At 42.1% G+C, this 60,948-nt stretch overlaps 2 protein-coding genes across 3 annotated transcripts; one reads left to right on the forward strand and one right to left on the reverse strand.

The window, feature by feature from the left end:
* Positions 1-7,828: 7,828 nt before the first annotated feature.
* On the forward strand, positions 7,829-14,428 carry fgf16 (fibroblast growth factor 16). The gene is made up of 3 exons (XM_039812575.1): positions 7,829-8,981; positions 10,564-10,667; positions 12,959-14,428. The coding sequence occupies exons 1-3, from the start codon at positions 8,678-8,680 to the stop codon at positions 13,202-13,204; spliced, it is 654 nt and encodes a 217-aa protein (XP_039668509.1). The 5' UTR covers positions 7,829-8,677; the 3' UTR covers positions 13,205-14,428.
* Positions 14,429-17,331: 2,903 nt separating this feature from the next.
* atrx (ATRX chromatin remodeler) lies at positions 17,332-60,646 on the reverse strand. Of its 2 annotated transcripts, XM_039812936.1 has the most exons (35): positions 60,444-60,646; positions 58,685-58,816; positions 57,659-57,720; positions 57,504-57,553; positions 57,263-57,384; positions 57,086-57,166; positions 55,308-55,417; positions 55,128-55,195; positions 50,616-52,693; positions 48,553-48,625; positions 47,712-47,869; positions 47,480-47,629; positions 47,240-47,357; positions 47,032-47,131; positions 46,578-46,751; positions 43,452-43,593; positions 43,207-43,316; positions 42,134-42,280; positions 39,580-39,757; positions 39,222-39,359; positions 38,954-39,129; positions 38,745-38,862; positions 37,642-37,772; positions 37,294-37,388; positions 37,021-37,160; positions 35,297-35,447; positions 35,047-35,147; positions 31,929-32,037; positions 31,658-31,835; positions 30,827-31,018; positions 23,183-23,332; positions 20,717-20,833; positions 19,611-19,706; positions 19,271-19,399; positions 17,332-18,963 (listed from the first exon to the last, which is right to left on the reverse strand). In XM_039812936.1, exons 2-35 carry the CDS (start codon positions 58,689-58,691, stop codon positions 18,739-18,741), a joined length of 6,174 nt encoding a protein of 2,057 aa, XP_039668870.1. In that variant the 5' UTR covers positions 58,692-58,816; positions 60,444-60,646; the 3' UTR covers positions 17,332-18,738. The 2 variants fall into 2 exon arrangements, with proteins under 2 accessions (XP_039668870.1, XP_039668871.1); XM_039812937.1 differs by lacking the exon at positions 58,685-58,816 and having other exon boundaries at positions 18,739-18,963.
* Positions 60,647-60,948: the final 302 nt, after the last annotated feature.

The raw sequence follows: 60,948 nt of genomic DNA on the forward strand, positions 1-60,948 counted from the left end.
AAAAAAACATACAATGGCTGGCCTGTATTAATGCAGTTTTTATCAAAATAAGTATATAATCCATATGCTTATGAAAACATGAAATATGTTCCAAGGGGCTTGAATTGGTGACTTTCCTACAGTAATCCAGCATATCTGCTCTGAAATAAATCAATCCTTTGTCACATAAATCATACAGCGTATTAAACAATGTGGGCTGAGAAGGAATTAAGCCCATGATTAATTTTTCTGTGGACATTTTTGTCAAAACGCTTACTTCATCCTACACTTTGTTCATTACTCAAACACATCTGGCTGACAGGTGCCCCGTCTGTTAAACGTTGAGTAATTTCATTCCAGCAAAGAGAAGCAAATGGAGAGGAATGGAGGATAATGTACTCTATCTTCTATCTGTGATGACATCAGGGCTCTGAGAGCTTGTTAGAGATGGAGAGTTAGAGCGGCGTTGCTCAGTTTCTACAGACAGTAATCCAGCCCACCGCTGTCAATGCCCTTTCAAAGCACTGATTACTCCATTTCCAAGGGCCTAATCTCTGTAAACAATCTCTGTTTTCATTATCTTTTAAACTGATTAGCCCTATGAATATAACTTTCCAGCGCTGGACTCAGACAGAAAAAAAAAGCCCTGCCATATTGATGCCAGCTGTAGCTGCATGACCTTACAAGAGAAATAAAGCTGTGATACAAACACAGATAGAGGAGTGGACTGGGGAAGAACATATGCGACTAAGACGTGCTTGAGAAGTATGACAGACGTTGGATAAAAAAAGATTTCCTCAGGGAAAATCCTTAACCTGCTTGTGGTTTTGCACAATTTGCAGCTGGATATTATAGTCTAAACCTGGGAATAAACAAAGTCTCAACCATTTTCTATCAGACTAGATTGACAGTTACAACACAAGAGGTTTTTGTAGTTGCTCTTACTACTATGTATCATATTTAATCGCAATGTTTGGACATGCAAAATTTTAAAATGTACTCTTGATTGATTTCCTTCTTATCTCTATCTTTCTTTTTATCTACTCTATTCTATGTCCTTCGTGCCATTGGAAATGAAACCTTGCTTTCCACCCCATCCCTTTTCTCTCCCCTCTTTCTGGACAGCACATGTCTCCATCTGTTAAGAAACACTTCCAATATGTTGAGAACAACATCTTGGCCCTCAGTCTCCTCCATCAGGATGTGATGAACGCAGTGCACCTGTCTCAGCCTCCAGCCTTGTTTCTGGCAGCGGAGAGACTGTCTCAACCGAACAACTATTCGCCCCTATGACATCAAAGACGGAGAAGTCAAAGACTTCAGATGAAAACAGTGGGTCTCTGTGCTTTCTTTTCCATTTTAGCCTCCCAATACAAATCATCAATACTGAACCTGCTGCCCCCATTAGTTCATTTGGCGTTTCCTCATTTGCCAAAAATAACTTTAAGTCAATTAAAACGTTTCTGGTGGAGGAACTGTTTAATGTCAATGAGCACGCGAAAAACATGCTTTCTGCTAATCCAATTTGGTAAACAAACTTTAAGCATTCACATGCACAGGCACACAATCACCCCAAACTGTAAATCACTCTAGACAGTAAATTACCTCCCCTAATATACCAGATCTGACTGTTCACTTAAGTCAACAGCACCGCGGAGAATAACAGCAAAACTACGTCAGAAGTTGCAGCAGTTTTGATTACAGAAACTGAGAAAGAACTCATCCAATCACGCCAGGAGAGTCAGCGAGTTGGACTCTGCCTTTGTATCGTGACACGAAGGAATGTTTAAGAGTGAAAGCAAAAAAAAGAACAATCTGCGTCACCGTGCTCTGAACTCCCCTCTTTAATTAACTAATGTATCTCCATTTGTCATAGCGTGACATTGCATGATTCCTAAGCAATCTGAGATGTTGGCTGGGCTATGAAAGGGGAAAACATCAGCACCCTCTACTGACGAGCCGGCCAGCTTCAGGGCCCCAGCGGACTTCGATTTCACTGCCTTTTGTTTACATGAAGGTTGCCTGTCTAATTATCATCTTATGATAATGCTGCAACTGAGCTGCCTGTAAATGAGGACCACATCCACCCTCTTCTCTGAGCTCAAAAACTCTATGCTATTTTGCATAGTTTTAGCCACTGTGACTGTTATTGAACCATAAGCATTATGAAAATGACAATAAAGTCAACAAAAAGTGTCGAAACCACACAGGGCTACACATTTAGGAACTTGTCCTAAATGAGTGGATAAATATAGTATATGCACACTTCTATCACTGTTTCTAACAACCACAATTTGGCTCCTGTTCTTAGGGACTGTGCAAAATTTATTACAGGGAAGGGTCAGAAAAAGGGGCGCTTTTGTATTTTTTTGTTTTTTGCTGAGGGGAGGGTTGTCCAAAAATGATTCATATTTTAGTTTGTTATTCCCTTGTGAGATTTATTGCAACATAAACATTTTTTAAAGTGTCTATGTGAAAATGATTGCTCCATTAGCAAGATTATCTTAAATTCATGATACATCTTTAGTAATCAGTGGTCAAAATAACTGTACCCTTTTGTACAGTAAGAGGGGTGTGTCGAATATTTCTCTTACTCAAGAGGAGGTCCGAAGAAAAATGTATAAACATGGGGACGGCCTTTCTTTTTTATAAAGAGAAACATTCAGCCCATCTCCCTAGTCCTATAATTTCTCTACAGTCCCTTAAGTACTCTGAACTTGACAGATGAGTTAAATCAAATTAAATAAATGACTTTAACAAATGACTTTCCTCCAGCTACGCACATATCAAAGACCATGCTGGCTAAAATAAAAGTGCACAGCATTTTATATCACCTCATAAGATTAGTGAGAAAGCAAATATAAACTCTGATTCCAGGAACAGTTATCATTATAAATCCTTCCCTCCCACATCTGCTTGGACATGAGGGGACAATAAGTCAGCGTAGCAGGTAGACATTTTTGGGATATATTTGTCTTTTCTGTGAAAGGGAAAGACTAAATATAAAGTGTGGGGTAAAGGTTTGCGTCAGCACCGAGATATTCTGAGATACGGGACGCCTGGCCTTTTTCATCTCTGTGTAACTGAACCTGCATCAGTATGTCACTGTCTCCTCAGCTAAACAAATTAGTACGTCTGATTGATCAAAGTTTATATGTGAGGGGGTATTTGATTTCAAACAGTGAGGGGGGAGAAGGAGGGAGGAAGAGAAAGAGAGGGGGGAGGAAATGTAAATGTAAAGACACGGGTTGAGAGGGTGAGGGAGGGTGAAAGAAAGAGAGAGAAGGAGAAAAAGAGACTGAGCAGCTGGATTGCCATGTAAATAGCTGTGCAGATAGGTAGGGTTGGGCTCCGTGCCAAAGGCTCTACAAAGGGCTCCTAACATCTGTTTGAGGGTAGATTCCTGCTCTGTGTTGTTGTAAGAATAATAGTCTCGCTCTGAGGGCCTGTTCCCTCATCAGACAGGATCATGATCACGCATATACACTCACTAACATCAGACCGCAGCCTTTGCAGAGCTGAGTAACACAAGTCGAGCTGTTATTGATGTTATTACACCGCACCTCAGTCATCAGTGTGGATGGACAGGTGGAACATCGTTCAGATAGTGAGGGCTCCTTTCAGCTTGTCAATCATGAAGCACGAGCAGACTATTAGACTCATTAGGCAGTACAATCCTAACTAGGTAAACCCATTGATGAATCAGTGGCTGTGGTAATGACCTGAAGAATCAGCGAGTAAAAAGTTTAAAAAAAAACAACCCTACTTATATCATGGATAAGTAGGACGTTTACACCATAAAATACAGCATTTCGTGTTCCAGTTATATTTAAGTCAGCCGACTAATGAAAACAGCAAAACCACAAGTTTGGATTATGGATAATTAACTGCTAAACCAAAATGTTGGAGACAAACTTAAAATATTCCTACCAAGGTTTTCCCATCGAGTAAAAAAAATAAAAGAAATAGTGGGACATCTCTGTTGGTGTGTCATGACAAGGATCTTTTTTCCCTCTCCCAAGAACATATGCAAGCAATTTGTACAACAAATGTTGGTTTTAGACTGTGTTCCTTGCATACTAGTGGCTTCTCAAAACCCGGAGGGCTCCATTCGTTAGTGCTTAAAAGCAAAGCAAACTCATTAATTAACACTATCTTTATATGGGGTGGCCAAGGAAAGCAGGCGCTGAAATGTTACACCATTACCTAAATTCGCATGCATCTGTCTGTGCCCCGGCGGCCACTCCCCTCCCACCCCTGCCCCTGCGCACACAGCGCCCTTGAACAAGGCCGAAGGACCACCTGCGTGAAAGAGGAGACCCTCTCTGTTATGTCTCTGCTAGGGAATGAAATAACACGGAATCCAGCTCTGCAAATAACTCACAGTGAAGATCATTTTCCACATGCTGCTTGACAAAAGGTAAAATAAGAACAGATGATGTCCTCTCTCCTCTCTCTCACTGGGAGTTTGTAGCTCTGCTCTGCAGCTAAACTCAACAGCCCTTACACTTGGTTGTGCTGCTTTGCTAGCCAGGAAACACAGGGGTCTGACCCCTTTAGTCGCCTTGTTAACCGAGTGGTATGAGATACAAGGGCTCATACCTAATAGCCGCTGACATTGAGTCCGACATTTTTTTCATGCCCTCACTTGGCTGAGGTTAAGAGGGGTTCGAGGAACCTGATCCCAGATCGGGTGATTATGTGTGAGCCATCAGAAGCAGCAGGAGGCCTTCTTCTAAACTAGGCATCCATCACAGTAGAGGGAAGCTGCAACTGGCTCCCCTGTAACCAGTATGAGAGGAAGGGGGCCCTCTGTTTCAGGACTTTCACATTCTTTACATGCAGAGGATAACATTTTTTGAGCATCTTGTTGAGAAATCTGCACAAATAATGCGCAACATCACAGAAGGGATTGCTTTGCTTTGAGATTTTTGGAAATACGTTTATTCTCTTTCTTGCCGAGAGTTAGATAAGAAGATCAACACCGCTCTCATGTTTGTCTGTCAAATATGAAGCTACCGCCAACAGCTGGTTAGCTTAGCTTAGCGTAAAGACTGGAAACAGAGGGAAACAGATGGCCCAAAAGCAAAAAACTACCAGCACTTTTCCCATTGTGTTTTATTTGTTTAATACGTACAAAAAAAAATCAAAGTGTTGGTTTTCTACCAGCACTTCTCAAGAGTTAGGATGTTCTAATCAGTGAGCTTTAGAGATGCTGGTAGGAAGATTTTGTTACCTTCTGACTGAACTAGGCTAGCTGTTTCCCCCTGTTTCCAGTCTTTATGCTAAGCGAAGCTAACCGGCTGCTGGCTGTAGCTTCATATTTACCATACAGCCATGAGAGTGCTATCGTGTTCTCATCTAACTCTCAGCAAGAAAGCATATTTCCCCCAAAAATATTTCTTTAACTTCAACAAGGACTCTACAGATTCAAACAAGCATCTCCAGCATGCTCCATAATCGAATCAAACACACCTCAGTCTGTACAACATACCGACCTTTGCTCACCCCTCTGAAGAGGACACATATGAAGTTTGTCTCATCCAAATAAACAGGTGAGGTACTTATTAGCCCCCAATTCCTGCTGCAAGTTAACTTCATTTTTTAAACCTCGACTCTCTGGCTGTGACTCATGGAAGAGCAACTTCAAAGCTGCAGCCATGCACTCGAGGTCATTATCTTCATTTCTATATCCTCTGCAGGTTCTCAGCATATGGTAACATTTTAACTTTGGATTTTTTTTTTTTTTTTGTGTGTGTGTCTGCAGCCATAAATCTGCCATGTCAACTATAAAATATAGCTGACCAGCAACAGATGTAGCTCTAATAGCTACCAAAAAACCCCCGAAATGAAATCAAAATTTACCACCTCTAGATTTTTATTCTAACACTTAATAGCCTGTAAGATTGATTTCAGTTTTGTACACAAGAGATGGACAGTAAGCGAAAGTCAGAACATGCTCACGAGGAGGGAAGAAACGGGGGTTGGGTGTTTCCTTTCAATTTTCTATTACTCTGTTTCAGTTGCTCAATCCCTTTCTTTCTTTCTTTCTCTCCTTCTCTCTTTTCTTTAATCCCTCTCCTTCCACCCTTTAGCTGAGACGAATCCTCCTTTCATCCTCTTCTGCAGCGAGGGCCCTGGTGTCTGTTCGCACAAAGCCTGACCATCCCTGACTCCTCGTCAACCCCTTGCCCAATTCATCAAGCAGAGGCCCATGGGCATTCATCACCCCCACCACCTTTCATATCCCGCACCAGCTGAAAGCCACTGTCCCTCCTCTGACTTCAATGCAGCCATGACACACCCGTGAGATTTATAGTGGCATAATTAGTAGCAGTGAAAAAGGCCTGCATGCTTTGGAGGGTCAATCATACTGTATCCCACTCAGAGGAGCTCTCAAAGCCAGTCACATCTGCCTCCAAATAAATTGCACCGCCGCCACAAAAGTTGATGAATTAGCCAAAAGCAAGAAGCTGGGAAATTTATCAAAGCCTTACGGTGACATCAAAACAATCATACATACTTTGGTTAATTTTAGCGTCCTATTTGTCACCATTCATGGAAGCATCATAACTCCCATTTCTCTACAGGGAAGCTGCTGCTGCTGCCTGAGATGAGCAGCTCTAAGGAGAGAACTCCCCCTCAAGACGGGGGTTTCCGAAAACAGCTTGAAGGAGGTCTAAAATAACATGCCTAATAGTTAAACGGTGTTATTGATGTAATCATGCCCTCCCCTCCCACCTGTCCTGCTGTCACTGATATCTCAAGAACAGTGAACTAATTAAAACACTCCTGGAGTTTGTTTTCATTTCGATCCTCACACAGAAATAAAGTCTTCACTAAACAGCTGCGGTTTATATATTTTTTCTGAGAAGCCACAAGTTGGGACCCGTTGCCCCACTGTGCACAGAAGAGATGCAAAATCCCCATTCAATCATAAATTACACCTATTCTTCATTATTCCTGTTGTGGCTTTCTCTGCGTTCCCTTTCATGTGTATGGTGGCAAAGCTCACTGTGCACCTGGGCTTCAGCTGACATGAGATGTGAAGTAACTAAGTACATTTACTCAATCAATGTACTTGCTTTGATTGTACTTTACTTGAGTATTCAAGTTTAATGCCACTTTATATATTTGACTGCAATAGTTACTTGGTGCTTTACAGATTATGATTTTACATCCATAACATGTGATCATCTTAAACATTTTTTAATAAAAGTTCAAATTAGCACCACCTCAACAGAAATATGCTACTTTCAGTACAGTTTTTTTGCGTAACGAGTACATTTTTCTACTACTTTAGTAAAAATGTTGACTGCAGGACTTTTACAGTAGTTTATTTTTTTATATTGATTTTTAACAATGCATGTATGTTTTGTTACTTTTACTAAATTAAAGGATCTAAATACTTCCTCCACCACTAGTGCTAGTCCAGGGAGGATGTCTTGTTGTGAATTATGACAGTTAAGTAGTTAAATATATACCTTTATATCTTTCTTTCAGAGTGTGTGGTGATTTCTCTCCTGTTTCATGTAGTTACATAATTACTAAGCAGCAGGACTCTTGTGGAGAGGCAGCAGCTTATTTGAAACTTTGCACAAAAGTCAGTTGGGGAAATCAACGTTTTGAAAGATTAATGTTGGAGAGGTTTTAAAAGAAATTCTAAATCTAACAGAAACTCTGATGACTCCAGAGGTTCATACAATCTCTGCAGCAGTCAGATTTGATACTACACGTCATCAGGATTTGTATTTTCCCTTTTTTTTCCCCTTCCTTGCCAGTAGTACAAGTGGTTAAGCTGCTGGTTTGCTGGAGCACATTGCAAACGTTGTGCAGAGGGGCGAGGAAGCACCTGCTTCCAACAAGGAGGTGGAGAAAATGCTCTCATGAAAACGTCCAGTGGTTGGCACTGATACTTGTGCAGGAGGTTGGATTGATCTGAGATTGTGCACAGGTTATTTAGATAATCCTGTGGGGTTAAACGTTCGCCTGATGCTTTGTGGTTCTCCTTTCTTTTCCTTTTTTTTGTTTCAAGGAGAGGCTATGGTGTGACCAAAAAAAAAAAAAAAAAAACAGCCAGTAAATTATGGATTGGCTTTGTGGTGGAATGGTTGTTGCAGTTTATGATAAAAGTAGCTTTTCGGCTTTGTGCCAGCTGTCATTTGTGTTTGAACAATGATGATCTTTGCTTCTGCATCTGTGTCGCATTTTAATGCACCACGAACTGTTGCCAGAGTTCCCTGCGCCAGGATGGGCGATGTGGTTTTATCAGACAGCGTCGGACCACAATCAGGAGCACAGGAGCTATGAGAAGATACTTCTGGACTTGGATTTGCTTGGTCGGAAGATAGATACAGCTTTCAAAGAGGGCAGTGACAAAAAAAACCAAAAAAAAACCTGTAGACAGCGGCATCATCAGTGGTAAAAGTTGGACTGAAAGTTCACATTCAGTGAGGAAACTGATGCGCGTAAGAAGGGATGCCAGCCAGGCGTGGCTTGTGTTTGAATATCCAATGTGAGAATACGTGGGGAGTATGTATATAATAGAGTCTTTCCATCTGATAAACAGAGATATCAAACTGATGATTATAGCAAAGGACGATCAATAACCCGAAAGGACGCGGCTGATTTTGGAGGAGCACGGCGCGCTGGGTACGCTTTGGACTTTTCTCCCTTCTTGAGTCACCGAACATTTGAAATGCCTCCGCTTAATTTGACAGCTGTGCACACAATGGCAGAGGTCGGGAGTTTTTTGGGGACACTCGACTTGGATTTACAAAGCTTTCCTGCACTCGGGAATATGCCCTTACCGGAGTCTCCAGTGGGCTTGAATGAGCGCCTTGGGCAGATTGAAGGGAGGCTGCAGCGGGGGTCGCCGACGGATTTCGGGCACCTCAAAGGGATCCTGAGGCGGCGGCAACTCTACTGCAGGACCGGCTTTCAGCTGGAGATAATCCCCAATGGGACTGTGCATGGGACAAGACAGGATCACAGCAGATTTGGTGAGACTATTTCTTTAGCATTTAACTTGTTCTAAATCTGAGAAATTCGACAGATTGAAGATTATGCCATATCGTGTGTCTGTCTCAGCTGACACAAATGTGCCTTCCGTTTAATAGTACCAACCAATTAACAGCTTATTATATACAATCACGGTTAGAGAGGTATACATTAAAAGGGATGAACCATGGCCTCCGGTAAGCAATTATCAATAGTATTCCATTTAATTACAGTTTTGCCATGTAATATATCGTGTAGCCTACTATCACTAAATATCATTTTCACCGCTGTCACTCTAAAACTGGATGAAGTGCGTTTAATTCAGAGGCTTTTTCCTGACGCACATCCCCAGCGAATACTCATTCGTGCGTCACTGTCACCTGGCGCGCAGGAAAGCAGCGCCACACACCTTTTTTTTTTTTCCGGCAATCCCCGCTGCGCGTGGGGGGCAGGTGTCTCTCCTTCAGCCGCAAACAAGCAGCGCGTGCGCGTCTCGCAGTCACAGCAACAAGTCGCGCGCGCCCCCGCAGCTCTGAAGATTTGGTACTAATCGATGTAAATGGAGCGAGGTGCGGCTCGCGGGAGAACGATAAACAAATGAGGTCAGAGGGCAGACACGCACATGTCTCGCGCCTCATATCCATGCGGTCATCTCACAGGTGCACTTCGCTGCGGAAGGAGCGGAATAACCCGAAATTAAAGCATGACCGCTGCGGAATTCAGGGAAGGTTTAATGTTCAGACTTAAGCCAAAAGAAGCCGGTTTACAGGGATGGGTGGTCCGCGTGTTTGTTTCTGGCTTCACTTAGTTATAAAATGCAAGGTCTTTGCAGAACTGCAAGGAAGACATGGCTTTGATTAGAGGGATACGAATCACACTCCTAGCCCCACAAAAAAAAAATGAGAGGGCTCTTCTCTGTCATCCTCTGGCAGCAGATGAGCTCGGGGAGATGGGGACCAGGTGGCTGTAAGCTGGCCTGTGCCAGTCAGCACAGGCCAGCTGGATCCTCTCTGGCTAACCTCTGCATCACAACAACGTTTCATTGTACCGGTTGTTCCCCGTGCCTTTGAAGTCACACTTTACGGTAACTGCCAAGTGAGTCAGCAGCAGCCCACTAAACAACTTACCCACATCTCAGCTTCATGAAAGGGACTTCTCAGTCTGTATTAGAAGCCAGTGGGAAGTCCCAAAGACAGGATGCACAAATTTATGGACACCACATTTGATTTAATGAGTGATGTGTGCACTTTAAAAAAAAAACCTCAATCAAGTCTTTTCTGCTGTAATGGAAGACAAAATAAGTTATGTTGTGATCTTAAAACAGCATTGTTTTCAATAGTTTAATGGAGATGCGAGCAGTTTCCTCCTTTGAACATTTGGGATAATGGTGACTATGAAGCCACATGACAGGAGGAGCAGTAAACCACCAAAGCAAAAATAAAGCTCCCAAAACCAGTTAACTGGTGCACATTTTGACTGGTCTGCTGTCACACAAATGGAGGCCACTTGCTGGGGAGGGGGTGGTTTGCTTGTGGGCTCCCCTGACTGTTTTTTGTGCGTTGTGTGTGCATTGTTTGACCTCAGGTATCCTGGAGTTCATCAGTCTGGCAGTGAGTCTGGTCAGCATCAGAGGGGTAGACGCTGGACTCTACCTCGGCATGAATGAGAAAGGAGAGCTCTATGGGTCGGTGAGTCGAAAAAACCTCTTCCTTTCATTTCCAACCCCGCCCTCGCCATGCAGCCCAGGGTCTCATTCACAACAAGTCTGGCACTCGACACACGTTACTTGTTTTACGGAATGCACTATTTTCCAGCCACTCTCAGAAAATGAACTTTTTTTGTCTTTCCTTTTCTTTTTCTTTTTTACAATACACGTCGGTAGTGAGCTATCAAAAATACGTTTTCAGGAGCAATCTGAGAGCCTGTTTGTTATCAAGGTTCCTGTATGCGGCAGATGGGAAAACCACAGTGAGACAAAACAAGTATGTTTCTTTTACAGAGTCTCACACTCTCTGTCACATACTTCCCTCTTCTGCAGTATGGGGACCAGAGTAATTAATAAAGACAATATATCCAATAAATAATGACCAAAAGCAACAGCGTCTGGCAGTAGCAAAGAAAACTAAATTAGAAACTTAACATATTTGTTCATTGTTCATTATTGTTTTCCACGCGAAGGGATACAAGGGAAAGCAGAATTTGCAGCTTTAGAGAGCAAACCAACCTCTTCATTTAGTCTCGAGATATGCAGAAATATTTACATTTTTTTCCCAAAGTGGAGACAGAAATGTTTGGAGTCACTTTGGATGTGTGCTGTGTGTTGAATTTGGTGGAGATCACCTCTCTGTACACAGCTGGACTCAAGTTCGGACTGCAGCGTTAAATATATTGTGCTTTTCCACAGTAAATGTAGTATCTAGAGAACATTTAGGATGGGTTTTTTTTTTTTCATCCTGGCTGACTTTCTCTGATATGCGGTCGGTATCTGGAGACATAGAGAGAGGAAATGGAAGAGATAAAGACAATCAGGGGGAAGTATGTGAGGGTTACCTGTATCAGGTGTCCCAGGGCATTACCTGAGGGCCTCTCAGGGCTCAGACTCCCCCTGGCTCTGGACATTTCAAACAGAGGCTACTTTTTAAGCACCGCCATTATGTTGAAAGTGCAGATATTGTTACTGCGTGCTATCAGAGTCTGGCATCCTGAAGCTTTGACCCTGGGGGAGGGGGGGTGGGGAGTGAAGGTGGGAGGCAGTGATTTGTGGGGGTGGGGGTAATTGCACACCTGACTGAGTCACCTGACTGAGAGAGGGAGCGATGTAGACACATCTGTCTGGAGCTGAGAGGCCAGGAGGTGGAAGGGGGAGGGGAACAGGTAGAAGGGTGCTTCCGTCCCACAACTGCCAGACCTTGACAAGCTTTTGATCCGATGAGGTTTATGTGTGTGTGTGTGTGTGTGTGTGTGTGCGTGCGTGCGCGTGTGTGTGTGTGTGTGTGTGTGTGCGTGTATTAGGATGGAGCTGGCCCAGTCATGTGCCCTCAGGGCTGTGTTTACAGACAACAGCTCCACCACATAGCCGCAGCCAAGCACAGCCTGACAGCCAATCAACAAAATTGCTGCTGGAATAAAAACCGAGACTCTTGCACAAGCACTTGCTACAACTGTAACGTGTGTTAAAGGCAGAGACTGACTGATCACGAACATTTATCTGTGCTGTGTAGAGAAGCCACATCCTAACAGCCAAAAAACGAAGTCAGAGTGTGTCAAGGAGGGAAGAGTGGGAGACATAGTGACACCCTCGAATAGGGTTCACATTTGGCCTTCGGTGATACCCCTGACTCCACTGAGTTTCGACCCTCTTGCTGCATGACTGACTGGTCTTGGCAGCAGAGTAGCTCTAGCCCTGATGTCTCTTATTGTTCCCACACACTCACTCAGCCAGCACACTCTCACCTGCTGAACCCGCAGCCATCGCTCATGCTGCGCTGTCAGTAAAGACCGAGGCTTTGAAAGAGGCTGTGTGTGTGTGTGTGTGTGTGTGTGTGTGTGTGTGTGTGTGTGTGTGTGTGTGTGTGTGTGTGTGTGTGTGTGTAACAAAGTGAGAGAGCGAGGGAAGATTGTACGCCTGCTCACTGTTCTTGTTGCATCACGGGAGGGAAACAATTCTCCATTCACAACTAGAGGTTAACAGGTCTTAGGAATGGGTGTGGGGCGTAAAGTGGAAAGCACCTCGTAATGACTTCCCCACTTTTGTCATAATGAGCACCTGCCTTAATGAGATCCTACTGGTTCACTCAGCTTTCACATGCAGTCCAGAATAGGTAATGAAATACACAAACTAGCACATGAGGAATCGGGATGCAAAGTGGCATCACCCATCTCAATCTCAGCTGCTTTTATTCATGTTTCTTTCTCATGCAAATGTGGTGCGAGCGGGACTTTTGCATATGACTGATGTGCTGTGTTCTCTATCCGGCAGAAGAAGCTGACAGCAGAATGTGTGTTCAGGGAGCAGTTTGAGGAGAACTGGTACAACACCTACGCTTCAACTCTGTACAAGCACACAGACACGGGACGCTTCTACTACGTTGCCTTAAACAAAGACGGCTCGCCCAGGGAGGGCAACAGGACTAAAAAACACCAGAAACTCACCCACTTCTTACCCAGGCCGGTGGAGATTGAGAAGATCCCTCAGGCGTACAGGGACTTATTCCAGTACAGGTGACCAGTGCTTACACTTGGAGAACTGGTTACATCCGGAGGAATAGACATAAAACAAGAGAAAGGGGGTGTTGTGGATATTTTGGACCTGGTACAGAACTGTTTACCCTCAGCTCCCCCTGAGGTCACTGTGTTTGTGCCTTGGCCCACTGCCAAGCACTGACATAAACATTGTGCATGTTCCCTGGATGTCGGCGGGAAAGTTATCTTGTAAAACCACTGCATGGACGTGGACGGAGAAGGCCCGCATGACCGCCCAGCTGTGGGCTGATCCAATCAGGTGCCATGTTTTCTCAATAACCACTTTTTAGAGATAAATGCGTAGATACTGAAATGAATAGTTGACTATGAGAAGACATTCAGGAGCTCAAAACGACGGGAAGCACTGCAGACGTCACATTGTGCATTTGTCTCGCACTATGCACAGTTAAATGTAAGAAAGGGAACATTCCACATACACAGAGATCGGAGAAGAGGAAACTATGTGTTCCACGCATGTGACGCAAGTGACAGGTTTGGGGATAGTCAGGTACTAAAGAAGAAGAATGTCTGCGAGGCAGAGATCAAACTGTTAAAAGGCGAACTGAAGTTTTATTAAGTCATCTTCAAAATCAAAGATGAAAGAGGGGAATACAATCTCTAAGATGAATGTGTGATAGATGAAAGAGCACTTACTGCACATCCCCAGTCCCAGCTGTAGGCTCACTTACTCTCCCATTTAATCATTTGATTCTAATGATCTCATTCATCACATTTAAATAAAATATCAAGCGGCGTCTTGTAGGAATTGTATGCAAAACAAGTGATTAAGCTCGGGACAAAAGCACTTCTCTGACTGTGGTTGTAAAGAATTGTGATGGGCTTTTTTTTTTTTTTAAAGGATGGTGACTTGTAATGTTCAAAGTGTCAGGAACATTACTAAAAATGCAAGCAGCTGAGGTGTACATATGGGTGATCCTATTTATGAGATGTACAATATATTTATTTTCTACATATAAAGTATAAATATAAATCTATATATTTATTTATTGCAAAGACTTTATTTTGTAATGAACTTGAAGTTATCTGGACTGTAGATTCTACTGAAATTACAAACACTCAAAACAACTGCAATGAACATGACAATAAAATTGTCCTGCTATCGAGAACTCATTGTGAGAGACTATTTTTGCTTTGCTAAAAATCTGATGTACCAATTAAAACCAGATGTAGAATCTATGTGAATGTTGCCTTTCTTTCCTTGTATTTTTTTTTTTAGCCATGCTAGCTAGAGGACAATGTCGGTCAGTCGGACTTTGGTCCAGACTTGAATATCTCAACTGCCATAAAATCTAGTAGACATTCATGGTCCCCAGAGGTCGACTCTTATTGACTCTCTTATTAGCTTTTCCTCCAGCGCCACCATGAGGTTTACATTTGTGGTTTTTACCTGATAATTAACAGAGCCATCTTAGCGACATTGAAATGTAGCTTTCCTTTGTCTGGACACAAACAATTTAGGCTTTTTCTGATGTAAGATAACTTGATGGAAGACCATTATTATGCCGCACACTCATTATTAATAAAATACCTTTAAATGTTTTTAAAAGCAATGACTGCATGGCATTTTGTCCTGCTGTCCAAAAGATGGAGGTTAAAACATACCGCAGATTTTTCTCCCAGAGGAGAACACGATACAATCCCATGCCAATTTGCCCTCATAAACCCTTTACCAAGTAATGTGCTCAGGCCCTCTCTGTCTCCATAAGGTCTTAGTCAGCCTACATCCACCGTACAAAATCGGATTCCTTATGCAACTGGATCCCGGCTCCTAATTGGCTTTACACATCAGCATGGATTTAAAGCAGTGATTGGTTGTTCATTGCAGGGGCCTCACAGACCCCACTATGGTGTAGTCTGCAGCCTTTCAATGGACAGAAACAGCTGCCTGCCGCAGAGAACCAGCAGGGATGTGCCGCAAACCTGGAGTGGTGGTAATCTAGGGCTGAGAGGGGATGGGATCAACATTTCAACATCTGCAATAGTTGTAATGTTTCTCCACTGGCAGATATTTGTAAGCTGTGAGAGCAAGCTCCCCTGGGGGGGAAGGGAATGGAAAAGTCAAAGACATGCAGGGGAAAACCCTGGCAGACTGAGAAATGAAAACAATACCGGCAGAGGGAAAAATAGATGAAAGATTGAAGGGAGAAGAGTGTGGGACCAAAGGCACTAAGTGCTATGGGTGTGAAATACAGGGACAGTGCATCAGCATGTGTCAGCTATCTGCTTTCCGACTGTTAAATGAATAGTGCTACATTTTCGGAAATATGCTTAGCTTTCATGCTAAGAATTAGATGAGAAGATCAATACCATTCCCATATCTGCACCATAAATATGAAGCTGGAGCCAGGAGACTGTTAGCTTAGCATAAAGACTGGAATCAGGGGTAACAGCTCACCTGGCTCTGTTTGAAGGTAAATAATAAATAAATCTTCACCATTACCATTACCAGTTACAGAGTTAGCGCTCCAGAGAGCACTGACAATTTTATTTTACTGCTCAAATTTGCTGCTAAAGACACAACTTTTGAATTTAGTGTCTATATTCTGCTCGTCAGGTGGTTTAAGACACTGACCACATACTACAACGTGCCTGATTCAAGTCTGGCTCGGGACCTTTGCGGCATATCATTGCGGGGCTCTCTCCACCGATTTATTCTCATCTTCATCGGTCAACTGTCTAATAAAGGCATAAAATGCCCCCAAAAATACTGCCCAATATTGTGTTATCAGATATTATTGGTATAAAAATTGGTATAAGCCTAAAAAAATCCACCATCTGTCAGGCTTCAGATAGGTTATCATGCAGGTGCATAAAACAAGTGTTTTATCCAGAATCACCAAAATCTACCAACATTCCCCTTTATAATTTCAGTCAAAGGAATGCACTATATACAGTATTATTTGTCAATGTTTCAATCCTTAAAGGTCCCATGGCATGCTAATTTCACTTTATGAGTTTTTTTAACATTAATATGCGTTCCCCCAGCCTGCCTATGGTCCCCCAGTGGCTAGAAATGGTGATAGGTGTAAACCGAGCCCTGGGTATCCTGCTCTGCCTTTGAGAAAATGAAAGCTCAGATGGGCCGATCTGGAATCTTGCTCCTTATGAGGTCATAAAGGGAAAGGTTACCTCCCCTTTCTCTGCTTCGCCCGCCCAGAGAATTTAGCCCACCCATGAGAGAGAGACATCATGGCTTTCAAGCAAACAAAGTGGCAGTTGGTCAAAGCCACACCCCCACCCTCCACCTTGCCCCCCCCCCCTCTCTCTCCTCCTCAATAGAGAGCCGAAGTCCCGCCCCTTTCGGTGGACCTCATGGGACCCAAACTGAATTGAGCCATGGATTACAAATAGGTTTGTCAATTTAAAAGATAATTTTTCAACCGAAGAAAGTCTCAGTTAGCCGTAGGTTTGTCATATGACCACTTAGTTTTGTGTGAAACCGCTCAGTGAACTACATCTCCCGTCTCACACAATCTACCTCACCTAGCTTGATGCTCGGCTTGCTCGCTAGCTAGCTAGCTTAGCTCTGTTAAACAACACATGTAACGTTATCTTACCCGATGTGTTTTATCCAGTGAAGTGTTTTCAGCAGATAAGCAAAAGAACAAGCAAGATCCTCTGCTCATTAGAGTAACGTTACATCAACGTCATCCATGAAGTGTGTAGTCTTTCTAATTACGTATTTTCACAGTCTTATACTTCAACAGTTTAACAATAACCTGATACTTGAAAAATAATGTTTTAAATTGACGAACATCATATTTGTAATCCATGGCTCAATTCAAACGGGATCAAAAAATAATTATCTCTCCATTGACCCTCATTCATATTTTTTCTAAAGATAGGTCCCATTGGCCGGAAGTAGAAGGGTGTGACTTCGGCTCTCTATACCTACAGACACAGAAATGGCACATACTAAGGAGAGCTCATTGTGGGACTGGCTCTAGTGGCTGTAATTCTGCACCAAGGCTGAATTTCGGGAAATAGACCTCAGATAAATTATTAGGGGACCACTAAGGCCTATATAAAAACATCCAAAGAGCACCATGTCATGGGACCTTTAAAAACAAATGATTCAAACACAAGAGTTGCTCATCCTTTTGGTCACTTTATTAAATGTTATATTAAATACTTATCAAGATAATAGCAGATCAGATTCATGGCAAATCATGTTGGTGTATTTGCTAACATAAGAACATTCTTAGAGGAGGGCAAAAAAGTTTCTCTACATTTATGAAATACACCTTGTGCAAACACAGGAGTCAACTAGAGACATCTCTTTGTGAGAAATGAACATATTCCTCTTGATTAACAGCTACACCAGTTTAAGCATTTAGAAGCAAAAATGTGCCAAAGTAGAATACAGGTATAGTCTGGGGGCCTGCCTGGTGAGACTAGTGTCCAGAAGGCATTTCTCACAAAGCAGAGGACACAAATCAGCCAGATGTAGAAGATTTCCTTCTTTACTCTTTCTACCAAATCCACCACGAGACACATACTTCAAACTTTGACAAAGTAAAGGGAAAGATTTTGGGCCCTATGATATCTGGCTGAACTGGTTGTGCTTTGTGGGACCCAGTTACTCACCCAAGCTTGGGATCAACACAAGTGGAACATAAACAATGAACAGGACGCACAGTGCTATGCTAGACAACACGTGACAATGAGGATGATGTTACAAAAAGTTCATAGGAACCGGCAGGCAGTTTTGAACAACACAAGCATTCCATTACCATGTTTAGCGACAACTAATGAAAAACACTTAAAAGCATAATAGAAAAGATTCTCAACAAATCTCAAAACTTTACAGAGCTTTTTTCTTTTTTTTTTTCTTTTTTAGGAAAAGAATATAAGGCTATATTTTTTTTGTCTGTTTTTGTCGACTTATCAATTTCTTCTATCTCCCAAAAAGAGCAGGACTTGGCAGCTCCATTAGCTGCCGTCTTTACTAGATATTGGTAAAGTAATCTACTGGGGCTAATAATCATGTAGAGCTTTACATAATAGAGTCCTGTCACCACGACACTGGTCCCACTCAGGTTTAGTTATGCATTTGAAATAGTATAAAAAACCAAGTTTAAATAATAAGGAAACCATCTTTCAAGAGAAAAACAATGCAATGCTTAAAAACATTGGGGGTGAAATTAGTTTCTTTAAATACATGAAAAATGAAGATATAGAACTTGAATAACATTAAGGCGGTATATACATTTTTTCTGTTTCCTAATAGACTCCTTTCACACAGTCATTTATACATTATATTCCACCTTCTCTTAGTGAACTACAGAATGCAGAACTGAGTCTATCCCACTTGAGGCCCCAGTGGACTGCAGCCTAGTCTCAAAAACTACTCCACCCTCTGCTTGGTGCACCAGATTGCTTTGAGCTCTGAGCGGTGGTGTCACAGTGTGTTTGTTACAGAGAACTTGGCCTCACTTGGACTGGCCCACTGGGAGCTGGCTGGCTGAGTGGGGGGTGAGGAAGAGTCCCTCTGACCTACAGGCCCTTGGAGGGCCCAGGATTCTTGCCCATGCCTTGATGGGAGTTTAGGCCGTGGAGCTGCTGGTAAAGCCCCAGCAGGTCCATCTGGCTGAGCCCTGCACCTCCCATCATGCCGTTCTGCATGGCCAGCTGGTTCAGGTAGTTGGCCTGGTTAGCCATGGCCATCTGCTGCTCCTGCACCTTCCTGTTGGTGATCAGCTTCTGCACGTACATCATCAGCTGGGCAGACACAAACAGAGGGGCCGGTAAAATAACTACTAAATTAAACAAGTACCAGCTGAACAACCAAAACCTCACACGTGAATATGAATATAATTGTTGCCCTTTCTTGGTCTAACAGACTGCATTGTTTTCATTATTATTTAGGTTATACAACTTAAGTGTTCTTGAAGGGTGAATGAACAAATACTTCTAGCTACCATTTAGTTTTCATTCTAAAATAGCCTAATTTGCTAGTGAAATGGTGACAGCAGATATAGTCTTTTAGTCTCCAGCTACCGTGGCTCGTGCACAGAGCAGTTCTTACCGTCTGCTGCCTGGTGAGAACGTCCCGGTACGCGATTTCCCTGCGCTTGACCTCCAGCTCCACCGTGGCCTGCCGTCCCAGAGCCATGGACTGGACCTGATTCTCTGTGAGTGCTGGGTTCTCCTTCCACTGTGGGGAGAGAGAATAGTTCAAGCATGTTACCATCAGCCGCCATCACAACGAGAATCCCTCCACTTGCATCTTGTTGCAGGCCAGTGACCGAAACGTGACTTCATTAAAAGCACTCCTTTGGACAAATGGAGATTAATTCCTCAAAAGTTGGACGAATATCTTTATTGAAACGAGGCGGATTAAAAAAACAAAAAAAAAACACACTTACCAATCTGGCGATAGTATCTTCCAGTGACTCGCGTGATAGAGTCTTCAATGCATTTGTTGCTTCAATGACTTTATGTCGTCCCTGGTTTATAAGCTCCTGAACACAAATGAAGAAGACAGGTAAGCTTTTCTCACGATCACCAAAACAATGGATACATAACTGTGAGTATTCATATTTACTAGGGGTCCATCGATTATCGGCTGCAATATTCAGCATTTTTCTAATTACCGTAATCATTTTTCTTTTTTTTTATCTGACTGCCGATAAAACTAACTAAAACAGCTAACTCAATGTCCCGCCCACAGCACTATCTGATAGGCTATTACTCGTGATGTATAACTAATCAACATTAAGGATAGTTTTATTCGATTTATAGTTATTTGATTTTTTATTATTATGTAATAATTGTCGTCTTCTGTCAGTGTTGTTCTACAGTATAAACATTGCATGTTACCTGTGCAGGAAGATGAAAGTACAGTGAAAATTTAATGAAAGTAACAATGTTCATGACTTATACTGTTTTTAGGGGTGCATTGGTAAAGGGTTGCTTGTATTTGTATATTGATTTGGAGGGGGGCAGAAATGGCAGGACTCATTTGTATGTTGAATAACTGTCAATATTGTGTATATTTTGACTTTTATTTACATTTCATGAGTCAAATAAAATCATATATATATAAAATGATTTTAAGCTAAAAAATCTTTACAATTTCACATCACTTACTGAGTTATTGAATCACTTCTACACATAAGAGTCGGTCTACTTTCAAGGATACCGCTGCAACAACATAATTTCTCCCATGCCATGATTATAAGAATTAAAGCCAGGATACATTTTAAACTCACTTGACATCCTTATGGAAGAACACAAGTTTCCTCTCGGACGTTTTGTCCTCTCCCTCATTCAGATGTGCCACCATGTATAAATAGCTGCTGCCCCAGACATGGAGTATTACGGACTGTTGGGTGGAGGAGCGGGGCAGAGTCGGGACGCTGGCTACTAGACTGTTGTCACAATTAGCAGTGGGGTCTGAGGAATGTGGGGCGCCATGCCGCGGGGGAAGGAGAGGGAGGCAGCAGAGGGGCATGTGGAGCTCATTACTTACCTCCAGCTGCTGGTTGGTCATGGAGGCCAAAGCCGCCATGTTAAAGGAGAAGTAGTTGGAGGAGCCCATATCCATCTGGGGGTATGCAGACTGGAAGTTGGTCCTCATCGACACACCCTGAGAGATGAAAGACAAGAGACAGAGGGGGCATCCAAGAGAAGAGCAGGATTAGTTACACTTCACTTAGGCAGGTGTTAAGAGGGCCACCAAGGGCATGATGGGAGAGACTTTATGCTATCACTGTGGTTGACCAGAGACAACAGTTCACTTCGCTCGTCAACCTCATTCACACAGTGACTGGTCCAGCTCTTCACTTCATGTTCAGTCAGTAATGTTGACAACAAAGCTTTAACCACTTCACACACATAACATGTTTCACTCTGCCAGAGTAACAAGGTTCCTGAAATCAGCCTGCTTCTGTTGTATTAAACGTGCGTGTGTGAGAAGCGACCTGAAGTAAACAGTCTTGTCCCAGTAAAAGGACAGCAGGATGCCGATGTTTGTGTGTAATTGAGCCTCTGCTGCAGATGGTTTTCCTGTGCCCTGTAATCTGGCCATCCGGTATGTAGGGGGGGAGGGGGGGGGGTTGGGTTTGTTGGGGCCAGTGGGGGATCTTTGGACCTGGTCAGAGAGACAGGTGTGCAGTAGGGGTGTGACGAGACACACAGCTCACGAGACGGAGACACGACATTGGGTTCACGAGAACGAGACTTTAACACTATTTTAAAGAAAACTTAAATGATGAAATATGACTGGAAAGATAGTCACAAAATGAGCACTGTGAAAGCTTTTGCCACAAACTCAAAAGGCTTTCTCTCCTGTATAACCAACCTCGTCAGACCTAAAAACTATGGTGTCCCTCTCTCCTCCCAAAACCTGTCCCTACGACCTATTAATCAAAACATTATTCATTTCTTACACTGCACTATAACTATTTTTCTTGGATTTGTAGCTTATAAATTTTTATAACTGTTTTGATCTCGCTATTATATTGCAGCAAACGCCGTCTCTGTGAAGTTTTGAAAAGTGTAACCACACTTGTGTCCGCTTTACAGACATTGCCGTGTGTCACCTGCAGAAGTAGCGAACTTTCTCTCCGTCTGCACCGCACCTCTGCGTGTGTGGGAGCTGAGCCCCGCTCTCTGTCAAACATGCAGAGGACAGAGAAGCCCTCTCAGGTACCAAAATTTGGCACCGATTGATTTAACGTGAATTGATCCCGAGTAGTACAGACGTCATTCTGCAATTGTGTACTGATCTCACACACACACACACACACACACACACACACACACACACACACACACACACACACACACACACACACACACACACACACACACGTTTGCTATTAAGTAGTAGCCACTCCTGGACCTGAGCTTCATTCTCACATGCTCTGCAGACTTTATACATCTTCAGACAGACACAAAATCTAGACTTGACTTCATATCCAAAACCAAAAATTTGTGACATGAGCCTCTCTAAGGTCTGCACCAAGCTGAAGTCACCGCAGTGAGGCCAAGGGCTCCTGGGATCCGTTTAGTTTTGGGCGCCTGATCGTGTTCTCACAGTTTTCCCATTTCCTGAGTTGCAAATCTGATATTCATACATAGTTTCCTTAGCCTCGTGAGACTGTCCTGATCTCGCGAGCTCCAGTTTTCCACTTACAGATCAGTCTGGCATCTTGAGATAGAGAAAATTTGGAGCTGTTAGCCTGAAAGTGATTACTTGTATATCTTTATTGGATGACAGATTGCAGTAATGCGAATGCAATTGAAATCCTCACATTCGACCTTAGCGCCACTGTTTTTCGCTGTGACTGGGAATCCTCTGTTCTCGTGAAAAGCAGAGGAGCTCTGGGGGAAAAGCCGCTTAAGGCACAGAGAGGGCAGAGGATGGAGAGTGTGTTGGAAAAATAATCATTAGGCTGAATTAGAATCTAGGATTACACCGGGGGGGAGACCTTCCCCAATGTACTTCTCCAAATAAACCCCACTAATTGCCCATTGATTTGTCCCACAAGAAAGAAGAGGGAAGAGGAGGGGACAATGGGGGAAGACGCAAAAGGAAAAGAGAAAAGTGAAGAGGAGAGTACAGACAGAAAGAGTCCCTAACCCTCTGTGGACCTAAGTACTTACAGTAGTACTGACAGTGTTTGGACAGCCTCTCATTGATTTGTATAGCAGATCACTAGCCTAATGGTGGGCCTAAATGACTATCACAGTAGTAGGGGGTAGGCCCTGTCATCTGCTTAATCTAAGTGATGAAAGGATTGTACAGATCCAACACTAACCCACACATCTTGACAAACTACAGTGGGGCCTCGCTTAGCTCACCTTGCACTTTGATGTCAAGGATTTGGAGAATGATGGACACACAAGGGCTACGTGCTGCATGTGTGTGCCTTTGATTTTGGAACTGGTGGATATTTTTGTTGCATGCATGTCTGTGTGGGTTTTTGCCTACCTTTTTCTCTGCTTCATACTCGGCCCAGGCAGCCTTGCGATCCTCTTCGCTAAGGGCTTCCTCCTCCTTGTGGTCCAGCAGGGAGTCGTGCTCATGGTAACACACAATCTGGTCCTTATTGTTCTGCAGCATCTCCGCCAGGAAGGGATCCTACAGGGAGGAAAAGTGACAGAAGTGATAGAAAAGGGTCAAGGTGGGCTTGAAGGCATAACCGGAGAGGGGGGAGATGGCTCTGGAAAAGCTGGAGAAGGCCACAGTGGCCACCTAATAATAGAGGTTACTGTATATTTAGACTGACATCACAGCAATTGAAGGTCAGGACGACAATTTTTCAAGTCTGTGTTAAAACAATAGTCAGGTGCCCATATGAACACTAAAAAAAAAAAAAGGTTTTGCTTGCTGTCATCATTCCTCCTATTCATACTGGCCATTAAAAGAGCCTCTACTGATGTGCTTTCAATGTAATACCGCTTTCACACCAATGACCAAGGTTATCTGACAAGTGTTCAACCTTCTTTTGGCAATTCAAACCAAGCTCGTCAACAAGGGTGGGTCCCTGGTCATAACAATTCCGATACGACCTGTGAGGAATGCATAACAAGTAATTTATGCGATAGAAATGGACAGGGCTTTACATGTCATATTCAGTGAACAGCTAACATCACATACTCCAGTCAAGCCGTACACCAACAGAACTAATGTTTTGTAGCTACTTGAATTTGCCATTGTACAGGAGGGAGAGAGGGAGAGAGGGAGAGAGGGAGAGAGAGAGAGAGAGAGAGAAATAAAGCTTATTTTATGATTGTTTCACAGTGATTACGTTCAAAAGCAGAAATAAATACCCATCAAGCTCAGAGGATCCTCCTCTGCATTTCATTAATTGCAGCGGTAAACTAAGGGTTACTCTAGGGTCACTCTAGTATAGAGTAGGCTACTCTAGTATCAATGTAGCCACACTGAACTGCAGGCTGCAGACGTCGGTCTCGTGCGAGAAAGCAGCGGTGCTGTGGACGAGATAATTTTTTTTATTTTATTCATACGTTTACGTAACACTGAGTTCATATTGGAAAAACTAGGCACCAGTTAGCATGTGTACATCTGCTTTGTTACTGTGGCAAACAATACAAATAGGTCAACAAGACCGAAATACACAAATCCAATCTCATTTCTAATGCGCGGATTTAAAAAATAAAATAAAAAAAAATAAAATAAAAATAAAAACGTAAAAAAAACAACCACAAAAATAAAGAAATAAATAAAAAGGTTGTTTTAGGAGAGTTCTGGTTTCCATGACTACACTGTTATTGAAAACAATACCTGAGTAAAATTAGGAGAGCTGGGCCAGGCTCTGCTCACACAAACATGGTTTAAATTACTCTCTCTGTAGCACATTTGCTTTTCTTTGTCTTGACTTAGCTTTACATTAAGCTGGAACTTTGCAATCTGGAAACAACGTCATACAGAAGTTGCATCATTAACCTCCACACGGGCCAATTTCACGGAGGGGCTCTGCTTTCCTCTCCTGCAGTTCTCGGTCTTGCTTTGAACTGTGACAATGAGTGTGAAGTTGCAAACAAAATTAATCATAGATGTCACTGGTATTAGGGAGGGAAAAAGAAACACCAAACTATGAAATTAAGCAGTGATTGGAGACCTGTAATGGATAAACAGAAAATAAACACCAGACGGAGTGAAACTAGATCCCTAAGAAGGGGGAGAAATGAGCTGCATGAAAACTTTACAATAACCTATTTTTAGGCCTCATAACCCGAGCGAGTGACAGATATTGTGTCTGAAAGAGATAGGAGCAGACAAGGCCACAGAGCTTCACACCCTTATACTCATCAACCTCCAACACTTGGGCCCTGAACCCAATTGTGCTGCTCACTGACACATGTTTATGTTTGCCAGCCATCACACTTAATCAGGACAAAACCAGGCCACCCCTGAACAACCAGACATTTTGGAGCAGTGGCACAGCCAGCGTTTCAACTGCTGTTTTGCACTCTAATTAGGACATAAAAGCATAGAAGAACCTGTTGGTCTGACTCTGATATAGGGCATCCATCATGTTTTTTCCTGTGAACAAAGGTGAGCGCACACTTTTTATTTTTTGGTTAATTGAAGCAACAGTATAGTACAGTTAAGTTTAGTAGAGTTAATTACTAAAGTTTAAACTATGTATGAAAAGAAAGCTGTAATCTGTTGAACCTGTAGAAAATGTGTGTACATTTTATTCCAATGCATGAAAGAGGAGCACTTTTGTCGACCAGGTAACGGGTCAGTGGAGCTGCAGGTCAAATGACAGTATAGACGCTCCCACTGGAACCTAGTGCATTCAGGGATACCCAAGTAATCCCCACCAGCAGTGGCTCTGGGGTGGTCCGGTCCATCTCCATCCGTGTGTGTGTGTGTGTGTGTGTGTGTGTGTGTGTGTGTGTGTGTGTGTGTGTGTGTGTGTGTGTGTGTGTGTGTGTGTGTGTGTGTGTGTGTGTGTGTGTGTGTGTGTGTGTCCAGCACTAATGATTGAAGGTAAACTGACCTAGGCGATTGTCATCCTTATGGATATGCATGGTAAAGCCTATCACTTTACTGCAGGGGAGGAGAGAAAGTCAGAGACTCTGGGTGGGCAGATGCTAGGACGGAAAAAAAGAGGTAAATTACCCCACTCAACTCTACTTGCATTTTTTTTTTTCTCTCTTAGAAAAATTGGGGAAGGAGTTTCGGCATTTGGCATCACTGAGAATAAGACCTTTAGTTTAGACCAAAGAATCTCAATAGATTCAGTCTCAATGAGGGCCTGATAATCAGCGGTTTGGATTGTTAACAGCACTTTGTGCAAAAGAATGCTTTTTATTCAATAAATGTTATTCAAATGTGCTCCTAATATAAAACAAACTCTAAGATGGAAGTCTTAGCTTCAGCTGACTGCTAAACAAGCAAAGAAACTTAGTTTAAGAATTAGGATACTAATCACACAAGGAATCCAACATGCATGGCATTTACCACTGTAAGAAACCCTTTCCATTGAGAGAACAATTTATGCCCTCTTTAAGCCAAACTATTGTCCATGTATATATTATGAAAATGACTAAACTGCCAGCAGTCCATAAATGATGTAAAGCAGTTTTCAAACTCATCAGTTCTCGCATCTGAAAACTTGTAAGTGGGCCTCATGTAGACTTTACAACTTGGCACAGGCACCAACGGGTACTTTACCAATAGACTTTAGGTGACGCTTAACTGTAAAAGGTCTGATGCAATTGAACACCCCCCTGCATTAATAGCTCTGGGTTCTATGCAAGCAAGATTTTTGGCCAGGTTATCAGATATTTTCTCGAGCTGAGAACATTCTCAACCATGTTAACCTAATTTCCTGCATCTAAACAGACGCATATTGTGTGTAGAGAGTGCTTTAAACATACTTCTACAGTCATGGTTTTATTTTATTTCTCTCATTGCCACAACAATAAACCTCTACTTAACAGAGAAAAATACTACACAGGAGTTAAATGTGCAGAAGAATGAAAGGATTCCAACAACAATTCAGAGTAAATGTAAATAAAGAGATATAAATGAAAACAAGCCTAAAGTATATAGATATATAGCACCTAGTTAGTAGAGTTCTACAGAAGTTTCTGAATGTATTGAAAGTAGCTGTCTCTGCCAGAAACTACTTTTGATGCACAGGTGCGTCAACCATAGCAACAGAGGGGGCCAAGACAGGATCACAACTGCAGGAATGTGAGTGGCTGAGATATTTGTAATACCTAAACATTGCCAGTCAAAACTCTCTCTCCCCCAGCTGCACACAAATGATACACATAACCCTACAGGCCTGCTCTAAACAGTTTCTCAGCAGAAATGCACTTAACTATGGGTTCTGTGCTCAACATCAGGAGGCCACCACATTGTCTTTACACCCTCCAGGGCCTGCACGCAAGTCAGAGGGTTTATCTAGCTGTCAGTCAATTAACAAAGTAACAAAATCATGCAAGTCACAAAGGGCTAAACAAAGACAATAAACATAGCACATTCCTATAAAAACAAGCCTCAGCTAGCAGCCGTAGGGGGGTGTATTTCTACAAGAGCTCGCTACAATGACCAGCCAGCTGGAGCTGGACGGGCAAGTCAGGTGGAATTTACAAGGACTCAATTAGAGTATAATGGTGGAACTGTACTGGAAGAAAGAAAAGTCAAAAATGGAAATCGGTTTCAGAATAAATCTTATGTGAGAAGCAGGCTGTGCACTAGTTGAAGTAGTTGATCACAAAGTGTGGGAGTGGAGAGGTGTTGCTCAGTTCAAATTCGAGACAGGGCTGTTCCCCACAGGCCACTTACTGGCCTGGCTGTTAGTTGCCAGGCACAGCCGTTTCTCATGGGATATTTTACAGACTAAGGACAGGGGTTATGCTAGAAAAGAAGTGGTTCATGAGATGAGTTATCCAACCATGTCCAAAATAAAAAGTGTTTATAGCTGTTCCGAACGGCCACACGGGAAGGCAGGGTGAAAAGCCTGCCATCATAGAGAGGGGTATATGGGAATAGTTTCAGACACTCTCGGTCTCTTCTAGAAGGTCTTCATAGCGTTGCAATCGTAGATGTGAAAAGTGACAGAAATAGTTGTGTAAAGAAAGAAAAGCTTGAGAGAAGTCCGAACCCTGGCTCCTTTCTCACCTCTGCACAGCTGGCCAATTAAGGCGGGAAGTGGGTGTGAATATCTGATTTTAGAGAAGTTACAGAAATGAGTCGGACACAGACCCCCAATTTCAATGTTGGAAGGTGCGGGGGAAAGGGGTTTCAGAAGCTGTTCGATCATCCGAAACACAATTTTAAGGAAGTATGCTGCTGCCTTAAGGACCTTCTGGTAGAATTTAGGACTTTTTGTATGGCTTCAGTACAACAACACTGTTTAAAAACATTTTTAATTTCCATTTTAATAGCTGGTCGTGTGTTTCACTTTTTCCTGCTCACTGACAATGAAACACCACAGCCTAGCCAATAAAGTCAGTAGCAAACTGTAAAAACTACCATCTCTTTGCATGATGAAGTTCAACAACCATACAGAGATTCATCATATTAGTGGCAGGGATACCAATATCTCCACAGACATATTCTCAATAGACCAGAAAGCAGCAAACGAGGGCCATTGCTCTTGCTTCTTCCTCACCTACAACAACACGGCCTCTTGCTGTTACTATCATTAGCGTTCTCTCCACCTACAATGCAACAAGCTCAGGCATGTTTTCTAAAAGCTGGCAAAAAGCATTCTGCGAAGTCTGAAAAACCACTTACACAAGTAGATATAGACTGGGCAAGCTAAAGGTGGGTGCACTGAACATCACTGACTGGTGATATATTGCTTAGAGTATTCAAGAGGGGGATTTTCCTTTAAGGTCAAAGTGACTTCCTACCCCTAATGAGACAAGCATGGTGTGGCTTATTGCTCCAGTCTGTCCCTGTCTATACTGTGGCTTGAGTGCAGCCTCCCCACAGTCATTTAGTGTACCTGACAGAGCCTAATGACCACTGCAGCCATCACCTGCTGAGAGCCCATACATTGAGGTACGCCCACAGCCTGCCAGCTTGACCGACACACAATACAGCATATGCAGAGAACGCTGCAAAGTTGTATGAAGACTGTCCAAGAACTTATACTTCTCATTTCTTTATACTCCTCACAAGTGGTTGCATTAGATGGAAGAGACAAGTGTGATGAACAGGAAATATGTGAGGGTGTCTCAGGATGGGTGGGGAGTCAAAATCTCATGTCTGGGCTGTGAGGACCTTCTTTGTCATTAGGAGGAAGTTCTCCTGCTTCTTTTGTCTCCAATTAGTTTCTCTGAAGAGTGCAGAGACATCTTTAAGAGAGGGGTTTAAATAATGACCCTTCATCATGCAGGGTAGGCCAGAGGGAGAAAAAGAAAAACAACTTTACTAAACTCGCTTTGAAGATTCAGAGGCATAGTGTCAAGTAAGTGCAACAGATGGTCGCGAAGATGGCAGGGAAAAGACGGGGTGGGGTAATGGGGGACGGACGGGGAAGAGAGTGAGGACATCAGCGAGGGGGGGTGGGGGGGGGGAATAACCATGGCAGGTAGCAGACATAAAGGGGGACTGAACAGGAGGAGGTAGTTGGGAGTGATAGCAGAGGCCCCACTACAAAGCATTACACAAGAAAACAGGAGACCAAAAATAAGCCCAACTCAGCTTCTTAAGCACAAATATCCAACACTGCCTCTGTGGCCTGTGTGACCCTAATTTTAAAGCAATATGCCCTCTCTGGTTGAGAAAACAGCACTTCCCAGTGTGAAGAGTTTAAAAGAAGTAAAAAACTCCCCTCTGTTCAGGCTCAAATCCTTCTCTCCTATTGTGCAATGCGTTGTTGGCTGAAAGTGATGGAGGGTGTCTGACTCATCTTCACATCATTCCAGACGGCAAATTCCTTCCATATACTGCAGTCCTGCTGCCACATCATAGTTAACCCCGTGGCCAAAACAGGTCAGCTTGTTAAAGAGCTTGTCAGCCTCTCCGTCTTTAATACTGTGTCACATAAATGTCACTGGGCTCATTAAAGATCATACACATCTAACAGGCCGCGGCTCAATGAACACATCTTTCCTCTTCAAATCTCCAACTGTGCTCCACGCCACTGTAACTTGGCTACTCCTGGTTTAGAGGGATATGGAAGGTGAGAGCAATGATATCAGCTGCTGGCTGAGCGGACTCATGCAGCGCTCCTATCTGTTATTACCCATGATGGGAATCGTGATAAAGATCTTTTGACAGTGTAAATGATTTTTTTTTAATGCCCTTTCGACTGTCAAGCGAGTTGGATATACAGGGTTTCTTTTATCCATTCGGTTTAAAGATTTCTACAGTTACCCAGGTCGAACCAAAACAAAAAGGTAAAACCACTTTAGATTATCTGAATAAACACTGAGACTGCAAACAAGGGAAAGAGTGGGAAAGCACATATTTCAAAGATCAACAGAGAAGTAAAGGACAGCAAGGAATTAATGTAAAAAAAGAAGAACAAGATCAGTGAAGGTTTATAGCAGGGCAGAAGCAGTGTTGCAATGAGAAGAGTATTTAGTAAATAGCAGTAAACACACATCTGTGCAGCTGTGCGAGGTTGGATGGCCCATGTAAGGGCTGTGTGTTCTTATTAAACCCCAGGGGGCTCAAATAGTGACACAGCACCTGCATTAAGGGGAGAAAAGGCGAGCACAGGATTATGAAAGGAAACAAGAAGAAATAGAAAGATCCCAGGAAGGCCAAGCAGGATACAAGCTGGCATTGTGTCTAAATAACAATTTATCACTGAAGTGCTAAACTTCAAAAAGGAAGAACATACTACTTGGGGCAAGTCTGGAAAAACAAGCTTGGTATTTAAACTGGCATTCTGTGCCATGTTTGTTGAATAAAAAAAAAATACGTTATGTGTTAATAGGTTTCAGCCTGCTTTTCTGCACTTGAAATCTAAGTCCATGAAAAAAACAAAAAAACATGAAATCTAAGTCAATGGTTCTTAATAACCCAATTGGATGCACAACGTATTCAAAATTTAATTTATAAAAAATGCCTGGTCCTACAGAGAAGCATATTTTAACAATCTAAGTGGATACATATGTACATGTGTACCTTAGGAAGCAAGGGCGTGGCTTTCTTGCTCTTCTTCTCTGAGGGACCATCCAGCATGTCCGGGTCAAATGTGTAAAGCTCAGCCAGCTCGTTCGTTGTGAAGTGCCTCTCAATCTGCTGCTGGTCCACCACACGGAATGACAGAGACTGTTTGGTTACCTGCCGGTCATAAATCTTCTCCTCCATTGTACCCTGAAAGAAAGAATGAAATGAGAAGACAGCCATGAAAGTATATATCTACATGATGGTTGATAGTTACAGCTTTACTCACAGATAGGGCTGCAACTAACAATTATTTTCATTATCGATTAATCTGACAATTATTTTCTCGATTAATCGATTAGTTGTTTGGTCTATAAAATGTCAGAAAATTGTGTTTTTCAAAGCCCAAGATGACATCCTCAAATGTCTCGTTTTTTCCAACTCAAAGATATTCACTTCACTACCACAGAGGAGTATAGAAACTACAAAATATTCACATTTAAAGCTTTAGTGCGCAACTGTTTGATATTAATAAACATATTCAAGCCATTGCCAAATGAGTTGCTACAAAGCTAATTAAGACTATCTGCTTCACACTACTATCTCTGTATTTCTCAGTAAGGCTTGTATCATGTGGACGCGCCGACAGTTTTGCTGTCATTACTTAGAATTCCTCATGGGAAAAGAAAGTACGCACTATAGCTTTAAGAAGCTGGAATCCGATAAGATTCATAAAAAAATGACTAAAACCTATTAATCCATTATCAATTAATTTAATAGTTGACAACTAATCAATTAATCATTGCAGCTCTACTTACAGAAAGTACCAAAATAGTTTAATAAGCTCACCTGGGCCAGGAACCTGTACACATAGACAGTCCTCAACTGGCCAAAACGGTAGACTCTGAAGATACTCTGGACATCATAGGAGGGGTTCCATGAGGCATCAAAGATGATGACCCTGTTGGCTGCCACCAAGTTGATGCCAAGAGAGCCAGCTCGCGTTGAAATGAGGAACAAACGACCTCTGGGAAAGAGAGACAATTTAAGCACCAGTGATATTTTAAATGTTTGTTAATGTGGTATTATTATTCTGTGTTGTAAAATAAAAGTATATTACCTTGGATTACTTATGTCATTAAACTCTTCAGCCCACTTCTTCCTGGTGGTGGCGTTGGTGGAGCCATCCAGGCGATAGTAGTCAATGTTCCTGAACCACTTGCCTTCACCTTCAGACAGGTTACAGTTGAGAAATGTGCTATGACTATACAACATCTACATTTAAGCTCCACAAAACCTTCAAAAAACACGTGTCAAATAGGCCTCTTCCTTTTCAAAAGGACTACGTTTGGGTATTAGCAGAAAGCAGATAGACGGCTGTGTTTAGGCTTAAAGATGGCAAACCCCCTACCAGCCTTCATAACCAACATTTCAGTATGTTTCCAATTACGGCACTGTGATCTTTTCATTACAAATTACAAACCCTTGAGCAAACATTTTTTTGTGGAATAAAAAGTCAAGGTCTAATCATTTTAAAATGAAAGCAAAAACAGCTGCTGAAGTTTAATTAGGAACATGACCTTAAACCAGCGTAGGTGTGCACGTGTCTGTGTGTGTTTAAGGGTAATAAGCACAACAGCGTGTACAAAAATACATGTTGCATGTGGGCTGTCTACAAGTGTGAAAGCTGCATCTCCATATGAAAATACTTCAGCCTTCTCCAAAGCTAAGGTTATCATTTTTCTATATCTTACACAGTTTAGTTAGTTCAAAGACTACAGTGTAAAACCACAAAAATAAACCTTGAGACAGACAACTGTGCTCCTTAAGCTCCATAGGTCAGTAGCTGGATAATATTAAAACATTGCTCTGTGATTTTAGCACATCATGAAACCAAAAGCAGCCTTTTAAATCATAACATTAAGAGGGATGCTGATCAGACAACTGTAGAATCATTCAGTGAAGTAAAATCAACACTAGGAATATTAATGATAAATCGAAAAAATATATATATTAAAGCAACAATATGTAACTATACCTTAAAATAACAGCTTCAAAATGATTTTGATGCTACTCTGACTTGTAATACGGAGAATGGTGCCCCTGTCATTCCCACGCCACGCCCCTGTTCTCGCACTATGTAACTTTGGCGAGCGGGTACGATCTCCCGGAAGAAGTGCGGTAACACTCTACTTTGGGTGAAAGTTCTTGGTTTTTGCTGCCATTATACAGCTTAGGACAGCACCCTAGCTGTTTTGTGCAGCACCTAAACACATGACATATAAACAACGTGGAGAGCATCTGGACGAGCCAACGCACGGGGCAAGCGCCTGCCCATTGTCTTCTACACACGTGCTGTGTGATGGTTCGCGTACACAACGGCACAGACAACATCACAGTCAGCACGCTATGCATGTTACGCAAACAGCAGCAGCCCCCAGTGAGTGTGTAGGAGGGAGAGAGAGAGAGAGAGAGAGAGAGAGAGAGAGAGAGAGAGAGAGAGAGGTGTGTGTCGGTAAGTATTAAGTTAGCAGTAGTCTTATAGCTGTGAACGTAGCAGTGCAGTCTGTGTACAGTTTATCTGTCAGTGAATAAATGCTTCAACTCCTCAAGAGATAAAGCCAAGCCAAGTTCCTGTATATTGCTTGCTACATGCTGGTTAATGTAAAGGGGGTTAGCCATGCAGCTAGCATTAACGTCAGCACAGGCTCACTAACGGCTGGACTTTAAGGTGGACCAGCTATTCTCATTTTAGTGATAAGCTGCTCCTCCAAGTTTTGATTTAGTGATCTCTCCCTCGCTGCAACCAACAACCACTAAGCTTTATGCAATCATGTCACCAATATGCAAATAAGCAAATTACATAATTTGCTCCTAAGCACTCTAAAAAACCCACTAGGTGGCGCTCTTAACTTTGAAGTTGTGTTTGGTGACAAAATTAAAAAGAGTTTAAACAAACAACTAGTGATGCACCGAAATGAAAATTCTTGGCCGAAACCGAAAACCGAAAAAAGAGGAAACCAAGACCGAAAACCGAAACCGAAACACCGAAAGAAATTAAGCCAATTATTAGTACCATTGCATTTATGGCTATGACTGTGTACTAACTTTACTAAAATCAAGGCATTGCAATTGTATAAATTAATATTAAAGTTTAATTAAAAAAATATCTAGCAGAAATATGGCTACAATCTGATAGTCACATACAGTATACAGTAGCCTAAGAACAGAATAGCTTACCTATTGTTATTATTATTATTATTATTATTATTAATTGAGGCACTTTCTTGCAGGATTTCACTGAACATATCAGACAACGAGGGTGCATGCCCCTCATCTGGTGCAGAGAGACGAGTCTTTGTTTCTGCGCTCTGATCTCCTGCGCTGGGAGCTGCTCCGTCTCAGTCTCCTCGCGGGTTCTCCGCATCCATCGCGGCCTGGATCATTTCTCGTGCTCCCTGCTTTATTTCCGCATCCAAGTAATGGTCTTTATAACGCGGATCAAGTACAGTCGCGATGAAGTGCAGAGGATCCGAATAGATCTCAGTGAAACGTGTGCTGACAGACTCTAAGAGCACTTCTCATTGTTTTCACTCCGTGGTCCGTCTCAACCTCTTTGCTTAGGAGACGCTTTGCAGGTGGAACGGATCGGGTACTGACACACGTGCAGGTCGCGTTTTCTGTTTGCGTCATCACAACATTTTCGGCCGTATTGTTTCGGTGATAAAGGTATTTCGGCCGAAAACCGAAAATTTTCGGTGGCCGAATATTCGGTGCATCCCTACAAACAACTCCCTGCCCTCCGAAAAAACACAGAAAAGTATTGCTCTGTTCACTGAGCAATACTAAACTCCGAAGCAGAAAGTTGTGTAAATTCCACAGAGTTGTTGTTGGGTGGCTGTTTGGTTTAGCTATGCTAACGCTAAACTAGCATTTTGAACAGAATCAGCTGGTCGTTGGACGCAGCCTGTTGGTCAGACAGCAGGACTCTAATGACATGCTTCCAACTAAATCAACACGAATCACAGTATCACAGATACTCATCAGCTCAGAGTATAAATGCATTTTAGCGGTTGCAGTAAATGGACAGATAAGGTCGGAGCGACAGTATTGTTCGACCATCGATTAAAGAAATTGTTTAAAATGTACATCCCAAGTTAACACATTGACATGTTGGCTGAATTAAATGACAACTTTGTGAATTAAAGGCCCTGTCAGACTACAATAAAGAAATGTACCTTTGTATGGAGAGACTTTTTCTTCATCTTTAGCTCTGCAAGCCAGCTCCAGGAAATCCTCGATCAGGTCCAGAGAGATAAGAGACTGACTGAACACCAACCTGAGGACGGATGAGGATGGAAGACACACCAGTGTCACTGTACCACAGTTACAGGCTATTCTTGAATTAACCCACTTTAACACAAACCAACTGCATAACAGAAAGGGCCAAAAATATATTAAATGCACGTAGTCTACAGACACACTTACACTTTTTCATCTACTTCCTCTGCCATGCGCAAGATCTCAAAGAGGAGCATCATCTTTCCAGAGTGCTCCAGGATCTCAGCGTCAGCATCAGTGACAAAGTCCCTGTGCCAGTCAGGATTTGGACTCCCTGGTGCTGAGCTAGTGGGCCGAGCTGTTTGTGATACACAAAGTTACACATTAGTCTTTATACAGTCCGTATAGTCTCACAACAACAAGCATTAACAAAGACTATTACATGTTCCTCTGCTACGTTACAGCTGCAGTATGTGCAGATGTTAGTTGCCAAAGCAAAATTGTTAATTAAATTTCCTGTGACATTATAGATATAATAATACAATGTCTATAATATACAAGTCTCAAAGAGCTAGACCTATCTCAACAAGGATGTGTCAGTGCAGGAGTATGGTCTGGCTACACAGCTTATCATTCTGGGATAAGGGGGGAAAAAAAGACGCTCTGCCTTGTTTGTATTTCTTTAAACTAATCACAACCGTCTTGGGCAGCTCTAAGCCCCGGATGAAACGGCGATGCCCTTGCAAAATAGATAGTGGAAGGGGAGGAGAATGCCTGACATTTATCCCAGCACTGTACATCCAGCAAATAATATAATAATAATACCTCTAAAGCATCGCAAAGCCAGCTCAAATTTTTGGTTTTAACATAGTTAAAGCTCGCGGGCAGTCGTTGAGCCTCTGTCTAAAACTCTGCCATTTCGACTAGTTGACCATTTTTAACAGAAAAAAAAGGTAATGGATCATTTTATTACTATAGTTTGTAGCAGACTTTACAAGCTGACTTCGCTATTGGCTGTCGAAACAAGTGACGTCCCTTGCGTTATAAAACCAGCGACGCCGTCAGCTGGCTTGAGTCGAGCTGAGACGGGCCAGTTCAGACCGCTTCAACTTTTCCCTACAACGTTCTAAAAATGTTTTGTCTTGTTGCAAAGCTTTTTAGGTCTGAACTGGGCTTTAAAGAAATAAAAACAGAAGGTTTTTTTTGGTTGAACAAATGCTTTTTGTATTTATAATTGAAACCATTTTTTTTGTGTAAAAAGTGTCCCTTTTTTCCCCCCAATACCGTACATAAGCAATTGTAAATGGTATTATAACCATACATTTTCATACCACGGCATTACGTAAAACTGACAACTGCAACCCTACACTGCTTATTGACATCATATAAAACTAGTCCCTGAAGTCGGCATATTTTTCACAACGTTGGCTGCCCATCTCAGTGAATTCTGATTCTAAAAAGTTGATATTTTTCAGTCCATCTAGGAACAAAACATTGAGCTTGAAATAATTAGGCTTGCTACACAAAACTGTCTCTACAAAGTTACTATCCTTAATAATTACACATGATTGTAAGTGTCAAAAGGCATCATTTGTTTTTCAAATATGATTGAGTAGGGGTGTCACGATTTTGATTTCAAACTGAAAATCTACCGAAATAATGGTCCATTCAATTGTGCCACTAAAAAAATTATTTGAGAAAAAGTTGTTGCAAATACCCTTCTGCTATCTAGTGGCTCGTATTGTGCCATTGCCGTCAATGTAAAAAAAATAAATAAAATTAATTTAATAAAAACTTGAATCGAATCATGACACCCCTGGTCTGCGTTTGAGAGTCATTATTCTGAGCAGAGGCAAATCACCCCAGATGTTCCTGGACCTCTATTACCCAACCGACTACCCATAATGCTCCCATATGTATGAGGAACTTACCTTCTTCTACAGGCTCTGGTCTAACTCGACCCTCTCCATTTCTGCCCCGAGAGCTGGTGTTCCACTCCTTGATGACCTCCACGTCATCACTGTCCGAGTCATCAGATCCTTTCTTTTTTCCCTTCCCTTGCTTCTTTTTCCTATTAGGGAGGAGGAATGGTGGAGGAGACGGGGTCAGTGAGAGTAACAGATGCAAGAGAGAAGGGCAGGTAAATGAGGTCATTTCTGTGTGAATATAGAACAAGGAATAATAGATGTGAAATCTTATTTTACTTTTTCGTCCTCTCATCCTCAGAGGTCATACTCATGGAGGATTCTTCCGTTTCTGAAGCGATGAACTCATCCATACTGTCCTCGTCAAAGAAACCCTGCAAGAGAGCGCACTAGGTTAAGTCTGTGTGACGATATAGGTAAACCAAACACAGAACTGGATCGTGGGTAGCAGAAATTATGCACAAGGGAAACATTTTGCCGCAGTGGCAATATACATGTTGTTCTCCCCTCAGTGCGTGACCTGTCAGCACTACAATTCTATTGTTTTCCCGCAGTGTGTACACTAATATATCTCCAGTTTTTGAGTTAGTGTTTAGTGTGGTTAAATCTCATATTCCTCAGCCCTACCCTGTTTTCTTTACTGATGTAGTCCAGCTGAAGGCACCAGGGATGGGTCCAGATTCTGCTGAGCATCTGGAAATCCTGGAAGAGTTTGGTCCCTGCGCGGCCACGGCTCCCCTCCAAAGCATTCCCCACACCTGCATACAAGGGAAAGAGTGTGAGGAGGAAGATGGATGTGTGTTTGCATTATGAACTTGACAGCGTGCCCTCAATCTCTTCAGACATACAGACTTGTGTGGAAAATGTAGTGCAACATTGATGTCTGCCCCTAACCAACAGACTATGGACAAACTGGAGTAAAGTCAGTATTTACACAAACAAATCATACCAAGCACCAAGTTAAGTATAAGCCATTCTTATAACAGCAATATCCAGAAGTACAACTTGTCTAGTCTGATCTGGTCAATCAGTGGATTTATGAACTTAATTGAGTGGCAGTTGCTGAAATATTAATGTAACTGCTGTTTGTTGGCCTGCATTGACCCCTCCACACCCCCATCACTCCTCTTCTTACATACCAGCTCTCCTATACTTTGTTTTTACTTTTGGTGTAAAACCTCTGGCCCCTCCTCCACCTAAACTTCTTTCCCTTTTCTTTATGCCCCCACATCCCCCGCTTTTACCCCCCACCCTCTGTTCCCGCTCTCCCAGAGCTCTTCATTAGGGAGACGTGGGAAACTGGGCTTAAACCCTGCCTGCGGCACTCTGCCAGCTGCCACTCTCACACACATCCTGGGCCACATTCTGAGAGGAAAGTCCACTAAACGACTTAACAATGCAGCACAAAAACGTACTTTTTTTTTTATCCCTTGTCTAAGTAAAAGATATCCAGTCAAAAAGCACTTTTAAGAGAAACAAGACTCCTGCACAAGGATTTAGCCTAGTCCTAGACTATGCACGTTTTCCAGTGGAATTCTCAATTGAATTTCATTCTAGTCTATGACTGGTCTAAATCCCTGTCTGGGCAATCAGAACTGACACTGTAAAAGCCCTGCTAGCAGCCCCTAGAGGCTCTTCTGCACCTAACACCCAAAAAGATCAGAGTAGTTTGAAGGGGCACTGCCATTCTCAACACCCTGTGCTTCTGTTTAGTTAAGCATGGTTCTCACCTGTGAAGTGCTCCAAGTAGTATCTGTATAGTTTACACTGGATAGGGGTCACTCTGATCGACAACACATACTCATGTTTAGGAGGCAGGAACTTGGTGAGTGCCGTGTAATCTTTCCTCTGTGGGAAGCAGAATTAAATCCCTCTTTTTAGATGACAAAGGGAAGAAGGTCAAAGAGAACAAGTCAATTGTTGTAGCAATTTTTTTTACCTGGACGCAGCCGGCCAGCATCTCATAGAGGATGTGAGCCCTTTTCTTCATGATCCGGACATCTTGTAGTGTGGAGTCGGCACACTGACCATTCTGAATGGGGTTAATGAAGCGGTTCCTGAACTCCTTAACTGACCCCAGCAGGTTCTCCTTGATGAAGTTCACCATGCAGTGATCTGGTAAGGACACAAAGATCACAAGTTTTAGATACATCCACAGCCACACAAAATCTTGGATTGACGTCCTCTATATAACCAGGCAGTCTCACATTCAACAAGGTTGTTTTGCAGAGGTGTTCCAGTCAGCACAACCCTCCTCCTCGTCCTGATAGAATTCATCGCTTTGGACACAGCAGACGCCTCATTCTTTAGAATGTGTCCTTCATCACAGATCACCAAGTCTGGACCTGGTGAAAGTAAAAGAAAAAAATAAAGGTCATTACAGGTGGGAGTAGGGCTGGGTATCAATCAAAAATGTTCGATACCAATACCTGGACTTCGATAACAGTTCCTAAACGATAATTATTTTCAATACCAATTTTATTTAAAAAAAATTACAACATTACGGCACAAATCTTGTTATTTATTTTTCAGCTCCTACTACGTGAGCCCTGTCTCTGTCTGTACCTGGATCTACCAGTGTCTTCTGAAAGGTCTCTTTGAGCTTCTTGCTCTTGATGTTCCTGCCCTGCGTCAGGTTTCGGTACATTTCGTAACCGATGATGATTACTCCACCCATATCATGCCATCGCTGGAGGGCGTATGCTCTATCCTGTGGCCTCTTAACTGTGGCCAGCTCAGATACCTGGTAAACACAAGATAGACATTGATAAAAAAAGAGGCCATAAATCAGGGGTGTGATAAATGCACAGAGAATACAAACAACAGCACAGCTGTCAAATAGAAACTACTTGGAACAATTACAAATACCCCTTTCACACCAAGGGCTCAACCAGGTTTGAACCAGGGTTGACTTTGTGTTTCCCGAATGGGTCAGACAAGGGTTGATTTCAATGTAAATTTCACACAACCAGGGTCGCTAACAACTGGGAAAGGGACAAACTATGTGACTGGTTGGAAATGGGAGGGGGGGGTCACAGTAGTTACAGGTCGCCGCACACTTTGGGAAAAAAAAACAAAAAACATACACAATAGATTTTGTCTCACTGTGCTTAACGCTGGGTTTTCACAGGCAGCTTCAGCAACAGAAGAGTGGAGCGATTCAATTAATTCCCTATTAGAACAGCCGTATGAGCGAAGTCCGCTGACAGTTTGAAAGTGCCCAGATGTTCACCGCTCTCTGCCCATTCTCCAAAGGTGACTCCATGTCAACTTTTGCAGAGCTGCCTGTGAAAACCCAGCGTTAATTGTAAACATATTAACATAAGTTTTATTTAATTCTGTCAAAAAAAAAAAAAAAAAAAAAAAAAAAAAAAAAAAAAAGAGAGAGAGAGAGAGAGAGAAATTGAGAGAAAAAAAAAAAAAAAGTTTGCAGCCTGCAGTTCAGTGTGGCCGCTGGCTCGCGCCAATCTCTCGGTCTTTTTAAAAATCAGGAAAGCCGACAGCAAAGCCTAACTTTACTTTTAATGATATCAAACAAGGAAATGTTCATCTTCCCTCGTCTTAAAATGGTCATTAATCGATACTAGTAGGGCTGGGACGATTCGTCGACATAGTAGATGTCATTGATTACGTAAATGCGTAGACACAAATAATTTGCGTCGACGCGTCACTAAATAAAATAATTAAATAAAACTTGCGTGCTAATTAATTAATGTAATGCAGAACTAATAATGCGGAACTACTGTTGGATACGCGGGTTCTAGGGACACCTAATCTGTAGCCCCGCCTTAGCTCTGAAGCTAGCCGAGCCGAGCTCCTCCGCCTACATGCAGTTTTTTGTCAGGTCGACGGTCCAGTGACCGGTGGGCCAGTAGTGTTTCGAGGCCGCGAAGGGCCGGTCTGATAATAGTTGTACATTGCAAGTTCTTAGCAACACCATCCGGCGGCCTGGTGTGCAGGCGCTGCCCCCGGCCGTTGCCTGCGGGCAGACCTGTGCGTCGCTTCAGTGTCCACTCTCTCTGTAAAAATAGAGATGAGGAGCGCAGCGTCCGTGCAGCTTCAGGTTTATAAAGGAAGTGCTCCGTGTATTTCTGCCGTAGGCTAGTTTCGGATTTCCACCTCCGATGTAAAGCAGCGTACAGCCACTTCCCTAGCTAAACTTTGTGTCATTCAGAGACAGACCAGAATCTCAAATGGGGCTCTGTGTCTGTCAGAAGGTCTGAGATCTACCGTATCAGCAGATCAATCACATCAATGCACAGCAGACTAACGGTGCAGGTAGATTATTTTCTGAAATATAGTGACTGTATTCATCTGTATACATAACTTGCCACAAAGAGCTGGAAACAAAAACTTGGCATTTGGGTTGCAAGGCCAGTTATGATTAGGCCAAATGTTGTTGCCCCCAAGAGCTTATTCATTATTTTACCTACTGTTAAATAAAGCAAATACAGGCTATTTTTTTGCACTTGCTCTGTTTACTTTAAGTTTTTATTTTTGTATTCCTCCTGAAAGTGACTTTATTTTGTTGTTGGATTGATATTCTACATCTGGCTTCAGGTTGCACAAAAAATTTATTTTACTTGAACAGTGCAGTGTGTTAAATAGAGATTTCAACCTTATTGAAATTTGATTTGTGTAAATTGTTAATAATTGAGTAATTGAGGGCAATAATCGCTAATTGAAAAATTAATCATTAGATTAATCAAAAAATTAATCGTTAGATTAGTCGAATAATTGAAAAAATAATCGTTTGGGACAGCCCTAGATACTAGAGTAGCTTACATCCTTGTTTACTGATTCACCTGCAATTAATGAAATGCAGAGGAAGAGAAAAGAACATCCGTCTCCATTAGTTATGATGGTGTACAGCTGGACTGGAGTATGCAACAACATTAGATGTTCACTGAATATGATCGGGCCATTTCCAACACGTAAGGTAGTTGGAATGCATCGCTTTCAGGTTGTGATCCAGTTCGTATCTCAATTGTCGTGACCAGGGATCCACCCTTGTTGACTGGCTTGGTTTGAATTGCCAAAAGGAGGGTTGAACATTGGTCAGATAACCCTGGTCCAACCCTGGTCATGTGTGTGAAAGAGGTAAAAAGCAACTCCCTACCTCTAAACTCTCGTCATCCTTCATTCCTGCTTGCCACTTCTCAAACTCGTTGAGCCAATTAAGGACAGTGTTCAGGGGACAAACCACCAGTGCTGTGGAGAAATTGAGCTTCTCACAAAGCAGCAAAGTGTGAAGTAATGTCACCACCTACAGGGCAAAAACAGAACCGTTAAACATGGCTAACAGGATGACACCACACAGGTCTGCAGACACTGATTAACTCATCAGGGTTTAACAGGCTTAAGATGGCAGTTTTCATATAAAATTCTCACAGTTCTTTAATGCACTATCACAGGTTTCTGACATCTAAAACATTTTGTATTAGGCTCAGATTGCCACAGTTTGTACAAGAATGGCATGTATGTTATTAGATGTACTTATCCATAGTCAAGTTTATTACCCACAGTAGATGGCGGTCAGCCAGTCCCCAATTTGGAGAAGCAGGCAGGAGCAGGCTACCGACACGGATGTAATGTACTGCTGAGGATGGGGCAGCAGCAAAACATTTGTTTTTAAAGCCACCTACAAAAAGGACCACCTAAAAGAATTATTAACAGCTTAAGTGCAAGCTATATTTAGAATATTTTCACCCCTTTACCTTGCCGTCAGACAGCCCCTTCAAAACAGGGAACTGAAGCGGTTAAATCCATATATGCTCTATTCAAAGCCACCAGACTCCTTTTGACAAAAACCGTAATTTTGCCTCGCAGAACACAAGAGTTGCTGGTCTACAGCTGCCTCGATCAGTTTGCATTTCTGTGCGACTTTAGTGTTTTAAAGGGTTAGTTCAGATTCACCAAAGTCACACAATGACAGAAATTACTTTGCTGCTGCCCCCGTCCTCAGCAGTACATTACTTAGCTTTCATGTCGGCATTCCTGACTGCTTCTCCATACTGGGGGCATGCCGACCGCCATCTACTGTAGGTAATACACTGACTATGGATAAAAACCTCATACAACCCCACTTCAAAAGAAACTGAATCTTTAAGATTCATGTTTTCCTTATTTCTGTATTGCACAGATTTAGGGTAATTGTCACCCCAGACAGGCATGCTGCTCTCTTCTGCATACCTGCAGAGTTTTCCCCAGACCCATACAGTGGGCGAGGATGCAGCCGGAGCCAGGAGACTTCTCGATCTTCTTCACAGATTCACAGCAACAGTCCCACATGAACTGCACCCCTGAAACAAAAAACAAAAACAGAGGGGCCAACATTAGCTAGGAGCATCTCGGTGTTTCACATGCAGGTTCATGTTGGCTAATATTGCAGTTCAGCCATGTTGATTGTTTTGTGACCAAATTCCCATTGTCCTTACCGTCAACCTGGTGAGGTTTGAGCTTTGTGACAAGGTTCCTGTGCACCTGCACCAGCGGCTCCTTGGTCTCTTCATCCTCATCTAGCACTAGCTTGGTGGTGATGGGACAGTTCATCTGGGAAGACTCCTCCACTACAATCGTCTGAAGAAGGATCAGAGATAGAGAGGAGTCACACAAACATACATCAGTTTAATAATAATAATAATAATAATAATAATAATAAAAAGTAAATCAGGTATTACCTAAATAGAAATATCTTTTACAACTTTTCAAAAAGTGTCCGATAACGTAATTCCTCAAATCAAAACCGGGGCCTTTATTTATCTGAACAGCAGAAGGTAAGGTAAGGCTTTTATTTGAAGTGGGCTTTGGTTAGAGGCAGGCCTTTATTTCTAATTCCATCTGTTTGATAAGTATAATTGTTTTAAATAAACCGTTTTAAATGAAAAGCCATAGCAGTTCCAGTGGACAGAGATCATTATTTTTTTAAAGAAACATTTGCAAAAATATCACCATATACAACAACAACAACAACAACAGCCAGAAGGCCGACAAAGCAATTTGGGTCAGAATTTATCAAACACCACCATTGTGTCAGTTTGAACCCTGTAAATGTACCGGGTATTTATTTCAAATACAGGTACTACGGTATTGCTGGTAGCTACAGTAAGATAATACAGTAGTTTCGTAAAACACATTGCTGGTTTGCAGCACGCTGTATCTGATTAAAGTTACAGACGGTAATCAGATACTGGCGTGCTAGCTCCAGGCTAACTTTTTTCCTCCCACCTCCAGCTAGCCGTGCTCTGCTCTTGTCGGCTAATCTTGTCAGCTCATCCTTCCGTTTCTTCCGGTATCGGATTCCCCTGGGGTCAACGTCGAAATGTCTCGCAGCTTTTTCACCCGAGTTTTCCTCCGCATACTTTAAAACTCTTTTTGTTTTCAATAAGTTGTTGAAAAGTCAGTCACTAGCACCAGAGCCCATCATTCTCTGCTAGCACTAAATGAGACCCGTGTTACATCCGATGTAGCTACTGCCATCTATTGGCCCCTGTACGTTACTACAAACTACACTTGGCTGAGTAACACATCCAGCCGCACTGACTAAAATATCGGTAGGACAATAATACTTTACATGAGTACCATAATCCAGAAAAACTAAGTGTGGAAAAAAAAAAGGAATATATTGTTGAATCTGTTAAATTAAATTGGTAGAAATGTACATTACGATGAACTTGAATTTTATTTTTACTTATTATATGAAAGACATTTAGGAGATTATCCACACTCATTTTTCCCCGGACTTTATTTGTCTGTGTTGACCACGCCCCCGGCCACTATCAGAGGCCCGGCGTTTAATTGACTACCGGTTTTTATTTGAGAAATTACGGTAGTTTTCCACATCCTGGGAATACACAATTTCATCATATAACTAATTCTGCAAGTGTGTCAAAAAGTTCATCCCATCTATTATCTATACAAGTGCGAGATATACTGTATTAGTTCTCTCCTAAACTCTGCTAATGAACACGAAAGAAGACTTAGGGCGTTTTCACACCTGTAATTTGTTTGCTTTGGTCCGAATCAGTTGGTGAGGTAGTAAACTTTAAAGCAATTTGCCCTCGGTCGGTTTGGTTTGGTTTCACACCTGGAAAAATCCAAGTGTACCAAAATGTGTCATTACAAATCAGGCAAGAATGTCCAGCCCTCTTATTGGTCAGATATGTCTGGGGGAGGGAGCAAGAAAGTAAATACAGAAAGAAGGTCCTGACTCCTCCTTCGCTCTGCCGGCGTCTGTCTCCAATTTTAGCGGCAGCTGGTTTGACCACAGAGATACGAGTGACAGACGGCAAGCTTGACTGCAGTCTATTTCTGTGAGAGAAACACTGCAAGCTGCTACAGGTTGCTGCATCGCAGATTGCTAAACACACCTGACTACAGGAGACATTAGCTCAGACTTGCGGAGTACATCTTTGTTGGTGCGTTTCGAGTACGGATCACGTTCTCACCACAAACGAACCACTCCAGAGTTCGATTGAAAGCGTACCGAGACCACCTCTTCAAGCAGGTCTCGGTACGCTTGTTTGGTCCACTTTTGGTGCGCACCCGAGTTCGACTGCCGCGGACTCACCTACCCAAACAAACCGCACCAGCGGGGCAAACAAACTCTAGTTCGATTCAATTCATCTCATATCTTACGACAAGATAGTGGAGGAGATAGCCTTGCCAAATGACTCGTGTGACGTATCACCAAAGATGTTTTATTGTGAAGAAGACCGCAGTAGGTTTTTGAAACTCCTGTTTGTGGGAAATTGTACCATAGTTTAGCCAGCGGTAGTTTTTTTTGCTGCCTCCAGCTTCTTTTGAAACAAAATTTGTCTACTGGCTGTGGCAACAGCCACATGCCAAGAGTCAAAAACAACACACCTTCAACGTTCTGTGTGTGTGTTGCGTTAGGTCACACCGTTGCTATGACGACCAGCCACGCTCACCTCACATGAGGCAGTACTAAATCTGCAATGGAAAAAGGAGGACGGGGCACCGTGGCCAGGCCGAGCCGAGCATAGCTGGTACTAGCAGTGGGTAAGAACCTTAATGGCTGGTCTTCTATTTTACAAAATCAATCCAAATATGTTATGCACTTTATCCCAACTACTGTCAAACGCATAAAAAGGTACCGATTAATCATGTTGTTTACAGCAGTACCAAGCTTATCTAGGGCTGTCATGCAGACAGTGTTATTTAATCAGATGTATGCCACTCCTGTTTCTCACACTTTGATGAGCACATTTTGGGGTTTAATTACTTTAAGCAAAGTGGACTCTCCAAGTGTTTGACAGAGTGAGCGATGAGCAGCGGGCTGGACTGTTATCAGTCTGCCTAGCTCACAGTGGTTATGGGTCATCAACTTGAGTCCATTATTTGCTTTTGTATCATACAGCACTGCTCAGCCAGTCCTTACCTCCTCTTACAACTGGGGAAAATCCTCAAAATTGTATCTCAGCATTGAATGAGGTCTTGAACATTTTAACTTGCACGCAGTATTATCAGGATACTAACCAATCCTTGTGTTGGGAATGTAACAGCTCAGGGCTTTAGATTAACAGCAGAACGTTCCATTATACCTCTCGAAGTTTCTGCCTGAGTGCCTCTCTCTCAGCTATACGTTTCCTCCTCTCCTCTTCTTCTTTTAGAGCATCTCTCGTCTCTGTCCGCAGCTTGTCGTCCTTCAGGATTTTGCGGATCTTTTTGCGTTGTTTGCGTTCTTCTCCATCTGGGTCATCATCATCCTCTCCACTCTGTGAAAATTAACATTAAGTTCAGCCCTCTCATCTTCAGCCCTTAGGAAATAATTTCACTGCCTACGATCAGTAGCCGAGCAACCCTAGGATTAATTTGTGCCCTCAACAATCCTCACAACATGCTCCAGGGGTAACTTCAAATAACATTTTATATTTCACGCATGACTTGACTAGTAAACGTTTTGTGGGTCCATCTCCTCCGCCTGGCAAAACCTGCCATAGAAGAAAAAAAAAAGACAGTTCAAGACTACGACCAAGTGCTCTGCATTTTAAACACCTTCTCATTGCTGGAAGAGGAATCCTGAACTTTGATCCTGCGTCGCTTCTTCTTCTGCTTGTAACTTCTTGGTTTCTCCTGGTCCTTCTTCTTTGCAGATCTTCAGACACAAAACAGGATACCATCAAAGCAAGAGCAGTAGGAGATCAATCCAGTTACAGTGGCAGGAATACATTACTATTGATAGGTTTAAGTTCTCTCTTCTCACCTGGTCTTGCGGCGCTTTCCCTCGTTCTCTGATTCACTAAGCTCCTCGCTTATCCCCGACTCTTCACTGGACTCTACTGACTTCTCAAAGTCAGAGTCTGAAGAGTCATCGCTGCCCACTGAGACAGACAAACAAAAAGACAAAGTAACAAAAGTCACTTGCCGGCATTAGAATTCTGTTTACAATATTTGCACTCATATTGTTAGACATCACATACAAATGAAAAAATTCTAAATTAACCTTTCTTCTTCTTGTTCTTCTTCTCTTTACTGGCAGCTTGCTCCTCTCCTGATTCACCCTCACTCAGCGAGAGTTTATGACGAAGCAATTTGTGGCGTCTGCCGCGTTTCTTCACTTCAACATCAGAGCTAGAGTCTTCTGAATCCTTGTCTTCAAAGAGAGAAACAACTTGTTTGAGATGATACACAATAAAAGGGGCTTATTTGAAAGCAACTAGCTATATGTATGCTACCTTGTTGCTCTTCTTCTTCTTCTTCATCTTCATCCTCCTCTTTTTTAACTTTCTTGGAGGACTTTTCGTCCTTATCTGCTCCTTCATTATCAGAGGAGCTCTCTGCTCCAGAAGAGTAGTTGGATTTTATTTGGGCGAGAAGCATTTTCTTTGCAATCCTTCAGAAAAAAAGTAAAGAAAGACACACAAACAGACCGACAAAATGGGAAGAAGGGGTCAATTATATCAAATAAGAAAAATGAGCTTCTACAGAATCACACAAAAAAAATCTGTGAAACACCATCATATTACAAATAGTCCGTTATAAGCAAATAATTGATTATCCTTAATGAAAACATAATTGAAAATGGTATATTTAATAACAAGAAGTAAAAGTGCTTTTCTAAAATGTACTATTACTACACAGCAATTTAAAACTGGAATATTACATGAATGGAATATCAATTTCTCCTTGGATCATGCAAATGGATTACGGATGAAAACACAGGCGTGTCTATAGAAATACCATGACACTATGGCATTGCTATCAGCAAAGGTACAGATTCACAGAGATAAACCAGAGAGAAAAGCTTCCCAGAGGACAGGGTCTGAAGTATTTAAATGACAACACAACACTCTTCAGTAAGGACCCGGCTGTGAGCCTTCACACTGGGATTGGTGAGTCGAGTATCGCAGTATGCCATCAGAGCTAAGCTAATATATTAAGTTAAACAGCTCTACCTGATAGACTATTCAAATCCTTACATTTGCTCTAAAAACTAACACACAGTAAAGAAACTGCTTTCGTTGTGGACCTTGAATGCTGTAGACATAACTCTTGATATCTTTTGTTGTTTTGTACCTGTTTTCAGGATCATCATCGTCATCATCTTCACAAACCTGAGATACTTTTTCTTTATCGCACTCTTCATCTCCTACACAACAAAATAGCACACATGGTTAATGGAAGAGCACGTAAGTCATTGAAGGAATAATTTGACATTTTGCGAAATATGCAAATTTGCAGTTGCCTGGCAAGACTCTGGAAAGTAACGTTTTATACATGTGTTTTTTTTTTTCAACTTCAGCAAATGAGATAACCTGTTCATTATAGGGGTGGGAATCACCAGAGGCCTCACAATACGATATAATCACGATACGAGATTATTGCGATTTTAAACATATTGCAATATTCTGCAATATATTGCAATTTATTACCTTTTTTCCAACTTCAAATTATGTCCCCAAAAGGGAACTTTGTCAACATCTGTTTTATCTAAAACTATAAATTTCACCGTTTGTTAATCTCACTTCAATTTTATTGCTGCAAAATGGGATTGTCAAGCAGACAAACTGACCAACACATACACTACCGCTCAAAAGTTTGGGGTCTCTTAGAAATTTCCATTATAGACAGAATACCAACTGAGATCAGTTGGATTGTTTTTTTTAACCAGGGCAGCAGTTTTCAGTAGAGGTGTGAATCTTCACTGATCTCCCGATTCGATTACGATTATCATGTCAGCGATTCGATATCTCGATGCATCACGATGCGTAAAATAATTTTTTCTATTAAAGCCATGTAGGATATTTAATTCATAACTTTTCAAAAACATAACATTGTACATTTAGTGCTCTAATACTAAATAAATTGGATACATAAATCTAAAGCACTGAGCACCTGGCACTTCCTGAATGTGCAAAACATAACAGAATATGTAAACAGAAATGTTGTTAGGCCTACATTAAATTGTAAACAGAAATAATCGATTATGAGCCTGTCGATGTCCACGATTCAATGCATCGAAAATTTGATTGATTTCAACACTTCTAGTTTTCAGATTACTTTATGTGCTTACATAATTGCAAAAGGGTTCTCCAATGTTTTCTCAGTTAGCCTTTTAAAACGATATCAGATTAGTAAACAGAATGTGCCTTTGGAACATTGGATGAATAACCCTTTTGCAATTATGTAAAAACATAATGTAATCTGAAAACTGCTGCCCTGATTAAAATAAACAATGCAACTGATCTCAGCTGGTCAGTCCCTCCAGAAAAACGCGATTATGCGATCGCATAATTCAATGCATAATCAGCCAAAGTCCGCATATTTATGCGGGGACCACATATTTATGAAATATGCCGCACTTTCGCCGCATAAATTGCCAATTTCCGCGCAAAATATGCAGGGCTTGCATGATTTCATAATCCCCGCATTTTCGTTGCAAAAAAGGAACGTTCCATGGGAACGTTATGAAGTGACGTAATTACGTGATGTGCACATCATCGAAAATCAGGGTGTTGGGAGAATCACCTTTTTTCTCTTTTTCATCAAACCGCAGTTTTTGCAAGTACCCGCAATTTCATTGCATAAAATTGCTTAAATATCCCGCATATTCCATCGCATTTTTTTTTTATTTTTTTTTTTTTAAACGTGCCACATAATCAGGGATTTTTGCCCGCAACAATCACAAAAAACTCTGGAAGGACTGGCTGGTATTCTGTCTGTAATTGAGTGGAATGGACATTTCTAAGTGACCCCAAACTTACACAGTAGTGTATATAATAAAAGAAAGATACATGGCATCTGTGTATCAATACAGTATTGCCACTAAAAATATCGAGATACTATGCTGTTTCGATATTTTCCCCCACCCCTAGTTCATTAGTGAAATTTAAAAAAGGTGCTGGTACGCATATTTTGTTACCTTTGGACAAAGCCAGGCTAGCTTTATGCTAAGCACCTGCCGGCTCCAGCTACATATTTTTTTTTATTTTATATAACATGAGTGCTATCAATCTTTCTATAGAACTCTGAGCAAGAAAGCAATTAAACGTAGTTCCCAACATGTTGAGCCTCTTCTTATAACTCTTGGACACTGATCTGAGCGCCACTGAACACACTTCTCTTCTAGACCAAATTACCTGAGGATTGATGGAAAGGTCCACTTCCTCCGACCACATTATCATCCACAATGGGTTTGATCTTTTGCTCGTCGCTGTCCTCTCCGGAGTCACCTTCAGCCGGCTGCTCCTCCTCATCCTCACTGGAGGATGACTGCAGCTTGGAGGTGGCTTTGGGGCTCCTTCCCTTGCGCTTATTTTCATAAGACCTTCTCCCCCTGGTTGCCTTTCTCTCAGGTGAGTTTCTGTCTTCCTCTTTTGCTTCATCTTGTTTCTTCACACGGCTAGATCTCCTCTTCGCTGTGGCCGCTTTACTCTTTGTCTCCTTCTCCTGGTCAGAGTCGGAGTTGGTGGAGTCTGAGCTATTCTGTTTCTTCTTCTTCTTGGAGGTCTTTTTGCTTTTGTTCTCCAAGTCTGAATCAGAGCTTTCAGATTTCCTTTTGCGTTTGGATGCTTTGTCTGTATCCTTTGTGGATGTGTTGTTTAGTTTGAATAAACACTTTTTAGCACTTGTGGTCCCCTGTTCCTCATCTGTGCTGTGGCCTGCTGCAGCTTTCTCCAGCAGTATGTTAGGAACTTCGTCCGAGTCAGAATCCACCGTCTTTTTCTCGGAATCCTTGGCCTCCTCCCCATCCTCTTTTTTGGCGCGACTGGATTTCTTGGAAGATTTGGCCTTGACCTTATCTTCCTCGGACTCTGACTCAGAGGATTCTTCCTTGCTCTTTTTCTCAGCCTGCTTTCTCAAGGGAGTGGTCTTCAGTCTACTAGAGCGACGGCTTGGTGGTGGGCTGTCTGTCCCATCTACTGCATCAGAAGCATCATCTTTTCCCTTCTCACATTTTTCTTCACATTTTTTTTGCATCTCTCCGTCTTTTTCTTTGTTTTTGGACCTGGAGGACCTGGACCCACGTGTCGTCACAACTGGTACAGGAGTCAGTTTGACTATGAGGTTCTTCACCTTGGGCTGGGTGGGTTGAGAGGCTGTTGAGTTTCCATTTGACTTTGTATTAGCACCTGTAACCACATTGGTGTCAGTCTGTGAAAGCATGGTTGAATCCGCAAGACTCTCCACCATCTGAAAAAGTTCTTCAGGAACCGAAGGAGGCACAGACATAATGTCTTGATCTAGGGACATTTCACCAGCTGACGCAAGCCCATCATCACATTCTTCCGTTTTGATTGTCTTTCTGGGTGAATCAGTTTTTGTTTGGTTGTCTTTCATTTCAGTCTCACCTGACACTTGATCATTGTTCACCTCCTGCTCATTAAGCTGCTCCTTGTCCGACTCGTCTGCTGCATCAGCCTCCTCTTCTACATCAGCCTCTTCTTCTACGTCAGCCTCCTCTTCTACGTCAGCCTCCTCTTCTACGTCAGCCTCCTCGGTTATATCAGCCTCCTGTTCTGCGTCAACATTCTCTTCTGTGTTGGCATCATCTGCATCCGCCACATTATCCATGTGGTCGTTTTCCTCAGGGGCTACGATATTTATGCTCTTTCTCACAATATGTTGCATTTCATTACCATTCTGCAACTCCATGTTTTTAAATTCAGGTCCCAAAGCCTCCTCCAAAGCACTGTGGGCTTTTTTCAAATCAGCAAGCACAGCCTTGAAGGCTTTTAAATGCCGGTACCTGATAGACTTATCTCCCTGCTCCTCGGCTGCCTGCTGGATGAACTGGATGAATGTATTGTTCAGACCAGTTGTTGTTTCAACAAGCTTTTTTGCTTTCTTTATAAGTTCCTTGGGTACCTGCAGTTTTTTGTAAGAGAACGTCATGGTCCCTGAACCTTCGGTATGTTCTTTCCCATTGACAACTGCTTTGTGCTCTTTGACCATTTTGTTCTTGTGTCTCTTGCTTTCACGTTCCTCGTTTTTTTCCGGTTTTCGTTGCTTGAGTTCTTGTTTTTCCATGATGCGGTGGCATTTGGAGACCAGATCCTGGAGGGGCTCTGACCTGCAGACATAGCAGTGCCACTTTGAGTTTTCATCAGTAATTACTGACAGCTCCTTTCTGCCCAGGTTGCGCAGGATGCACTTCTTGCAGAAGGCGTTGTTGCAGTAGTCGCAGCAGATGAGCTTGCCCCCTTCAGCACACCACCTGGGGAGGAAAGGTTCAACTGAGATTTAGGGCATAAAGCAAATTAGTTCTTCTCTTATACTAATGTTTCCAAAATGATTGGCACTTGGAAAAAGGCTTGCCGTGGTAGTCGGTGTTACACGCTGGTCGTGCATACACCGATGACATTTCTTGCCCACCGCCCGTTGCTGTGCGGTTTCTATAGAAAGAAAACCCATTAAGTTCATTTCTGCTCATCAGCGGCCCAGTGAAAGTTTCTGCTCCGCTCCGTACAGCAGCCGCGTCGCAGCACAGTGTAGCAGGAGTACGATCTATATACAGTCTATGGTTGACATGGGCACCGAGGGGGAAGCAGACAGCACAACAACGGTGCATTTCCTGACTGTGGCATTCCTAATTAAAGGACTGAGCCTTAATATTAGGGATGCACCGAATCCTGATTTTTGGGGTTGGCTCGAATACCAAATCCACTGGTTAAGATTCTGCCAAATCCAAACCCGAATACCGAATCCTACTCCCATCCTCAGTCCATTAATGAAGTAAATAACGTCCACAGCCTCTAAAATAGTTAAATGTTAACAACTTACTTCACACGCTCTTTTCACATCGTAGGAAAGCACATCGCTATCACCAGATGAGTGACAATTTTGTTTGGCAAATTTTCGCTAACCAGTGTATGATGAAGGTGCTGTGAAATGTTTGTTTAAAGCACTTAAATAAGAAATTCATGTTGTTTAGTTTAAAACAGTCTAAAGGAAATGGTAAATTATAGTGTGATTAAAACTCACCATTTACATTATTTACAGTACTTGATTTACATATGTGAAAAGGTACACAACTTTATTTAACAGTAATTTAGTTTTACTGCAAACTGTCACCGGAAGTGCTTTTATTTTGAAGTAGCCTACACAGAAGTTGTCTGTTGTGTACTCTTGCTAGCTTACTGAGATGAACCTGAGACGCTAGATGCAAAACATGTCCGTCAAGCTTAAGTTGTTCACTTCCTTGTGTGTAAAACTGCAACATATTGAGCAGTAAATGTTCATAGCAAAAGACAAGCGTTTTTGGTCGTCATTCAAAGCCATTCCACTACAGAAGGCATGTTGGGTGGGTGAAATTAGAAAGCTAACGTTAGCTAACGAGCAGCAGCCGAGTAGGGTTCGGTGGGAAAAAAATTCTAAAGGCTATTTTATAGACGTGCGTAAAATCGACGACGTAGCCCCACAGACCCCTCTGCGTCTACATATGCCGTAGCCTGACGTCCATGTCGCTCGGCCGTGGCGTGGTAGCGTTGCATTTCCCCCGGCTCATTTCCTGGGTCTCCTTCCCCATAAACAACATGAAATCAACTTTTCCTGCTACAGATTTCCCACCGTGGTCAGAAAACACATGGGAGACACTTTGTTTCTCTCACTAGGACTCTAGAGTCGGTACTCGCTCCAAAGCTAATCGCTGTCACTCTCTTACTTCTCCCTCACTCTATCACCCACACCTGACAGGGGCAGTATACGCCACAAGTTTTCTAGTCTGCCCCTAAAAGCTCAAGAAGAAGAAGAAGAAGAAGAATGCCCCACCAGCCTAGTGTATGTGCCTGCCGACACACACACACCAGCAGAGCTGCGGTGCAAATGGAGCGAAACTCTGCAGTTTGTTAAAGTCACAGTGAGGCACGGCAATACCGGTTAAGCGGTTGCAAGTGTCTTCATATCTTACTTCTATTGTGCATAGGAATGTTAATCATTAATCGTTTAACCATTCACTGACAATAAGAATTTGGCCGATTTATACTATCAATTAGAAACAATATTATTGAAATGGGTTTTTTTATTATTAAAAATTATTAAAAAAACATTTTTGCATGATAAAAGAAAAATAGGCTAAACAATCTTATTTCTTAACTTCTTGCTAATTAACATGCTAGTGCTAACTTTGCACTAGCAAGTTGTGTTTTAAGCTGCTCATTTTTTGTTTGTGGCTCTCTGCTAGACGGTGTTTACAACGGAGAGCTTGGTGACAAACGTGACTATATCAATGAGCACTGGTGGGTCCCAATCGGCCATCCTAAACAAAGAGTATATCTGGCTAGCTGCCAGCTTCGCAGGTAGATGCGGTTGGAGACAGGCTCAGATATACACGCCGCGGACTGCTGTGGACTTTTGTCGGTCGCCCAAGCAGTTCCAGGAAAATGGCTGCATGTTTTCCATGACAATGCACGGAACACAGTGGCTGCACGACCAGTACAAGTCTTCAGCTGTCCACAGAACGCGGAAAGTATGCCTGAGTCTCCCGGACGGGTGAACTGGGACTCCGTTGCCTGCTTGTTGTTTAATGATCAGTTAACGAGGGTCGGCTATCGGTCAGAAAAAAAACTGTAAATTAGCATTCCTAATTGTGCATCTTCTTCACTTCCGTTTGACAAATAAATGTTTTGTTGATCTTGTGTAAAATGCCTTACCTGCACTGCTCATCCATCCCATCAGAGTCTCTATTGATGTCATCACTTGTGTAATACTTGTAGCATGACTTGAGGAATAGGAAATAATGTGATCAAACATCAAAAATAGAAAGACGTCAGTATGGAACATCCATATAATATCTATGAAAAAATGCAAAATGTATAATTTAACTCTCCTACCTTGCAGATAAGTACTTTGAGTGCAGGATGTTCATACACAGAGTTCCGCTGAAACTGGTTTACTTGTTTTCCACAGGCAGTGCAGCTTACTTTCTTCTGCAGGGTATCATCTGTGATGAAGAGAAAAGAAATCATTAATTGTCACTTTCATCCATTCACTTTTTTCTCTCATTAAATGATACAGGGTATCAAAAACATCCCATGCATGTTCTCTTGTTAACATTAAAAGGTAGGGTTTAGAAAACATTTTTCCAATACACTTTTTAATATATTTTTTGAAATGGTCTTTACACCCTGACAGCTGTAAATAATGGGTTATGAAAAAGGAGCGAAAAAGATCCATCATCTGTAGTTGCTGTAATCCTGTAAAAACTTCGACCAGCCCGCTTGGTTTGATTGGTTTAACAACAAATGTAACACCTCCTTGCCCCTCTACGCGTACTCTACCCCTCCTGTGAACGAGCCCAAGCTCAGTGCGCGTCAATGCCACCGGAGTTACTGCAAGTCTGCTGCAGAATGAGAGAAAACCCACCCACTGAGAAAACTTAGTAAAAGTTGCTGCTGCCTTGCTTACTTGTAACCACCTGCCCTGCTAAAAAGGCAAAGAAAAGAGGCTGAAGCTGAAAAAGAGGCGACTAAAAAGGGGCTGCAGATACAGAAGACAAACTAGAGTAAACATTGGCATAGCTTTTCAGCAAAGCTGAGGGGGGTGCAAGGGAAAGTGAAGCCTTGTTTGCGGTCTTTCTGTTAGACAGGTACGTTATGTTTTGTTAGATAAGTGTTTTGTTAGTTTAAAGAGGGTGGTATAATCTGTCCCCAAAAACACACATTTTTAATGGGAGGGCTGATTTGTTGTTTTCAAGAAATTTCTAGCCAACGTTAGCTATTTATGTTGCGTTAGTCATAGTAGCCGATTGCTAAAGTTATCTTCCCTATCGATCTAGGCTACTAGTAAGCTATACCAGCTAAAGTATGTTTACATAATCTTATCTAACAAAACACTAATTTGTGTCATTTACATATTGACTTTTCACAAATGTGCTGATGCGGGGTCATTTTTCTTTTTGTAATTATTATTTTGTAGCTCTGACAAAGATCACTTGACGTCGACACCGTGGAAACACTGATCGATAAGACCACCTCTTCCTGCGCTGTCAACTATTGTCTCACGTATGTCTGACCGGTGAGTAACATTAGGCCTATAGCTTGATGCAGAAGTGTATTGTTTTCTTTGATGGGCAATACATACACAATGAGTTATCAATGATATTGGTACTAAATATTTGCGCCAGAGAAATGGTAACGGTACTGTTGTTCATTGTGGGCGTCTTTCTATATTCTCTCTCAAGGACAATCACTGCCAGAGTAGTTTGCCACAGCTGATGATACTGCCACATGCAGAGCCAGACCGGTCTGCTAATACTGTAGCCCTTTACAAACTTTTGATTACCATATATTTATTATTGTTTATATGAAAAATAGATAAGGGTACTTTGTACAGTTAATTCCTCCTGGGAATAAATAAAATAAATTGTGTAGTTGTATGTAAAATGAAGGAGTTTTGATCAGTGAAAATGCAGTCCTTTCTCTACTCTGCTCTGAAACAGAGCTGCACCTCGCTTTGAAGTGGTGCTTGTGCACGTCTGTGTGTGGGGGGAGCGCCGAGGACAGGGGGAGGGGTTAGACTGAGCCCAGAGGAGATGCTACTTTCAAATCTCGTTAGCTTCTCAACCTTACCAACCCGACCTTTAACATACCAAATAATATAATTAAGTTACCTGTATGTTTCTGTTTAAAATCCACTCTGAGCTTCATGGCGCCTTTATTTTCATTCCCAGATGGCCTCATCACTAAAGTGCCTAATCAGAGGGGGAAAAAACAAAAAAGTCCCAAACCTGCATCCTATTCAGCATCAACGATATCTTGATCAAGACCAACAAGTACATAGTTCACACCTTTAGATACACTGCTTGCGTTATTGTCTGACGGGTTGTCAGAAGTGGCCCCTTCATTTTCACTCTCGACTGAGGCATCCGATTCATTCAGTTCAGTGTGCTTAGCTACAGTGGCGGGCTTCCTAAAATGAGTTAGCACATAGCTATAATATTTCAACCTTTGTCTGTGAGAACTCTTTTGAAAACATGGAACTGCAAGCAAAACAATAACAGCCACATTAAAAAAAAAATTGTTCCTCACCTCTTGTTGCGAGAAGAGGAAGGCTTCATAGTTTCTGTTGAGCTACCAGGCTGACGAGAATACAACATTTTAATAGCTTGACAATTGAAGAATTTCAGTATCATAAACATAGGTCAAAACACATTTTTTGACTGCCCAAGAGGCTGCATACTTACCTCCTCTGCTTTTTCTGACATTTGGTCTAGGTGTGATTCAGAAGAAGCCAGACTCATTTTACCTGGAGAGACACATGAAGATTTGTTTGCCTATGAACACACTGGTAAATTAAGATGTTGTACAATGTTATATCTGAATTAGGGCTGGCTGGTATATTGATTTTTTAAAAAGGTATATCAATATATTTTCAAACAAGATATGGAGTAAGACAACACAGTTTATATCGACATAGCTTCCGTAAAGCCATGCCTGTGTTTGCATCTCTTCTCTCACACTCTCCACGCAACTCCGCCCCCACTCACTCGCTCACCTGCAAAGGGTTTCTGCAGGTTTCAACAAGTCAAATATAAGACTTTTTAAGACCTTTATGCATTAAATTTAAGACCTGTATCACAACATTGCAGAGTCACAAAAATACTTGCAAAGTGAATAATGTATTCAAATTGAATAAAAGCGACACATAGTAATAATAATCTATACATATACAGCAAATTATATTTGGACTATAGGAAGAAAGAACTCTAACACCAGAGAATTAAAAAAAAAAGTATTTCAATGAGTATTAGACGTAGCTTTACATGGATGTAGAAAAATTAAGATCTGTTTGAAATTATTTAAGACCTAGAAGACAATACTTTACTAATTTAAGACTTTTTTTAAGGCCTACAATTTTGAAATTTTAGACCTTTTAAGACCCCGCGTAAACCCTGCCTGCAACACGGAGGAAGATATCGCGCAACGTTTAGTTTAAATTGTTTTTTGCACAGCTGTTTATTTTTTTTTATGGAGGAGAGGATGACCTGTAATCGTACCAGTGTTTCTGCTGGTAACGCTCCGTTGTGGCGGCCGCAGAGGCAAAAAACATAGCGCAAAACACAGAAGAACAGTAGTTACTGTTACAACCTTAACTTCAGTTCTATGAGTAAAGCGAGTGAGATGGATATTCAATCAATTATTTTTTCGATTAATGTTTAGTCTTCTATCACGATATTTATATTTTGCCCAGCCCTAGTGACAATACAGACCTTTCATACACGGGACGTATATAACGCAGGTGACCTGCCAATGTGAATTCAACCCGCACTGGACCTGTTCACGATGAGTCAGCCGTCACTCTGAGTAGAGAATCCAGTCTGCTGTGTAGTTCATACACTTCACTGACAAAGCAGAGAATTGTACAGTAACAATCAGCTTCATAATCAAAGAAAGTTTTTGTATCATACATTCAGTCCATCAGACGCTCACTTGAGCTCTCCTACTTTTAATCAGTTATTGTTGTTGAAAACAACTGAAGGAGCTTTCTCAGAGAAGGCCTTTTTATTTAATATAGGCTGTTTATTTTAGATACATTTACATCTGTTGCAGCTGTATATTTTATTTTGACCACAGTAAAAAAAAGAAAAGCTTGCGACATGCGGCTTTGACAACTGAACATTAAGCCCACTTTGTAGAAAATACCCACATATATTGTGTATTGTCATTCAGCCGAAAAAATACTTAATACAGTAAAGCACCGAACTGGACAGAAAAATTAAACAGGAAATAAACAGCAGCCATAGATTAAATTACAAAAGATCCACCAATTTCATCTTCTCACTAACATTTTCAAATTCACACAGGCCTAACTATTGTTTATATTTTCATTATGCAAGACAATTGCACTGACAAAACATATGTGAACATTTGTAATAATCATATAATATGTTCAAGAAAGATAAGTAACTACAATTAACGTTACACAATTATATTCCTAAGGATTTTCTCCATGCAAGGTTGCTGACGATGTTTGGCTGTTGTAAGTCTATAAAGGGGGACGACAACAACTTCACCGACTACAGTAAATAAGTAATAATAGTATTATATAATATTATATGATATCGGGCTAACGCTTAACCTAATGGAGCATTTGTGTGATAATAAATTCATAAATCTGGGCGCTACCTACATTATTTTACGTGCATTTGGAGACATAGGCGCCGCTGTTTATTGTGCCGTTTTGCGTCATCATAATGTGCTGATTAGACCGCTACGAGCTGTGTTGAGCTATCGCTCAGTACTTTCAGCAGCAACCAGGCCTAAAATCATAAGACTGTTACAGTCTATGCCTAAAATGTATCAAAAAAGGAGCCCACTCGCGTACCAAGCAGCGTACGCTCCTGCATTGTTTGGTCTGTGATGATTCTATCTCAACGCAGCCGTTCCATGTTTTGACAACACAGGAACTACTTACTATTACGGATGCCAATTTAGGCTCGCTAACAATAGCAGGTTTAGCGGTGGCCGTTAATGCAGAACTACTTATTTTCACTGCCCCAAGTTGCCCTGGCACGTTGCAATCTCGGCAGTGCATAAAAGGTCCAATGCACGGGCATGCACCGAAAAATGCACGCGCAGGAGGCCTTCCCTCCTTCTGACGACACCATGGCACGAACCAGGGCGCTAACCGCATCCTGACACTAACGTTACCTAGTAGTAGCATCCAAAGTAGCATTGTAACGGTTAGCTAGCTACAATACAAACCAAGTAAAATAATATTGCACTTTTACAAACAAGCGCTTTTTAAAATTTGAATTACTGACAATAATTCTGTATAAAGCATATGCACATCTGAATCTGCGTGTGTACACATTTCAACATTGCCGGCTGCGCAGCTGATAGCTATAACTCAGCTAGCCTAGCTTGCTAACTAACGTTAGCAATAGGCAGATATGGCCCGGCTCGCCGTTACAGTAATCATTGCAGAATTGACTTGTCTTAACAAACGAGTTAAAACAGTGTTCCTACCTGCTTTTCATCGTCGTCATTTCTTGACGGACACAGACACGTTTAGTTTTTGTTACAGGTTACCCTGTTCTATCCAATTTGCAGATTTTCGATTGCGGGGAAACAAGTATAGCCTCAGAATACAGAAACAACTCCGGTCAGGGGAGACAAAGCAAGGGGACCATCTTGCCGGATGGCTGTGGACGCAGCAAAATGGCGCATCTAGCCTAAATCCTGTGAGCTTTCCCATTGGCTGACCGTCTCAGGCGCTCTCCCGCTCTGAGTGGCCCAGGCTCAGCGGAGCTTATTGATTCGTTTAGCCGAGGAGGGAAAGATTTTCTCTCTAGGAAGTGAAATTCTGCTGGCTCTTAATTTCTAGTTCTCTTAATACATCCATGCTTTTAATAAATCAATGGCTGTAGTTCTCTAAATACATCCATGTGTATTTCCAATTCATTTGTTGATAAGAGAAAAGTTGATTGAGAAAGGCGCACAGTTTAGCTTTCTCTCATCCAAGCTCTAAAAC

The sequence above is a fragment of the Perca fluviatilis genome, chromosome 10, assembly GCF_010015445.1.
Source record: "Perca fluviatilis chromosome 10, GENO_Pfluv_1.0, whole genome shotgun sequence".
Classification (NCBI taxonomy): domain Eukaryota; kingdom Metazoa; phylum Chordata; class Actinopteri; order Perciformes; family Percidae; genus Perca; species Perca fluviatilis.

Bases quoted from the DNA above. Each gene is read 5' to 3' on its own strand.
- fgf16 (XM_039812575.1), top strand. From the start codon at position 8,678: ATGCCTCCGCTTAATTTGACAGCTGTGCACACAATGGCAGAGGTCGGG. The intron at 8,982-10,563 runs GTGAGACTATTT...GTTTGACCTCAG, and splicing joins ACAGGATCACAGCAGATTTG to GTATCCTGGAGTTCATCAGT. The intron at 10,668-12,958 runs GTGAGTCGAAAA...TCTATCCGGCAG, and splicing joins AAGGAGAGCTCTATGGGTCG to AAGAAGCTGACAGCAGAATG.
- atrx (XM_039812936.1), bottom strand. The intron at 47,870-48,552 runs GTACAAAACAAC...TTTTTTCTGAAG, and splicing joins GATGATGATCCTGAAAACAG to GATTGCAAAGAAAATGCTTC. The intron at 43,594-46,577 runs GTATAATGGAAC...ATCCTTCTTCAG, and splicing joins TCAGGCAGAAACTTCGAGAG to ACGATTGTAGTGGAGGAGTC.